This window comes from Cryptomeria japonica, chromosome 6 (assembly GCF_030272615.1).
Source record: "Cryptomeria japonica chromosome 6, Sugi_1.0, whole genome shotgun sequence".
In the NCBI taxonomy this organism is placed as follows: Eukaryota; Viridiplantae; Streptophyta; class Pinopsida; order Cupressales; family Cupressaceae; genus Cryptomeria; species Cryptomeria japonica.
The window spans coordinates 667,563,342-667,635,430 of NC_081410.1; the positions used below are offsets into that span (position 1 = coordinate 667,563,342).

General features: G+C 34.1%; 1 protein-coding gene across 1 annotated transcript; it reads right to left on the reverse strand.

Annotated features, from left to right (window-relative positions):
* Positions 1-7,668: 7,668 nt before the first annotated feature.
* Positions 7,669-10,528, reverse strand: LOC131039047 (G-type lectin S-receptor-like serine/threonine-protein kinase At2g19130). Its single transcript, XM_059207566.1, has one exon. It carries the CDS (start codon positions 10,215-10,217, stop codon positions 7,818-7,820), a length of 2,400 nt encoding a protein of 799 aa, XP_059063549.1. The 5' UTR covers positions 10,218-10,528; the 3' UTR covers positions 7,669-7,817.
* Positions 10,529-72,089: the final 61,561 nt, after the last annotated feature.

The following is a 72,089-nucleotide window of genomic DNA, read 5'->3' on the forward strand; positions in this document are numbered from 1 at the left end:
GCTAGAAATCAGCCACATTGGAAAAGAGTAATGAAGGAAGAATATGATACTCTAATTTCTAACCAAACTTGGGATTTATTTCCCTTGCCTCATGGTAAAAATCTTGTTTCTTGCAAGTAGCTTTATAAAACCAAATTGAATGCTAATAATCAAGTTAGTAAATTTAAAGCTAGATTAATTGCTAGAGGTTTTTTTCAAATTGAAGGCTTAGATTATACTGAAACTTTTGCTCATGTTGCTAAAATGCCTACAATTTAACTTGTGCTTGCTTTAGCTTCTATAATGAATTGGCCTATTCACCAAATGGATGTTAAAAGTGCTTTTCTTAATGGTGATTTACATGAGGAAATTTATATGTCTCAACCTACTAGTTTTATTAAAAAAGGTAATGCACGCTTAATTTGTAAATTAAAAAAATCAATTTATGGGTTAAAGCAATCTCCTAGGGAGTGGTATTCAAATATTAATGCATTCTTTCTTTCTCAAGGCTTTGTTAGAAGTAAAAATGATCCTAACTTGTATATTAAACATAGTGAAGATGATATTATCATTATTATCTTGTATGTAGATGATTTGATTCATACTTCAAGTTCCAATACTTTTATTTCTGATATCAAGTTTCAACTTAATCAAAAATTTCAAATGACTGATTCAGGTCTTTTACATTATTTCTTAGGAATGCAAATTTGGCAAACCTCTAAAGGAATTTTCTTATCTCAAAGTAAATATGCTCAAGATCTCATCGATACGTTTAAAATGAATGATGCTTACCATGTTTCAATTCCTATTGAATTAGGCACGAAGTTAATGCTTGATATGCAAACTCATCTTGTTCATCCTACTTTGTATAGACAATTAGTTGGAAGTTTAAATTATTTAACTCTTACTAGGCCATATATTTATTATAGTGTTGGTTTGGTTTCAATATTCATGTCTAAACCTCAACAAACACACTTTAAAGTTGCTAAAAGAATTTTAAGATATATTAAAGGGACTATTAATGTAGGTTTGTTTTATGATGCAAATTTTGATTTTACTTTAAACGGTTTTACTGATTCTGATCTAGGTGAAGATCCCAATGATGGGAAATCTACTTGTGGTTATTGTTTTTTTGTTGGTTCAGGAGCAATTTCTTGGAATAGTAAAAAGAAACAATCTACCTCCCTTGGATCCACTGAAGTTGAGTACAAAGGATGCAGTAATGCTTCCAAAGAAGCCTTGTGGCTTAGAAGACTACTTGAAGATTTGGATCTACCTCAACATGAACCAACTCCATTGTATTATGACAACCAAAGTGCCATTACCTTGGCTAAAAATCCAATTTTCCATGCAAGGACAAAGCACATTGCTCTCCAACACCACTTTATTAGAGAACAAATTGAAGACAAGCAAGTTTCACTCCTCTATTGAAAGGGGGAAGACCAAGTTGCAAATATTTTGACCAAGCCACTTTGTAAAGAAAAGTTCCAATTTCATTGTAAAAATCTTGGATTGCAACCCATTGAAGGGTTTGATATAAACTCCCCAAGTAAAGCTTAAGGGGGGGTGTTAGAATATTTAATCTTTACTTGGCTTAGGTTTATTTGTATTTAGTTTAGGATATTCCTTTGGAATTATTACATATAATTTGTCCTCTAGTACATGTGTGAGGACAAGTCATTTCTTTTATTAAGGAATATTAGATTTCCTGCATAAGAGGATGTGGACACATGGCACACACATTTTATGAATGGTGGCATTCATAGATTTGGGAGTTACTTTGTAACTCCCTTCCTCATCTCTATTTAAGAGATGTGTCCTCTCTCATTTCTTCTTAATGACAATATTGTAAAGAGCTTCTCTCTCTCTCTCTCTCTCTCTCTCTCTCTCTCTCTCTCTCTCTCTCTCTCTCATTTTAGGCATTGCCTCATTCATAAGAGCACAAGGGGTTTTTCTTTTCTTTTCCCCTTTAAAACATTCTTGTTCCTCCTCCTTCACATTTGGCTGATTGCTCCAAGGTTTTTACATTTCTCTTGGTAACATTTACCTCATTAATAAACTTACTTGGATTTTTTTTTCTTTCCTTGCTCTTGTATTTCCTTTCAGATTTAATAAATGAATTACATAACTACTATTTCCATTCCTAAGGTATAATCATTTCAATTTATTATTTCCACTATTTCTTAGCCTCTATCCTATTAAGGATAAGTTGTCTTTTTCATCAATCGGAGTTGTTGTGGAGGTGTAAAAATCAACACATGTTTTGACTTGGGAAAGTCCCTTTAAAAAACAACCATTTTCACCCATTTTCATGTGTGCAAATTCATATCCAATAGTTGAGAGGATTGCATGAGGGAAAAGTAGACAATGATAGTCAGTTCTAGATTTTGAATAGGTAGAAACACCTAGACTAGGGTACCATCTAACTTTTTACAACACTTTTTAGTTATAATTTTTGGAAACAAACCTACAAGACCTCTTGATAGAATTTATACATATTTTGTCAACTTGGATGCCCTCAAGACTAGGACACTCTCCAACCATATCTAGCAATTCAACTCCAAATTGTAGATCCAGGTTCCTATCTACGTCTTGATTCCATATTTGGCTAATTATGTTACTATTCTATTATATAATTTACTATTATTGCTAAAAGACATCATTTTTTCATTATTTAACCTAGTTCATTCACACACACGTCACAATATCAACTCCATTACAACAAAAGAATCATAAAAAGTAGTGTTCATCTCTCCTAAATTAATTGACTATAACTAAATCAGGTTATATTTTAAATGATTTTCCATGGAGATTCAAGATCTTAGTTTACATCTATTAGCCAAGGATCTTAGTTTATGATATTTGGATATATTATAAAAGTTTTCATTGTGAACATATGTCTCCAATCATGAAGTGATATATACATTTTAAATGAAATATAGTGAATTATATGGTGACTAGCAAATGAAAGGAAAGTAAGTGAAGCCTTACAAATAAAATGAAAAATTTAAAATAAATAATTTTTTTGTTGCAATATTCATCTTTAAGAGCCTTAGATGCTCTTACATGAATTTTGCAAGGTATTTAAATTCCTAAATCCATCTCCATCAAATATGAGGACTAATTTAGCTTACTTATAATTGTTTTGAATACTATAAATAACATACAAGCCTTAAATTTTAACCAAGGTTGACGTGAAGGGGAATGTGTGAGAACTTATTCTTTTCTATGAGCTCTTATTATAAGGTACATTTGCATATATGCAACTATTGAAGATTTTTTCCAACCCTTCAAATCTTTAGTGGACAAAATATTCCACATGAAAAAATATTATATTATATCTTTGGACATCAATGAGGCCAATTTGATTCCTTTGTCTCATTAAATAAAATAAATATTCTAGGAAACTTTGTCAAAATACATTGGGCTAGATGAAATTACAAAGTAATTTGAAATATTTGTCATAAGATGCCTTAGAAGGATCCTAATGTGAATAATAGTAAGCATGATATGAACAAGGAATTTAACTTGTAAAATTAAAATTGACAAGCCAAGGAAAGCGGATTTACAATCCAACACACATTTTATCTACACTCATTTGCCTACCTATTTATTTTGTAATTTATAGGCATAATGTGGTCATTGGAAGTCTCTCTAAGTTTGTTGGAAATATGTCCAACATGGTGTTGTCATTGATGATAACTCAATATGTGTTTTCATTGATGTCAACCTAAGGTCATTGGTGAAGTTGAGGAGACTGAAAAATGGTGTGTGATGAGGCATTCAAGGGAGAAATTTTAACATTTGAGATAGATGCTTTGACATGATTGAAGATAGTCTGAAAGTTCATTAGATGTAATCATGGCAAAATATTAGTCTAGATGATTGGTAAGTATATGGTAACATATTGTTACATTTTCTTTATGATTTAGTTACATTTGTTGATGGATGCATTCTAAAAAAAATTAGTTTTTTAACAATTGAGTTGGATTCATATCTATGTTGGTGATGACATTTTTCTAAGGGTTGAATAATGCATTGTCTCCCTAGTCCATCAGTTGGTATTTTGATCCTCATCCTACCGCATTGCATGTTATGATTGTGGGGTTAAAATTTTATTCTCAATATTTTGTAAGAGGCATACTTATTGAATTTCAGGTCATACACATTTGTGCAACAAGAGATATAAGTTTTTGTTCTCTAAATTATAATTTAATAGTGTAATGTATCTCTATTGACTTGCTAGAATGCCTTGCAGTCTTGTGAAGTGATTCGTGTGATTGTGCGGATTTGGGACATGTCCAAGATTGTATAAGGTTTTCATAATGCAAGTTTCAAATGAATTGGTGCTCTGCAATGCTATATATATTGTGTATTGAAGTGTCACAATCTATCCAAATTGCACTATTTCTATTAGTTCAATGGGTTTCTCTACTTGTGCCAAAATTTGATGACCAATTACTTCAAGAGATTATTGAAGAATTATTTTTTATGGTCTATGAGGATTTCATCTTGGCTCGCATGATGAGTTTGATTTATCTCGAGTGGTGTAAAGGAAAACAATTAATAGTTTTGATAATGGTGTTGATATTTGGGTAGAAAATGTGATTTCCTTCATTTGTCGATTGATCTTGACCTATTCTAATTGATTTGAAGGATGTGATAAGAAGGTTTTTGGGTTGACTGATTCCTTAGGTTGATCTACAACCTATTTTTGTTCATTCTACATGTGTTTGAATCTGACCTATATTGGGTCACACATTTCATTTGATAAGTCCTATTGGTGGGCATCTAATGGGTGCTCTAAGGTGATCTAAAGGGTATATAAAGTTAGATCATTTGTGAAAGGTGTAGAGTTGGTTGTGCTGTGTGAAATAATCTGGTGATGTTTCAAATGAGCATGAAGTGTGTGAAATTAGTATGACAGAGTAATTGTGTCACAAAAGAAGACCGCAAATTTAACATATGTCAAATACATCTTCTATAGTACATCATGTTATGTTTTTCATTTTAATCTTCATGTATTTTTCTACCAAATAGTGAGTCTCTTTAGGAGGTCTTTGTTTCATTGTATCTTTCTCTGCAAGCCCTTTTTGGGAGCAGTGAGCTTCCTTGGGTAATGAGCCCTAAAAAGGATATTGTAATATTTGTTTTATATAATGTGAATTAACTCTCACAGTGGTTTTATCCTCCTTGGATTTTCCACAGAAAAAATTTGTTGTTCTTGTGTGGTGTGTGCTATGTTTGTATTATTTCCTTCCACAAATTAGATTTAATGTTTAAGTTTTAATTAATGTTGATTCACACCCTCCCCTCTCAGTATCTAGCTATGTTCAACAAAGTTGTCCTCAAATTTGTGTATCTCATCATTAATCTAATTTTAAAATATGAAAATAGTTTATTTCAATACTCTTTTAATTTTTAAATTATTATTATAAAGATAATTTTTCAATCTATAATAAATTTTTAAAAGATAAAATTTTGGCAACACTTTACATTTCATGTGGCATATGCTAAAAATAATAATTTTAAGCATTTGTTACAATATTTATAACACCTACCAAGGTATTCTCTAATGTTTTTTTTTGCTTCAATTGTGTAAGTATTTTTATCATCTCATAGCATTAATCTACCAACCTGTCATTTACATGCATGTACAATTTAAAAACCATAATAAAAATTTTAAATAATCTAAATATCTTCCTATATATAACTATTATTGATACATAAGTACTTTTATAAACAAGAGATGCAAAGCGTCATGTTCCTGTCAAGACTTAGAAATGTGATTGTAGAAGAGATTAGGAAATGTATGGGTGGTAGAGGAAGGTTAGAGAAAGGTTAATGTATATGTTAGGTATAATGGTAAAGAACAACAATGCCTTGATGGTTTTTCCAAGAAGGAATGTAGAAGGAAGGGGTGCGTGTAGTCATTGCCATGTGCCAAATGCATTTATAACTACTAATAATTGCTATATCGAGAAATATAATATTAATATAATAAAAATTGCATGTATTAAATATTAATAATAAATCATAAATAGATCTTTATAAATTCCATAGAAATAAATTTAATATCTTTTAAACGAAACTTAATATTTGGTTGGATTGATTTTTTTTAATTAATCTGATTTATTCTCATTTATACTTTTTCCGAGTGGTCCTTGGTATTTTTGCTAGTGGTTTTTAATTTTTGATTGAAAATTAAAAGAAAAAATCTACATGTGCCTAATGTTTGCTTCAACATATTGCATGTTGAACGGTGTATGTGTCGTCATTGTGCATCCACAGTTTGCAAGCTTTGCTAGACGTGCCTATTAGTGAAAAAATTTAAATTCATTACATATTAATACTATATTTAAAATTATTTTAATACAACAAAATAAAAACAATAATGCATAAAACATTTACTAAATATAAAAATTATTATTTTTAGTTTAATAGAATTAAAAATAAACAATAATATATAAAAATTTAATATGAAAATTCAAATATTATAAGATTGAACATAAAATAATTATATTGAAAAATAAGAATATTTTATTTTAAAAAAATATTAAAAACATTATACATTATTTATTATTTATTTTAATATTATATAATTATTTTAAAATATTAAATAATTATTCTAATATTATATAATCATTTCCAAATATTATATAATTATTTTAATATCAAATTTATAATATAATATTTTATAGATATTAAAGAGCGCATTGCATACTTACTATATAACACAAATGTTTATATTTAAGTAATATTAAAAAATATGGAATCTATGAACCTACACTGTGATTGGCCTGAAGAAATTTATAAGTGGTAAAGAACAAATACCATTGCATGGTGAGTAAAAATCCTAAATATCTAGGGTTTTGAATACTCATTGGCATTAAAAATGTGTATGTGTCAAAGCTACTCACTATGCATTAAACGTGGAACAAATTGTAATAATGGTAATGTCAGAGGAGTACATGATGAAGTGATAATTTAAAAATTAAATAAAAATAATTATGCAACAGCAGTTACTAATAGAATTATAGATATATATCATTTTTCTTATTATAAAAATATAAAAAAATAAAAACTATACAATTCCAAATAAATATTTTTAAATACACTAATCTGATTGGTCAGATAATAAAACAAATTGTGCTCAACGATTGCGTTCCTGAGTTTGAAGCAAACAATATCCGAGACAAAATATGCAAATGGACAAGTCAACACAAGAACCAATCAAGGTCGAACCAATCGTGTAATGTTTCTATTTCGATTTTTAATACAGTGCAGTGGTTGACCTACCTCATGTCATGACGCACTCAATAGGGTAAACAATGTCGGTCGAACAAAACAACCAATCGCAGTGACAACCGAAACAAAGCATAAAGTAAGACAGGAATCCTGAACGTTTCTAGAAGTTTCATAGTAGTTTCAGAAGTCTCTACTTAGAATCAAGTTTTATTTTTTATAAATAAAATTAGTGGCAGTGTCTAATAGAAATTAGGATAAATAATTTTATACTAATTATTAAATTTGTTTCAAATCAAAACATTTAAGAAAAAATAAGAAGTTCAAAAATACTTCAATTTAATTAGACAGTCTAAATTAACAAATGCATTCAACAGATGCTATAGTATCCTGCCGCCAAGCAGAAACTAATAAATAATAATTTTTAAAAACTTAAAAACCATACACTAAAGTAACTTTAATAATGTGGCCCACTACCAAAATAAACATATTAATTATTATTAAATTTACATCTACATGTTAACTAACGTTTAAGCTTTAAAAACCTACCTCCAGAATGTGCCCCGCTTACACTATTGTATCATATAATAACATCAGCTCTCACTACCGCTGTCAGTGTCGCTTCGGTCTCCTTGCTTGTCCATAAGCGCAGAGCGCTGGATCTGTGGAATTTGAGGCTGCATCTTCCCTTCCAGCATTAGGACCATTTGCCCCATGCTTGGCCTCACCTCCTCATCCTTTTCAATGCATAACAACCCTACAATAGTTGCTCTTCTCACCTCTTCAATATCTCTCTCCTCTGCAATACCCTCCTGCACAATATGAATCATGTTCCCATTATAAATTTGTGCTGCAGTCCAGGCTGGAAAGTAGTACTGACTGGAATCTTGCACAGTTAAATCAAAATTCCTTCGCCCGGAAATGATTTCCAGGAGAGTCATACCAAAACTGTATACATCAACCTTGGGAGTGATGGGAAGACCGGAGATCCACTCTGGAGCCAAATACCCTCTCGTTCCTCTCGTTGTTGTCAGGACGCGGCTGAAATCTCTACCCAAAAGCTTTGCCAACCCGAAGTCGGCCAACTTGGGTGAAAAGTTATTGTCCAGAAGAATATTTTCTGGCTTCACATCGCAGTGAATGATGCAATCTCTGCATTCTTCGTGGAGATAAAGTAATCCTCTTGCGGTGCCTAACGCGATCTCAAATCGGTTCTTCCAGTCGAGTACCTTCTGTTTACCTTTAGAATTACTTGAGAAGAGCAAGGAATTCAGAGAGCCGTTGGGCATGTAATCATAAATCAGAACCCTTCTGGATCCTTCTGCGCAAAACCCTCGAAGCCTGACCAAATTCTTATGTTGTATTTCTCCAAGAGAATTGATTTCTGCTCGGAATTGTTTCTCATCTTGTCTTGAACCCTCCATCTTCTTTACGGCGACAAGTGTACCGTCTATTAGGTATCCTTTGAACACCGTGCCGAATCCTCCGCTCCCCAGCTTAGACCTGAAATTCCTAGTTGCAATCTTCAACTCCATGTAGCTAAACATTCTAAGAAAAGAGTAGGAGGGATCGGCAAGCCTCTCCATCGATCGTAGCTGAAGCGTCTGCCGATGCCTCTGCCACATTATAATAAAAAAGATACCCAATGCAACGGCGAGAGCACCAACAATAATTGTGGTTACGTTTTTGAAGCAGGAGGATTTCTTAGTCTTCGGAGGTGCCGAGGCAGATACTCGAATAAAAACATTTGAATTGCTTTTTGCTGGAAGAGACGTATGCATATTTAACAAAGGTCCGTACCAGATTTGGCAGAGTCCTGAAGATGGATTGAAAGTAAATGCAGTGCACGAGCAGTTGAGGAGGCAGACTTTGTGGCAATCTTCCTTTGTGGTTACAGGGTATGAGGAAGCGGAATAAGCGTCAGGAAACGTGACACTGAGCTCCAGGAATCCGTCGCTGCTGCCATTTTCGGCACCGCAGTTTAACGGGCTCTGTCGAACACAGCCACTTGACCACGAGTCTCGCGAATACCAGGCTTGAGTGTCTTTGGGAGTGAAGCCTTCCACGCAGCTGCAGAACTGAAGATTGTTGGAGTTGCAGATTCCGTAAGCGCCGCACAAACCATATACGGCACATTGATCTCTCGGTTGAGACCAGAGGAGGGTCCATTTAGCGTCATCAAGCAGAGCATATAATTGCATTCCTCCAGACTTAACTAGGGTGGAACGTGAGAGCACATTCTTGATAGCTATCGATGTATATGTGACATAGAAACCAGAGTTGGTAGTTTCAACGCTGATATTGTATAAGGCATTGTTTGACATTTCTGGAGTTTGACTGAAAACATTGCCGTCCCATATTCCACTTGCCCAATACTGTACAGAATTGTTCCATGTTAGTACTAATTGTTTGGCCCCAGATGGATCCACCTGATAGATAAAAAACCCAGGAGCAATATCCAATGAACTTCTCCAAGAGACTAGCTTTTGCTGTCCACCGAACCTCATACCTGGCAAAAACGTGTCAACAGGATAGTCGAAACTCTGCCAAACAGTTTCAGATTTATTGTCATTACTGAGCATTACAAAATTACCAGAATCTAATATCAAAGCCTGGGAAGGCTTCTTGGTCACATTCACCGACCAAAGAGATGCACCCGTTGCGTCGAACAGTCCCAGATCACCTTCTTCTGACAGCTTCAAAACGCCACATCTGTTTCTCGCAGGAGTCTCCCTGTTAGCCACCCAAACAATCGTCTTCTCTGGGATATTGGCATACCAGATGCCGATATACCAGTTATTGGTTCCATTCGGACTGAAGAACCCCAATTCAAATGTGCCATTCTTTGAGATTAGTGTCTGATTTCCAGTAATGGAGGCGCCCAAGGAAAGAATATCTCTACCCTCGACTACGACACCATAACTTTTCAGTTGAATAAACATTATAGAAACAAAAAACAGGCTTAAGCAGAACTTTTCCCTGATTTCTCCCATCGCTGAAGTGTTAAAATGCAGGGGAAATGAAGTCTAAGATGGAAGTAATTTCCCCGAAACATCACTTAAATTTAGAAAGGAGTTCACTAAAGAGGCCCAATTTCCCAACGCGTAAGCTGCAGATTCATACTATTGAATGCGTGCATATTGCAACATATAATAATTTTGACACGAAATTAGGACCACTTAAAGCAATGCTTCAAATTTAATGGGCTGAAATTTTTAAAGAGAACCACATGGAAAATTCGTTTCTTGGGTTGCTTCGAAAGTCCCAATTTCCCAGACGTGAAAGGTGCAAATTCATGCTATGTGCATGCACACCGTCCCGTATAAGTTACGCAATGGTGGAGGAGCCCACGACTCATAGGCCATGAATCGCGATATAAATTTGAAGCTGACAGCCATTGACAGACGTGAAAGGTGCAAATTCATGCTATGTGCATGCACACCGTCCCGTATAAGTTACGCAATGGTGGAGGAGCCCACGACTCATAGGCCATGAATCGCGATATAAATTTGAAGCTGACAGCCATTGACAAAACTAAGTTGATGGTTAAAATTATAGTGTTTCGTTCATTAGTGCTGCGTGGAGTTGAGAGGAACATTGCACGGCGGGTAGTTAAAATAGAAAAGACTTTTGGAGCGGTGATCACCCGAAAATACAAATACCGAAGATTTTTGGCATGGGCTTTTATCTATTTCGCACCGGGTCTTCCACGTTCAATCGCATCCGTTTCATCTGATAGCAACATATATCTACTACAAAAGAAACTTTCTATACCGTCGAAGCATAAATGTGATTGGTCATACGTTCTAGTATTTCAAGGGTAATTTTAAAGGGGTAAATGTGATGGAAAAATTGTTTGATAAGTAAGATTGACTTAAATTTATATTTTAAATTGTAAGCTAACGAGTCAATAAAAGTGATAATATTGTAAATAAAAAAAAGCGTTCTTTAATATTGATTTAGGTTAATTAAATAAAATACACAGATTAATATAAATTAATCAAGACTAATTAATGTGACTATTGAATATTGATACTTAAACAATTAATTTATTATAAGAAAATAAATGCAATAAATTAGTGTATTTAAATTTGAGAATGGTGATAGAAAATTGACTCTAATATAATATTCAAATGTGTTGCTTTTCTGTAAAAAATAAGTATTCTAGATATGTCATGGCTCTTCAGTGAAAGGAAAAAAGGGCTTAAGCTAAAAAAAAAATGATTATTTTATCTATTGGTACTAAAGTGTTAGGGCAAATCTCCATGCAAATGCATGGGAACACTCCAAGTACTCAAATTTAATTAGGAGATTAATTTGAGAAACCACATAGGAACATGGGTTTAGTGTTGGAATAAACCTTCTCCCATAGTTAAACAAATGAAATTTTAAAATAGAAACTCCCTCATAAGAGAAATGTTGCCTTAAGGAGGCTATAAAATCTAGAAAGGCTTTCATCAAACTATCGTAGTTTCCAAACTTGTAAGGTGTAGATTCATAGCAAGAACTTGGAGCGAATGTGCACATATATATATATATATATATATATATATAAAATATATTTGACATAAAATTTATGCTACTTTAGGAAATTGTTTTGAGTTTAATGGTCATAAAAATATATTTAATCTCTTTTAATTTTAAATTAAATCACAGCCTTGTACATAAATGATGATAGAAAAAATAATTTGATTGTAAAAAGTATAATGTTGTCTTGTGTGTGGAAGGATAATAACTAGTTTAGTGTTTGAAATCAATAAATGACTAATCAAGTTGAAATGATAGGCTAAGGGCTATGAATGAATGAAATATTTTTAATCGTGTTCACGAGGCCAAAGCAACTTATGGGATCCAAGAGAAGCAGATGAACCCCCAACACCAAAGTCTTATAAAGTATGTAATTTCCTCTCGAGATTACCCTTTTTGCAATGAATTTCCTGATGTCAAAGTTGTTGAAGTAAATATTGTGCTCTGATACCATGTTCAATTTTGAGAAAGTTTTTTTATTTTAGGAAATTTAATATTTTTAAGTTTCCCTTTTCAAAAAAAAAAAAATCAATTCTAGAAATCCTTCAAGCCCTAATTAGCATGTAGTTTGTTTCTTGGCCATGTAACATGGTTAAACAGACTCTGTTTTTTGCCAATAAGACTGTAGATGAGGAAAAATGGGGTTAGTTTTGAAAATCAAAACATGCATGCAATATTTCCTAAGCTAATCATGAAAACTGAAATTGAAAGCTAACTTTCCTAATCCAGCCAACAAAGTAATTGAAACAAAACACAAAGTAAATGCAAACCATTAACCATGCTCCTTCAATTAGACCTCGATGTGCTTCCTTTGAGCTCTAACGTTGATATGCCACTCTCAAAAGGCAAGGTGCATGAAACAACGAAAGCGAAGTGGATGGTGTATGAGCTTTATTCAAAATATGTGATTAAAGATGACTTAGTAATGATTATCTGGACAAATTGACATTGTAGACACTCAAAATTGTCATGTCTAATTAAATAAATATTTTATTTATTTAATTATCTAAGCCTAATTTTTCTATTAATTAAATAAATTTTTATTTATTTAATTAATTCATTTATCCTCTTCTAGCCTTATTTCTCATTTAAATAAATACATTTATTTATTTAAATTATCCTTTTTCTAAATTAAATAAATATTTTTTTTATTTATTTAATTATCCTACTCCTTCTATTAATTAAATAAATCTTTATTTATTTAATTAATTCATTATCTTTTTCTACACATGACACATGTCATTCATCTCTTAATTCCTACACTACCTACCTCTTTCATTATTTTACTGTTTCCTTTACCTACCCTCTAATCCTAGCCGACCTCTCTTTTTACACCTCTCAATCTTAACCCTCCATTTCATATTGTGTCTTCTATTTAAGAAGATGCTTTCTTCATTATAAAACCCTAATGACTGATTTTGGAGTACTTGGCTACACTACAATTCCACTTGCAACCACATTCCATTCTTTGTTGAGCTCTTGTGCATACAAAAAATCTGAGAGCAAGTATATCAAGCAAGATCAATGGAGATAGGAAGAATGGAGATCAAAACCCTATTGGACATCTGATGGTATAATCTTTGTGATTTTGAGTTATTTTGCATTGTCTTAGGTAATCTTCATATGTTATGGTGGATCTTTGTTCATTGTTAGGCTAGGGTTTAGTGGTTGGATTCATGTTAGCCTTGCAATATTGTTGTTATTTGTTATCCATTTTCACCATATACAGACATAATAACAATGCTCAATCCAAATGATTACTTGAAATTACGAAAAAATAAAATTACTAAAAAAAGGGATGAATTGATTGAAGGGAGAGTCAGGTCAGTTTATAGAAAAATGGAGACTCGATGGACAGTTAGGATTGAAAATATTTTTGATCGGGCAAACGGATGAGATCAGATGAATGACAGAGCTATCTATTGGATATTAGAGTTGTTGGGATACGTTGTTGTCATTTATGTCAACATATTCCTATGTTGCAGTGAACTAGTTTGTTGCAGAGAGTTGCTTTGGTGATCTGTTGCAAATGTGCTGATGCAAATTATTGGATTTTGAGATACTCATCTCTAGTTGATTTAGTATGAGTATCATGATGCTATGTGGTGATTTGGTCAAGTTGTGAGGCTCAGTATGTGAACTGGTTTCTTAGTATTCTATGTTGCGGAGTTGATCCATATTGCCCTCGAATGGTTATATATTGAGTTACAGATTTTGGAGAATGTTTGGGATGTTCATGTGTATCCTCTGATCGAGTGGTTCATGATTTAGAACTTCACAAGCATATCTTTTAGTTTGTCAGTTGGTGTTCTTGAGCTCTGGTGATGTAGTAATGATGAATCTTATTATTCGAGGTATTGTGGTGATTGTGATGGAATTCACATTGCTTTTTGATACTCTATGAACATGTACTATATGTTTTGGTTGTACGCGTTGATCATGGTGCGCGTTAATGAATATTTTATTGATCTGGTGGTATTCTTCATGTTATGCGACATATTCGATGGTGTACCATGTTGCGAATGATCTTGGAAAATTATTTTATGGTCTAGCATGTCCAAGGATTTGATTTGGGTCCATGCTATGTCCTTGCTAACATTGTATTGGTTCAATTATAGATTTATGTATCGTTTGATGTAATTTAATAATTAGGTCTTATGTGTTGAACCGACCTTAAGGGTTAAGGTTGATGATCATATAAATAGGCATTGTAATCATGTAAATCATGTGTCTGCATGAATGTGTGAGTTGTATGAGGGTATTGTATGAGCGAACAAGAGAATCTATCATTCAGAAGTGTCAAAGAGCAGATAAGAGTTATTGTGCAAATAGTGTGCTTAACCATAACTATAATCAGGCATTTAGAAATGTTATTCTTTCAGTTCATGTAATTAAGATTGTTGTCTGGATGATCTTTGTAAGGCATTGAACCCTCCTTTATGTTGTAGCCCTCCTTGTTTTTGAGCAGTGAGCTCTAGGCAGTGTGCTTGAATGCACATGCATTATCCATTGTAATATTTGCACATACTACTCTAGAGTATCATCTTATTGTGGGTAGATTCCCACAGTGGTTTTTCCCTTAACCTGATCTTCCATGTCAAAAATCCTTGTGTTATGTGTATTGTTGATGTGGTAATTAGTTATGTTATTGTTGTTCATAATCAAATCTTAAGTTGGGATTAATTTGGTTGAGTTTGGTGAAAACTGATTCACCCCCCCTTCTCAGTTTTCTTACATTATTGTTGCCCTACTATCAACAATTGGTATCAGACTAGATTCTCTAGAAGGAGCTTGTCCGCTTGAGGAGATCTAGGATGGAAGTTGTTATTTTCAAGAAGGAGAGTCTAAGATTTGATGGAACTAATTATTATATATGGAAGCATCGGATGGAAGTTCACCTTAACTATCTTAGAGAAGACTATTGGATGATTAAAAATAATGTATACATTATTCTTGTGAATGGTCATGTTATTGTTGATAAGATCAAATATGTTGAACATAATATAAGAGCTAAGGAAGCATTGTTGAGTTCCCTAATTGATGTATAGATGAGTAATGTGATGGGATTGCAGACTATACATGAGATTTGGGTGAAGCTTGAAACCCTATATGAAGGATATAAACATTTGAAAGTTGCTAAACTATAGAGATTGAAAGGTGTAGTGTCATAAAATTGCACCCCTTGCAATTTTGACCATATTTTGAGCCCCCTACCTTGGTGATATCATCTCCAACACTTTATCGGGATCCATCTATGCCTCCACCATGGAACTAGGCCTTATTTTTGCACTTTAAAACTTGTTTAGACCATGTTTTAGGCCCCAAAAATGGGCACAACCATTGTGTGGCACCCCTGTCCCCTTAGAACAGGACCTTGGCACCCTTATACCCTTAGGACGGGTGCATGGAACCCTTGTCCTCCCTCTTTGTGTGGCCTCAAAATGGGTCCATCTGACCCTTAGACCTAATTTTCTCTTCGGGATTTAATTTCCACTACATTGTCCTTCGGTGAGATGATAATTAACCCTCCAAGGCAAGTATAAAAGGGATCCAGTCCTCTCATTTTCATAAGAAAAGATAAGCAAAAATTGGGTAAACAAGTGGAAGGTCTCCATTATTGTCATCAAGTGTTCAAGTCTCCAAGTCTTCAAACATCGTCATCTTCATGTGTCTTCCTCATTCATCGATTGGAGCAACATTACAACATTCATTTTCAAGCATGTGTGTATGTTAAGGTTTTGTCATGTTACATGCCATTTCATGCAACACTTGTGATTACATTCAAGAAGAAAAGCAACCATCATCAACAAATTGCAGATCTACAAGGTATACATTTTCATTATTTTCATTTAAGCATTTGCAATTACTTTCTTTCAAGGTTAATTCCTCAACTAGGGTTTGACTAAGGCAAACCCCTATCCACAATCCTTCTTTTCTTCTTTTCTATGTGTACGTTGCAGGTGTGTGACTGTAATTGTAGATTTAGGCTTCATTTGCAGATACGAAAAAACCTTTTTCGACTTGTGGATTTTTTCGGAGGACCGTGTGGAAGTTGCACATGGTCCCGCTGTCTTTTCTCCAAATTTGTAGGGTAGGTTTGTATCAGTCTAAATACCTCAGATCCAAAGTTACAGCACAATCCCAAATCAGTAGCTCCTTATTTCACCCATTTTATCTTCATTTCCTATATAGTCAACAAGTCAAGTCTTGATTTCCCTTGATATTCATGGTTATGTGGATTCAAACTGGGTAGGTGATATTTGAAAGTAGAAGATCCACCATTTCTTATGTGTTTAATTTATTTGGTGGTGCAATTAGCTGGATGAGTAAGAAATAGGCTATGATTAATTTATCCACTATGGAAGTAGAGCATATGGTAGCTACCCATGCTTGTAAAAGAGCCATTTGGATTAAGAGATTGTGTTCAGATATTAGAATAAAACAAAGTGTAGTGATAGTTTATTGTAACAGTCAAACTGCAATTTTCTTAGCTAAGAATGTGATATTTCGTGCTCAGACCAAACAAATTGATGTCCACTATCATTTTGTCAGAGATATTCTTGAAGATGATAGGGTGAAGCAGGTTAAGGTAGAGACTTTGATGAATGTTGCAGATTCTTTAACTAATTTTGTGAGTGCATAGAAGTTCAAATGGTGTTCAGAGTCTATGGGTCTCATGGCCCCTAGAAATTAATTTATTGTGTAGATAATTCATTTTCTCTTGCAAGGTGTTCGACAAGTGGGAGAATGTTGGGAAAATGGTGTCTCAGCCTTGCATTTACATGAGGTTACTATGTATAGTAGGTTTTTGATTGAGCACAAAATGGTGCGAAATTCTCCCCAAAGCTTTGGATTGGCTAGATAACCATGCCACTAAACTTTTATCGCAAGATCATAGCTAGTTTTGAAGATATTAGTTTTTGTTTTTGGAAGGTGTGATGAAAGGTTTAAATTTAATTTTGAGGACTTTAGACCCTCAATAATACCCTTAAAAGTTGGCATAACTAGTGTAGAGGTTTATGAGGTGATATATCACTTCATGAGCTTTTTGATGCTTCAAACAGTTTGTCAATCAGACATCCAGTTCACAAGTTATGGCCTTCGGATGTTTGGACTCTTGGAATAGAAAATATAAAATTGCATTGGAGACATAAATGAGTCATAAAGGGAGGAACATCTATTGATGTGTGTTTTGACACATCTTAGGAAATCTATATTGGAGATAAGGTCGACTCCACTTTGTTGGATGGTTTTAGCCCATGGTTTTTTAATATCATTTGACGATTTCTTTCATTGTATCTCCTATATGTGAGGTGCATGAGATAGATGTTGTCTGAAAGAGTTTGATATCTATTGAGTTACCTTTGAATCTCTAATTAGCAGTACTCCTGTGAAGAGCTTACTCTTCAAGTATATTGTAATCTATTATTTATTTTTAAATAATATATTGGGTGGCTTTTCGAGTGTGGGGTTTTTCTCCCAAAAGGTTTTTCCCTATATAAATCAATCTGTTGTGGTATGCATGCTATTATGTCTATTTTTGTTAAGTTTATATAACTTTTGTAATGATCTATAAAAGTTTTTATATTATCCTCCTCTCAAGGTTAGTGTAGGAATTTATTCGGCTACTTAACTTCCTTACAGATCCCTAAGATGGAGAATCCTAAAATATTGGATGAATTTTGACCAATCTCTTTATGAAATATGCTATACAAGCTATTGGCCAAAATTGTGGTGAATAGACTTAAAAAAATTCTGCCAACGATCATCTCAGAAGAGCAAACTCGCTTTGTCTTGAACAAATCCATTTTAGATGGTATGATCATAGCCCAAGAAGAATTTATTCAATCCAAAATAATAATGTCTCAAGTATGATCATCAAACTAGACATTAGAAAACCTTATGATAAAGTAGATTTGAGGTTCCTTTGCAAATATCTTGTGGCATTTGGATTCAATAAATAGTGGGTTAAATGGATATACAACTACATTTCTAGCCCTATATTTTTACTCCTAGTAAATAGTACCTAGAGGGGTTTTTTGAGGTGTCCCCAGGTTTAAGACAGGGGGACTGATTCTCCCCATTTCTCTTATAATAATGGCTAAAGCCTTAGGAAGATCAATAACTCACACCAGGATGATTGGAAAGTTGGAAGGCATCAAGATATCCAGTAGATTGGATCCATGTTTTCATCAATAATTTACAAATGATACCTTTCTTCTAAGGGATGCGGAAGGAGGCCAAACAATTTAGAGCTTTCCTACACATATATGACAAAGCATTAAGAAAAAGATTAAGTAAAGAGAAATAAGCTATCTACTTTTTTAATACTAATGAGAGCACTGAATCAAACATTGTATGTATTTTGGGATATATTATAGGCAAGCTCCCTTGTCCCTACCTAGGTATCCCATTAGAAAAAGGGCTAAGAAATATGAAGCTATGGGATCCACTCAATGAAAAGATGACAGAATGGTTGTCATCTTGGAAGGGCAAGTGGTTGTCATGGGCAGGTAGACTTGTGTTGCTGAAAACTATCTTATTAGTGTTGCCCATCTATCTACTATCTTTCTTATCTCATCCTTGTGGAGTTAATCATAGCATAGTTTAGTGTATGAGGAAATTTTATTGGCAAGGGCTTGAGCAAAAATAGAAGTTTTATGTGATCTCATGGAAGAAGATGTGTAGAGCTAAGGATGAGGGAAGTGTTGGAATTTAGAATTTGATTTCATAGAACAAGACATTAGGAGCGAAACTTGCATGGAAAATGTATACATGTCATCAAATAAAATGGCTCAAAATCTTATGAAACAAATATCTAGCTAGTGAGGATTGTGAGAATTTATCAGTATCTAGAGTCCAATTGATAGCACACAAGAGAGAGAGACAAAATATTTGATAAGAATAAATTGTATTGATGCAAAATATTGATCAATTGGATCATCACAAGTTGTTCCATACAATGTAGATGACCCTTCTTATAAAGGCAAGGCTAAGAGACAAGAGAGCACACAATGATGACATGTGGATCAATGAGATGCAAAGGTAGGTAGGGGTAAATAGTAAAATATTCGACATGAGGTGGATCACCCACTGAAGGTGGAATTATCACTCCACAATAAGTGGATATGATACAATAATAACAAGATCATACCATAAAAGGTGGAAATTCTCCTACATACTCACTCCTAATGTATCACATCTCCCTAAGTGTCTCATATACAAACTAAAATGTTGTGCATGTACCTAAGTAAACTTAAGTAAAGTGTAATTATATCCAACATGAATAAATAATTACACCAACACCCCCCCCCCTTAAGTGCAACTTAGGGGAATGCACTTAAGTCTACAATGAAACTAAGCAATGCATGATGGGTCTTGACTACAAGGCCATGTTAGGTACCCATGTACAAATGCAAATGCATGCAAACCAATGTAATCTCTCATAAACGGAGAAAGAGAGAAAAACCATATGGCAAAAAACTCGCCCCCAAAAGAGAGATGATGAAAGCACACAATTCTCTCAATGATGAAGAAGAAGAGACCATGAAGCCCCCCCCTCGATGTAAAATCTTCTGCAAAGATGGTCCAATGATATTGACTAAAATACCTTCCCATAAGGAAGAAAGAGAGCCAATACTGCACCAATAATGTCAAAGTGTCACAAAAATAGGTACCAATGTCGATGAGGATGAATCACTCACTTCAACACGATAAAGATCAAGAATGGAGACAACCTACTTTGAGAATCAATTAGATACTCATAAATGGCAGAAATACTAGTACAATCAAAGTCTCATGGGAGCCATGCACAAATGTGTACAATCTAAGTCTGAATTGATGCCATGCACCAAGTCTCACAAGATATTCCTAATCTACATACATACAAGAGGATTACATCAAATAGTCATCAAAGACAAGATACAATGAGGTGTTGCACTTTATGATAGTGTGAGTACAACATTGCTCATGCAAGAGCATACAACATGATATAGTGCAAATCTGGAAACATCAAAATGATACCACCAAAAAGATGCCCTGTTGAATACTACAGATGAAGATGCCTTTGATTGGGATGTCAACAAGAAAAATATAGGAGCAATAGAGGCCCCCTTGACTGTTGGTTGGAAGCAATGCATACAGGTATGAAGTGACAAGAAAAAAAAAGTGTTCCCATTTTTGCTTATTAAATGAAAAAAAAATTTATTAAGATTTTAAAAATCTTAATAAAAATAATTATTATAATCCATGCTTGAAAAAAAAATTTATTAAAAAAAAAATATTGTTTTTATTTTTGAATTTAAAAAAAAAAAACTTTATTCAAATAAAGTAAAAAAAACACATGCATTTCTTTTGGATTTTTTTATTTTAAGAAAATAAAAAATATAAAAACAAAATAAATTAAAAACATTATTAAAAATTTATTTATTAAAAACTTTATTAAAATAAAAAAAAAAAAAAAAAAAAAACTAAAGTCCAAGGGGTTGAGCTTAGTTGGTTAAAGAATTGAATTCTCAATGTGGAGACCCAAATTCAACTCCCATTAGGGACACCTTTGTGTAGAATTCTAAGTTGTGACTCTTGGTCTTACGTTGTTGTTTAAAGTGGATTTCTAAGTTGTGACCCTTGGTCTTCCAATTGTTGTTTCCAGTTTGGTGCTCAAAAGGAGCTAGTGGAGTTGGTATCTGTAATAAGTTTGTAACGTGGATGCTCGAATGAGCAAAAAATGAGATTTTTGATTCTATGATACTTAATACAAAAAAATAAAATAAAAAATAAATTAAAACAAAGTTTTTAATTTTTTAAAAAATAAAATAAAAAGCCTTGTGGGCCCTTCACAAGTACACTGTAGGGGCTGGACTACCGCTGTCACCTACAAGTACACTATGGGTCATAGGTCCTTGGTTACCCGCAAGTACACTGTGGGGCATAAGGTCCTACGGTACTCGTAGGTTTTACTTGTGGGGTCGCAAGTACAAACTTGCCCCCAAAAAAATCAAATGCCTTTTTAAAAATAAAAAATAAAGCCCCCTCCCTTATAAAAAATGACTTTAATTTTTTTTTTTAATTTTTCTGAAAATTAATAAAACAAAAAATAATTTTAAAAAAAGTTATTATTAGACCTGTACCTGCAAGAATGTACGACGAGGCAAGACGAGGATTTTTTCACCTTGGGGTGATGAGCTCTGCTTTGGACGAAAGAATAGGTGATCTTGGGGGTTTTGGCCCTTCTGAGCACAATGGCAATGACGAATTTTACCAAAAATGCTCCAAAATTGCAGATCACTGCTGGGACAAGTCACCACCCTCCACCTTCAAACGACTCTAAATTTGTCCTCGGGCATCAGATTTGGACAAAACAAAAGGCGATTCTGACTTTCTCAAACCTCCTAAATCCAATGGTGACCTCATATTTGACCCAAAAAGAGATAATAATAATCTACAATAGAAAGCTCCAAATTACAAAACCCTAAATAGCATGAAATTTCTCTAAATTGGCAAACCAATGGTACTCCAATGGTTCTGATACCATGTGAAAATTGGCAAACATCTAGAGTCCAATTGATAGCACACAAGAGAGATCAAATATTGATAAGAATATATTTTATTCAAATCAATAATGCAAAATACTGATCAACCGGATCATCACAAGTTGTTTAATACAATGTAGATGAGCCTACTTATAAAAGCAAGGCTAAAACTCAAGAGAGCACACAATGATGACATGTGTCTCAATGAGATGCAAGGGTAGGTAGGGCTAAATAGTAAAATATTCCACATGAGGTGGATCACCCACCGAAGATGGAATTATCACTCTACAATAAGTGGATATGATAGAGTAATAACAAGATCACATCATTAAAGGTGGAAATTCTCCTACATACACACTCCCAATGTATCACATCTCCCTAAGTGTCTCATATGCAAACTAAAATGTTGTGCATGTACCTAAGTAAACTTAAGTAAAGTGTAATTATATCCAACATGAATAAATAATTACACCAACAAGGATCCTAGTGGTATCTTTAGATACGAGTCCCCTCCCAAGGGTTCAAAGGTATGGAATTTCATACTAGATTGTATGCCATTCATTTAGAAGCATCTTTCTTGGGACTTTTTAGAGGGTAAACCAACCCTATTCTAGAAGGACTCTTGGGGGGGCTATCCTACCATAGACAAGCTAATGAATATAGACATAATCAAACCATATTGTAAACAATAGTAGGGATCCTTTGTTAGAGATTATGTAGATGGTTAGGAGGATTCCATATCTAGTGGGTAAAACAAGAATGATATGGATGGATTGCAGCTAAATGAAGCTGGACTAGGAGAACTAAGACAAATTTTGAAAGATAGAGTAATTAAGTTTAAAATGGGATTGGACCAACTGGTCTGGGTGAAATCCAAATTGGGTGAATATAATACCAAAGAAGGTTATAGGGAAATAACAATAAGTAATCAGCTGAAGGACTGCATTCTTCTGGTGAAACTATGTTAGGATAAACAATGTTTTCCAAAGGCAGGGTTATTTGCATGGATGGCCACTCAACGAATGATATTGACAGTAGAATTCTTCAAGAAACTAGGGTATCAAGGCCCTTCTAGATGTATACTATATATGAGGGCGGAAGAAATAGTTAATCACATTCTTTTGGGTTGTCCTTACACTAAACCATGTTAGCAATGGTTTTGCGCAAAGCTTGGTTGGAAAATATCTCTTCCTAATGACATATTTTCATTATTTTTAAGTTGGTTGGATCTATATGGAAAGAGCCAATTTCATAAACTTTGGATATGTAGCCCTTCAATTTTGACATGGGAGCTCTAGAAGGAACATAAAAGATGATTTTTTAAGGAAACTCAAATTGAGATTGAGCAGTTGTGGGCTGAAACAAAATTTTTAATTGTTAAAGTGGTGAACAATAGAAATAGTAGTCACAATAATAAGAAATGCACTTTCTCGAAATGGGATAATCAAGTTAGGAAAAATTAGCCTAAAAATTCCTGCATTTTTTGCCCTGGAGGCATGGAAAGAAATATGATGAGAGCTCAGGCTAGACGGACTTTCCCAAAATAGAATGGTATAAATTGTATTTTTATGGGGCCTCCCATGGAAACCTAGGGATGGCAGGAGCGGGATGCATCATTCATGATTGGGATGGTCAAGAAGTAGCAGAGATGGCTTCTTCATTGGGTGTCTCAACTAATAATGAAGCTAAATTTTAGGCCCTTGTCAAAGGATTAATTTTGTGCAAGATAGAGATAAACAAAATAGAGATAGAAGGTGATTGTGCATTGGTCGTTAATATTGTTAGGACTAAATGTAATTTGAACTAGAAACTAAATGGCTTTCTTGAGCAAGCCTTAAAACTAGTTGACAATTTTTATGATTTCACCATCAATCATATCTATAGAGAAACTAATTAGGAAGCGGATAAATTGGTAAATATGAGAATATTTGAGAATAATCATCAGAACATTTGATGAATGGATTAGGCCTCGTAAAAAAATATATGGCTAGTCAAGTGGCAAGAAACAAGATGATTAGGATTGCTTACGGATGTGGTTGGCACGACCATATAAATAGATTTAGTTTAAATCTTGTTGCCTCAACATGATCACACAGGTACATTAGCTATGTACAAAATGTGGAATGAAGTAATTTCAAGTTTCCTACTAAATACAACATTACACTCTTAGCAATACTTTTTTTGCGTAGGCGATGGTGAAAATTAGACGAAGAGCATATTAAACTATTAGATTGACACTTAACTAGTTGGAGGAATTCCTGGCTTATAATAATGATGATATATGCAGTGTTTAGATATTTGTGTAGAGAGACTTGACATTTACATTTCATGTGAAATAATGGCATTATGAGGTCGATGGAAATAAAAAGGGTTTTCTTTTAGCATTTCTTCACAAGTTGTTTCCTTTCAAACCATGGTTCTTAGTTAGGGTTTCTTACGACATGGAGTTTGCACTGCATCTCACATCATGTAAGTGATAGAAGTCTTTCATAGGGGATATTAAACACAAACGCTAGCATGAACTCCTCAACCCTATTGATGATTTTGATATTCATGTTGTCAACTAGATACTTGAAGAAGAATTCATCATGACAGATCATTGATATAGAGTGAATTGTGATATCCCAGTGGTATTTGTGTCTATCTTTCTGGTAATGGGTGAATCTAAGTTCATGGCTCTATAGTTATGCCACATTGTGTTTTGCAAAGAGTTCCTTGGTGATTTGAATCATGTAGTTGGGAATGTGAATGATAACCTTATAGTTTCCTTCTCGGTGGACTACCACACCCAAAGTGGACCGAGAGATGTTTGCAGTGACAACAATGTGGTAGAAAAATGCCCTTTACTCTCTATGCATGATGGAAGTGTTTTCAAGGAAAGGAAGCTAGTCATAGCAATAAATATTGATTTCCTATAAAAATAGCTCATTCTGAAGGCAACTAATGGTTAGGGTTGGTGGAAGGATTACTTGATTACTTGGCAAAAAATGAGATTTGTGATTCTATGATACTTAATACATAAAAATAAAATAAAAAATAAATTAAAACAAAGTTTTTAATTTTTTTAAAATAAAATAAAAAGGCTTGTGGGCCTTCCACAAGTACACTATAGGGGCTAGAGTACCGCTGTCACCTACAGGTACACTATGGGCCATAGGTCCTGGGTTTCCCGTAGGTACACTGTTGGGAACAGGGTCCTGCAGTGCTCGTAGCTTGTACCTGTGCGGCCACAAGTACAAACTTGCCCCCAAAAAAATCAAATTCCTTCTTAAAAATAAAAAATAAAGCACCCTCCCTTATAAAAATGAATTTAAATTAATTTTTTTATTTTTTTGAAAATTAATCAAACAAAAAATAATTTTAAAAAAAGTTATTATTTAGTCCTGTACCTGCAAGAACGTACGACGAGGCAAGACTGGGATTTTTTCACCTTGAGGTGATGAGCTCTGATTTGGACAAAAGAATAAGCGATCTTGGGGTTTTTGGGCCTTTTGAGCGTAATGACAATGACAAATTTTACCAAAAAATGCTCCAAAATTGTATATCACTGCTAGGACAAGTCACCACCCTCCACCTTCAAACAACTCTAAATTTGGCCTTGGGCATCAGATTTGGACAAAACAAAAGGAGATTATGACTTTCTCAAACCTCCTAAATCCAATGGTGACCTCATATTTGACCCCAAAAAAGGTAATAATAATCTACAATAGAAAGCTCCAAAATACAAAACCCCAAATAGCATGAAATTTCTCTCAATTGGCAAACCAATGGTACTCCAAAGGCTCTAATACCATGTGAAAATTGGCAAACATCTAGATTCCAATTGATAGCACACAAGACAAAGACAAAATATTGATAAGAATATATTTTATTCAAATCAATGATGCAAAATATTGATCAACCGGATCATCACAAGTTGTTTAATACAATGTAGATGAGCCTACTTATAAAGGCAAGGCTAAAACTCAAGAGAGCACACAATGATGACATGTGTCTCAATGAGATGCAAGGGTAGGTAGGGGAAAATAGTAAAATATTCCACATGAGGTGGATCACCCACCGAAGATGGAATTATCACTCTACAATAAGTGGATATGATAGAGTAATAACAAGATCACATCATTAAAGGTGGAAATTCTCCTACATACACACTCCCAATGTATCACATCTCCCTAAGTGTCTCATATGTAAACTAAAATGTTGTGCATGTACCTAAGTAAACTTAAGTAAAGTGTAAGTATATCCAACATGAATAAATAATTACACCAACAAGGATCCTAGTGGTATCTTTAGATACGAGTCCCCTCCCAAGGGTTCAAAGGTATGGAATTTCATACTAGATTGTATGCCATTCATTTACAAGCATCTTTCTTGGGATTTTTGAGAGGGTCAATCAACCATATTCTAAAAGGACTCTTGGGGGGGCTATCCTACCATAGACAAGTTAATGAATATAGACATAATCAAACCATATTGTAAAAAATAGTAGGGATCCTTTGATAGAGATTATTTAGATGGTTAGGAGGATTCCATATCTAGTGGGTAGAAGAGGAATGAGATGGATGGATTGCAGCTAAATGAAGCTGGACTAGGAGAACTAAGACAAATTTTGAAAGATAGAGTAATTAAGTTTAAAATGGGATTGGATCAACTGGTCTGCATGAAATCCAAATTAGGTCAATATAACACCAAAGAACGTTATAGGGAAATAAGAATAAGTAATCAGCTGAAGGACCTCATTCTTTTGGTGAAACTATGTTAGGATAAACAATGTTTGCCAAAGGCAGGGTTATTTGCATGGGTGGCCACTCAATCAATGATATTGACAGTAGAATTCTTCAAGACACTGGTGTATGAAGGCCCTTCTAGATGTATTCTATATATGAGGGTGGAAGAATTAGTTAATCACATTCTTTTGGGTTGTCCTTACAGTCAACCGTGTTAGCAATGGTTATGCACAAAACTTGGTTGGAAAATATCTCTTCCTAATGACATATTTTCATTATTTTTAAGTTGGTTGGATCTATATGGAAAGATCCTGTTTCATAACCTTTGGACATGTAGCCCTTCAATTTTGACATGGGAGCTCTAGAACGAACATAAAAGATAATGTTTTAAGGAAACTCAAATTGAGGTTGAGCAGTTGTGGGCTGAAACAAAATTTTAATTGTTAAAGTGATGAACAATAGAAATAGTAGTCACAAAAATAAGAAATGCACTTTCTCGAAATGGGATAATCAAGTTAGGAAAAATTAGTTTGGCATGAAAATTCCTGCATTTTTTGCCCTGGAGGCATGGAAAGAAATATGATGAGAGCTCAAGCTAGATGGATTTTCACCAAATAGAATGGTATAAATGGATTTTTTATGGGGCCTCCCATGGAAACCTAGGGATGGCAGGAGTGGGATGCATCATTCATGATTGGGATGGTCAAGAAGTAGTAGAGATGGCTTCTTCATTGGGTGTCTCAACTAATAATGAAGCTAAATTTTGGCCCTTGTCAAAGGATTAATTTTGTGCAAGATAGAGATAAAAAAAATAGAGATAGAAGGTGATTTTGTATTGGTCGTTAATATTGTTAGGACTAAATGTAATTTGAATAGGAAACTAAATGGCTTTCTTGAGCAAGCCTTAAAACTAGTTGACAATTTTGATGATTTCACCATCAATCATATCTATAGAGAAACTAATCAAGAAGTGAATAAATTGGTAAATATGAGAATATATGAGAATAATCATCTGAACATTTTATGAATGGATTAGGCCTCGTAAAAAAATATATGGCTAGTCAAGTGGCAAGAAACAAGATGATTAGGATTGCTTACGGATGTGGTTGGCACGACCATATCAATAGATTTAGTTTAAATCTTGTTGACTCAACATGACCACATAGGTACATTAGCTATGTACAGAATGTGGAATGAAGTAATTTCAAGTTTCCTACTAAATACAACATTACACTCTTAGCAATACTTTTTTTGAGTAGGCAATGGTGAAAATTAGACGAAGAGCATATTAAACTATTAGATTGACACTTAACTAGTTGGAGGAATTCATGGCTTATAATAATGATGATATATGCAGTGTTTTAGATATTTATGTAGAGAGACTTGACGTTTACATTTCATGTGAAATAATGGCATTATGGGGTCGATGGAAATAAAAAGGGTTTTCTTTTAGCATTTCTTCACAAGTTGTTTCCTTTCAAACCATGGTTCTCAGTTAGGGTTTCTTACGACATGGAACTTGCACTACATCTCACATCATGTAAGTGATAGAAGTCTTTCATAGGGGAGATTAAACACAAACTCTAGTGTGAACTCCTCAACCCTATTGATGATTTTGATATTCATGTTGTCACCTAGATACTTGATGAAGAATTCATCATGACAGATCATTGATATAGAATGAATTGTGATATCCCAGTGGTATTTGTGTCTATCTTTCTGGTAATGGGTGAATCTAAGTTCATGGCTCTATAGTTATGCCACAATGTGTTTTGCAAAGAGTTCCTTGGTGATTTGAATCATGTAGTTGGGAATGTGAATGATAACCTTATAGTTTCCTTCTCGGTGGACTACCACACCCAAAGTGGACTGAGAGATGTTTGTACTGACAACAATGTGGTAGAAAAATGCCCTATACTCTCTATGCATGATGGAAGTGTTTTCAAGGAAAGGAAGCTGGTCATAGCAATATATATTGATTTCCTATAAAAATAGCTCATTCTAAAGGCAACTAATGGTCAGGATTGGTGGAAGGATTACTTGATTATGGAAAGGTGTGAGCCATAATCAGTTGTGGCAAGTGGCATTGAAATGCAATAGGTGGAAGGAAGTTTGGAATAGTCTAAGAGGTCTACCATGGAGATGAAGAGAGGCCCTAGATTGGATCTTGAGGTCACTGGGACATCCTTTACTCCTAAGTGATTCAGAGGATAATGGTCTCGATCAAAATGACCTTATTTACCCTTGCTATACTCAACATCCCAAATTATATGTGAGGTCTCATAGGACCCTTCGGTGCTCTTGCACCACTAAGAAGCATCTGCCCCCTGATGGTGAGTACATTTGTATTGATTAGAGTTTCCTTGGATAAAAGAAAAAGAAGAGGTAGTGCTTCAATCCAATTCCAACAAATTTTTTTTTTTTGGTATACTTGGATTTTGGGTCCTCTTCCATGCTCTAGATAGAGGGTAGCAGTCCAATGCGAGGAATTTTGATAGTAGCCCTAGGTTATAAATTTGTAGCTCAATTTGGTCTCTATTGTTAATATAAGTGTAGTCTATCAATCTGTTAGTTTATGCTATTTTTTTCTTCCATTTTTTGTCCTTTGGAACATATATGGTGAATATGTATACATAGTGGGTATGGTGGTTGTCTTGTGCCATTTTGTAAAAGTTCATGAAGTAAGGTAGTTTTGCCTAGAGCATAGCTTAGCTCCGACAACAAACTAATGTACTCCTTTTAGATTATTAATATGTTAACGACATATGCCTATTATCGACAAAAAAATTATGATAAATTATTAATAATATAATTAAATAAAATATATATTATTATAATAAGATAGAAATATATAATAAGATGTATAATAATAAAAATATTTATAATATAATAAAAAGCATAGGATGGGTACACTTTTCATGATCTAACTTAATTCTCATCTATGATTTCATGTAGGGTTTTACTTTTATAACCATTCGTATTGTTTATTGTAATCATCTAGTTGAATCTTATTCAATACATATCCATGTTAATATCAAATGCTTTATCAAAAATCTTTGTCTCAAGGTTGCATAACACTCAATCATATCTAAATTTCTTTTTCATTGGTAATATATATGTTATTAATATAGGAAATAAGAAGTTTTACAGGAGATACAAAAATCCTAAAAGCACAAGTGACCACCCCTAGATCCATTCCTTTGCAACCCCGCCATCCCTTTACTACATACATACAGTTGGCCCAAGACCAAAATGCCAACTTTGTACAACATCCTACATACATAGATTGTCAAGCCAAAAAATGACAATCCCAACTTGATCACCAAGCCTACATATACTACTATATATACTTAAATACATAAACACATTGACAAGTAACCAAAAATAAACAAGATAAAGACCTAAAATAAAGGACAACCGACGCTCATGAAGAATAGAGTGTTTGGTATCCTTGCAACATCGGGACTAGGGCAAAAAACATTATGCTTGTTCGATTCCTCACTAGTGCACACCATCCTTCATCTCCCACAATCTTTCAAGCCACATTTTGGCCAAACATACACCCTAGTCCATCTGCAAACTCTGTCTTTATCTTTATCTTGCGGTCATTTTTTTCATTTTTTGTATGCGTCATATCCCTCTCAATCTTCACATACCGAACATAAACCATCATGTCTTCCCATGCTTCATGAGCTTCATTGGTCCTCAACACACAACCTGTACCATCCCTCCACAATAGAAATGACTGATACTCAACATTAATTCGGTCAGGGATCACTCCCTCCCCAAAGGGTCTCCTCAATCCTTGCCCCAGAATTACCCTTGCCATCAAAGAAACCAAACCACACAGAGAATGGGTTGGGACACAAGATTTCAAAACCCATTCAACCTCAGCTTTTGTACCAAAATTCAAACCCCAAGCCACCAACATCGACACAATGTCCATGTTGGTCCTGTATCTATATTCAGAGATTAGGTATTCCTCCTGGAAGGTGCTTAATGATTTTGAAAAAGGCCTCCTCATCACAATGAAAAATTCTACCCAGTTGCAAGTCTGAAATGATGCCAAGAAAGGCCAGCTATTTCTTGGTGAAATGGAGAGTAAAAATTGCCTCCATTTCCACACAAGACAGAACAAACCCAAAAACTACACCCAAAACTAATAAAATTAAACCACTCTCACTCAATGGAAGCCAACTCTACAATGCCAAAATATATGGAAAATTCTAAATAATTAAATGCATCCAACCTCTTCCCATGCCATAAAACATTCCACCTCATGTATAGCCAATCCCAAAAACCATTGTTTTAATGACAAAGTAAGGTGATGGCATAAAATTTAGTGATGTAAGAATAAAATATGTGCCAAGAATAAAACACAGAGGATGAAATGATGTTATGGTACCACAAAATTTAAAAACAATGATGACATCTGCTTGTAGTGCCCCTTCCTGATTCATCTCTTCCTTTTGTGCATTGATAGACTATATTGATATCTTAGACTATTTTATAATACTTTTGATAGATGCTTATGGATTTGTCTATGACTTGGATACTTCACTATTGATGATAGGCATATCATGTCTATGTTGACATTATGATTTCATATGATTGATGTTATTCATGGACCATTATTATGATGGACTCTTATTTGATGATCTACATACACTTATTATTCATGTGGGATTTATACTTGTTATGGTGATTTGATGATATCACACTATATACTAACCTCACTTCATGCTTGGTTGTCACGACTATCTTCTACTGTGGTTGTGTAAGGGACGATGTCATACCATTTGTTTATGAGCATGATATGATATTGTGATTCCCTTTCACTTGTCTGTGTATTTTATGATATATATTACGGTATATGTTGTTGTGCATGTATTGGTGGTGACGGGTTTGCAAGTATGAAACATCAACTCCACCTGGCTTCATAGGTCTAAGCATGTCTTCATCCCAATGGCAAGTTCATTGGAGGTGACATGAGATCCCATTCTACACTCTAGGTTTAAGTTGGTATCCTATCAATCTTTGTATCTTGGTTAGACTTGTCTTGTGGTGTCATGTGGTATTTTATGTTACCCTATATTGGGTTGTCTTGAGGTGTTGCGATTATTGGTTAATTAATTCATTAATAAATTAATTGCTTTGTATAGTTTATAATAATAAATTAAATTAATAGTTGGCATTAATATTTAATATTAATGAGAGATTATTTGGGTAAACTATTCATTAATGTTTACCCCTTTATTTTATATTTAATTAATGATTTTATATTATTGTTTTTTATTCAGGGAAAAGAAGGTTTTACAGGGACCCGAAACCACATCGTTACAAACTAAAAATAAATAATTAGTCTAAGTTCACCAGCACAAGAAAGCTATTAAGCAAACAAAAAGACAACAAGATAAACAAAAAGACAATGAAAACTAAATCCAGATAAAAATTCACCTAAAGAATTTAAAGTCTCAACTATCTCATTTTCTAGAGTGTTCAGCTCTTAGGCCGCCCTTTTCAGGTCTTGGAGGTCTTGATTAGAGGACTCCACCTTTCACTTCAGGTTGGCTCTAGTTCTCTTGGAGGGACATGATTCCTCTTTCTTGTCTTTTTCTCTGTCAACATTGAGGTCCACAATCAGGGAACCCTTTTGGGACGTATCTAACTTATCCACCATTGTGTTCATAGTGGCCATAGAGTATTTAACAATCTTGTGGCTTTGTTTCATAATTGCATTCAAAGTTTCCCTGATTTTAATGACTTTTCCTTCCAAGTGCATGCTTTTACTCTCATTTTCTCTTTTCATCTTTTCCAAAAGTTTGATAGTTATTTGTAGACAATCCTCCATGGAAAGCTTCTCTTCCTCAATCCAAACTACCCCTTCTACCTTCTGAGGCTGTCCTTTTTCAACTAGCCCATCTAGTTTTCTTGCAAGTGCCCTATTCTTAAGGTTAATGTCTTTGATTTCATAAAAAACCCATTAAAAAAATCTAAAGAGGTCCACTACTCTATTTCTGGCTATAGCCAAAAACATCATTTGGATATTCCTTGTCCTACTTAAAATAGTGGTCCTCCGGTTTAAGGTCTTTGGGAAACCTCGGCATGTTCTCCCTATCAGTGGCTGAGTGGGAAGAATGTTAACCTTTAGGGGAGCTAGACATATCAAGGGAATCACCCGACGAGTCCATAGAGTAAGATACCAACTTTTTGGGGGGAAGGGCCTTTCCTTTCTTTTTTGCTTTGGATTGGGTTTTCATAGAGAGCTCTTGTTTACTCGAAAACCTATTTAAAGGGGAATTTTTAGGAACCTTATTAGGAGGGGGGGTAATTTCTTCTTCTTAGTTAGAATTTCCATCAAAACTACCCTCAGACACACTAGTTTCCATTTCATACCCATCTGAAACTAAGGGTGAACTAGGGTTAGACGGGGCATGCAGACTAGCAAAGTGCTCATGAATGAGTTGAATAAGAGAAACATGCAAAAGTGATTTTATATTATTGTTATTTATTAAGGATTATTTATTATTTATTTATATGTTTGTGGCTTTAATATTTATTTGGGTGTTGTGGCTTTAATATTTATCTGGGTTCTATGGTTTAATTATTTATTAAGCCTTTATATTTTTTTGTGCCTTAGTGTTTTCAATTAATTGATTGTTAATAATATTATTTCCTTTTAAACCTCTTTGGGATTATTAATTAAGAATTTATTCTACCTACCCTATTTTACTATTTGACACCAAAATATTAGGTGGGTTGCTTTTAGATCTATAAAATTTGTAACTTTTTGTGGATGCATTTTTAGAGTTGTCAATCAGTGATGTCTGGAAATCGGGAATTTTTGGAACACCGGAACTATTGAGAAATCGACCATTTTAGGAACTCTAGAACTATCAAGAAATCCATCATTTTTGGAACTCTGGAACTATTGGGAAATAAACCATTTTTGGAACTTTGGAACTATTGGGAAATTAGCCATTTTTGGAACTATTGGGAAATCGACCATTTTTGGAACTCTAGAACTTAAAAACTTGGAAAAGGTTGACTATGAACTAGGACTTAAAAGTTTAAATTTGGCCAAGTTCAAAAATGGACCAACACCAAGAATGGAAACATCCCTAACACTATGAATTTCAAGGAAACACTATACAACCCAATAAAACCAATATCATCTATCATACAAATCATGTAGTAGCAAAATAAACAACTTTTCTCTTAGTTGTCTTTGATAGAACCTACTTCTCCCTCCTCCTTTGTTTCTGTATGGTGTTGTTTAAGAGTATGTTTGATATGATGTGAATGAATTTCCAACATCCACGAGCTAATATGTAAGGTCAGTTCCTTATATTGTCTATTATGTTTAAGGATTTATATGTGTGGCTTTTGTCTTTTACGTTGCATTTATTCAAAGATTGTTTTATTTTAGACCAAGTTATATATGAATCATATTATCAAATAGTATGTTTGATTTTAATATGAATTGATTCCCAACACCCATGATCTAAGACATGGTCTTAATCCGTGCCATTTTTTTGGGTTGTGGATGAGTTGTATGGTAGATAGGTTCAATAAACTACATGTTGTGTTGTTAGTAGGAGAGAAAAGTGCACGCATGAGAGAAATGGGTTCAATAGGATTTCTATGATAGTGGGTTCTATATGAAAGGTAGAAAAAGAAGGGAGAATGAGGTGCATATCAAAGACAACAGAGATCAGAATCATTTCTTTTGTCTTTGATATTCCCTTGTTTTTTCTCTTAGTTTGTCATCCTACACTATTTCATCAACTACAAACATGTTATGTTCTTCACTCAATATCCCTTTCTTATTCCCTATGGTTTCATCCTACATCATTTCATGATGATACTACGTGTATGGTACTTGACCAATTTTTCACAAACAATATGTTAGGAACTCCTCTAATTTTTGACTTAATGCTCACCTCTTTTATTTCCCACCTCTTTGCACCCTTCCCTTGCATATGGCACTTATGCTTGTCATGGATTTTCATTTATGTTCCTGACCAAGTTCCTCCAATTGCCACACATGGTTTGCACTTTTGTATCAACTTCATGAAATTTGAACTTGTTCTCCCACAATTTCAGTTAGTGTATGGCAACAACCTCATGTGGGTTGAAATTGTTGTCCCACAATTTTGGTGACCTTATGCCAACTTTATCATGTCATTGGAACCACTTTTCTAATTAGGTAATGTCAAATTTCTTGCATTTGTGGGGATGGAATGCCATACCATGCCCAAGCTTTTATATATAGCTTTTGTGTATGGGAGTGCCATTTTTTTTGTTGGATAGTCGGCTCCCATTTATCCAAGGATTTTTTTTTTGTGGCCCAAGTTATACATGAATAGTATCATCGAACAATATGTTTGATATGATGTGAACTGATTTCCAACACTCATGAGCTAATGTATAAGGGTTGTTGCCTATATTGTCTATTATGTTTGAGGATTAAAATGTATTTTCTCTACTATTTCTATTGCATTTAGTCTAGCAATATTTTAAGAACATATATCACACCCATAGAAAACTTTATGACAATGTAATCAATAATATAACAATCTATGAATATCACTTAAGATATTTAATCATAATGTTGTATTGCTAGAATAGTTTGGGAATTGCATTAGTGAAAATCTTACAATTTTAATTAAAAAGATGTTGTAGATTTTTAACTAAAAGTTGTATATTTTAATCACTTTAATAAAGTGCATCCAAGGTGGTAGGAATAATATGTTAGGATTCCCAAAGATACTGAGAGGGAGGGGGGGGGGGGGTGAATCAGTATTTGACCGGTTAATGGTTTTTCTGAACTTATTAAATGAAATGCATTCCAAAACAGTGTACCAGTAAACCAGAATTAATGCAATAAATAAGAACAATAAACACAACATAGAAAGCACACCATAACACAATATTTTTAATGAGGAAAACCGGTGTGGGAAAAACCTCAGTGGGATTTGTGACCCACAATATTCGCTCACTGGCCAATAAGTGAATATTACTGATACAATAGGGGCCTGCACATGCAGGAAGGCCAACTTCCTAAAGCTCACTGCTTAAATACAAAAGGGAAGTCTCATTGACTTAAAAAAGTGGATTATATAAATCCAATGTCATGTACTACTTTAGTTGAGCATCTGCTATGCCAGGTTCAGTACCGGTTTAAGCTCATACTTCTTCCAAAGCCTATTCCAAATCTACCTTAATATTCGTATCTGCCTATTACATTCCTTCCATGTATTTTTCACTTCTTACAAATGATTTACAAGATCTCATACTTATATGAGTCCTAATACAATTCGCCTTGTCGGCTTACAAAAAGATTTTACAATTAAATACAAAATACAATAAACAAAATCTTGTCGACCAAGGTGCCGGTAAACATCTTCGCTGGTGTCGGTGCTGGTGTCTATGCTTGTGTTGGCCCCATAGGATTGAAAGGTTGCCATCAATGACAATACCTTCAATCACCTACAATTTCTCATTGGAGTGTGCATTTGCCAACATAATAGTAGTTGGAATATGAAATACAAAAGGTTGGGCATTATTAGGTAATACACAAGAAAATAAATTGATGATGATGAAGTTAAGAATGGAATTCAATTTATTAGATCAAGGGCTTGGCCAATCTTATTATTGATTCTCTATTTTTCATCAAGTTAATCTCAAGCATCAACTCTTGTATGTCTTATATTATTTTGTGATCTAATTTTAGTTATTTATATGTCCAGGAGAGAAAAACAAATGTAGAGCTTCTATTTGTATATATGATTATATCTATAATCGACTCACTTACTTATTGAATCAACTCTTTTATGCCTTATCTTATTTTGTGATCTAAAGATATATTTTCTAACTTGATAATATAATGATTAGTTGACTTTTTTAGGCATTTTAAATTTCTTAAATTCTAAATTCATTTTTTTATTTCATTCTATCATATGTGTTTGTCTTGCTTTTGCATTATTCAATGATTGGTCATGCACAAATGTTCCTACTCACTAGTAGGTATATACATGTTAGTTATAGATCCTATCTTATGATGGATACTTGTATGTTTAGTTCTCATAGTGAACCTACGCTTCTAAAATTATTGAGAGTAATAACGACATGACATAATAGGACCAATTATGGACCTATTATGGCATGTCATGGAATAATGGCAAATTATGTTCCTATTATGCCATGTTATGGTATGATCGAACCAACTATGGACTTATTATGCCATGTCATGGCATAATAGGACACATTATGTCATGATGGCATAATATGTCCTATTATGCCATGACATTGCATAATAGGTCCATAGTTGGTCATGTCATACCATGACATGGCATTATAGGACCTATTATGTCATCATGGCATAATAGGTCCTATTATTCCAAAATATGGCACAATAGGACCGTTAAATGTTTCTAGAAATTATTTTTTTAGGTATTGGGCCTTCCAACCAATAAACGAAAAAATTGAACCACTTCTAGCAAGCCACCATTCCAATTCCTTAAATTGAACATATGTACCAAAATTGTTCTTAATCCTCATTAGGCAAAACAAAAGTTACCACTATTAGTATAACCTTAAAAGTAATTAACATTACTCTTCAAATTTTAGATATCAAAGTTTAGGCTTAGGTTTATGCCATGTCGTGGCATAAAGGTCCTATTATGGTCCTATTATGCCATGTCATGGTATAAAAGGACCAATTATGGAAACATTATGCTATGTCATGGCATAATAGGACACATTATGCCATGATGACATAATATGTCCTATTATGCCATGGCATTGCATAATAGGTCCACAGTTGGTCCTATTATATCATGTCATGGCATAATAGGGCCTACTATGCCATCATGGTATAATAGGTCCTATTATACCATGACATTGCATAATAGTCCACCTATTATGCCATCATGGCATAATAAGTCCATAATAGGACATATTAAGCAATGATATGACATTATTTTCTCGATTTGCCAACTTCATCATCTAATTCATCTCCAACACTAAAGTACTAATTTGACATGTTTACTTAGTATGATAAGACTAATTATGGACCTATTATGTCATGTCATGGCATAATAGGAGCCATTATACCATATTATTGCATAATAGGACCTATTATGCCATGACGACATAATAAGTCCTATTATGCCATGACATTGCATAATAGGTCCATAGTTCGTCCTATTATATCATGTCATGGCATAATAGAACCTATTATTCCATAATGACATAATAATTCCTATTATGCCATGACATTGCATAATAGTCCACCTATTATGCCATGCTGGTATAATAGGTCCATAATAGGACCTATTAAGCCATGACATGACATGATTTTCTCGAATTGCCAACCTCATCATCTAATACATCTCCAACACTAAAGTGCTAATTCGACATGTTTACTTAGTGTGATAGAACCAATCATGGACCTATTATGCCATGACGGCATAATAAGTCCTATTATGCCATGACGGCATAATAAGTCCTATTATGTCATGACGGCATAATAAGTCCTATTATGCCATGACATTGCATAATAGGTCCATAGTTAGTCCTATTATATCATGTCATGGCATAATACGACCTATTATGCCATCATGGCATAATAGGTCCTATTATGCCATGGCATTGTATAATAGTCCATCTATTATGCCATCATGGCATAATAGGTCCATAATAGGACCTATTAAGCCATGACATGGCAAGATTTTCCCGAATTACCAACTTCATCATCTAATTCATCTCCAACACTGAAGTACTAATTTGACATGTTTACTTAGTATGATAGGACTAATTATGGACCTATTATGTCATTTCATGTCATAATAGGACCTATTATGCCATTTCGTGGCATAATAGGACCTATTATATAATGTCATTGCATAATAAGACCTATTATGCCATGGCGGCATAATAAGTCATATTATGCAATGACATTGCATAATAGTTCCATAGTTGGTCCTATTATATCATATCATGGCATAATAGGACCTATTATTCCATTAAGGAATAATAAGTCCTATTATGCCATGAAATTGCATAATAGTCCACCTATTATGCCATCATGGCATAACAGATCCATAATAGGACCGATTAAGCCATGACATGACATTATTTTCTCAAATTGCCAATTTGATAATCTAATTCATCTCCAACCCTGAACTGCTAATTCGACATGTTTATTTAGTATGATAGGAACAATTATGGACCTATTATTTCATGATGTCATAATATGTCCTATTATGCCATGACATTGCATAATAGATTGATAGTTCGTCCTATTATATCATGTCATGGCATAATAGGACCTATTATGCCATCATGGCATAATATGTCCTATTATGCCATGACATTGCAGAATAGTCCACCTCTAATAAGCCATGACATGACATGATTTTCTCAAATTGCCAGCTTCATCATGTAATTCATCTCTAACACTGAAGTACTAATTCGACATGTTTACTTAGTATGATAGGACCAATTATGGACCTATTATGTCATGTCATGGCATAATAGGACATATTATATCATGTCATTGCATAATTGGACCTATTATGCCATGATGGCATAATAAGTCCTATTATGCCATGACATTGCATAATAGGTCCATAGTTGGTCCTATTATATCATGTCATGGCATAATAGGACCTATTATTCCATCACGGCATAATAGGTCCTATTATGCCATGACATTGCATAATAGTCCACCTATTATGCAATCATAGCATAATAGGTCCATAATAGGACCTATTAAGCCATGACATGGCAAAATTTTCTCAAATTGCCAACTTCGTCATCTAATTCATCTCCAACACTGAAGTACTAATTCAACATGTTTACTTAGTATGACATTGCATAATAGTCCACCTATAATAGCTCCATAATAGGACCTACTAAGCCATGACATGACATGATTTTCTCGAATTGCCGACTTCATCATCTAATTCATCTCCAATACCGAAGTACTAATTCGACATGTTTACTTAGTAAATGACCACTTAGAGAGATTACCATCTAATATATTAGTACTATTCCAACACAAAGTACTAATGTAACATGTTTACCAGAACTATGAGTTAATTATTTTTTATATAAATTATTTTAAATATGTTGATCTTATTTAACTTTTTTTACAAGTTCATGTATGAAATATTTTATATTGATTTTAATAGTTAATGCATTTTACAAGAAATGAATGCATTAAATTGAATATATAATAGATTTATGAAGTTTCATTGAAAGTTTTCATTAAGTTTTGTGTGCAAATTTTATATTTAAAGATTCAATAGTATATATATTGTGTGCATGTAAAATTCATCTTATAAAATATCAATTAGATTCAAAGGGAAATCACGAATCCCTATTTAATTAAAGAATTCTAACAAATAGAAAATGAAATAACACAATCAAGCAAACTAAGAACTATAAATGAAATCAATTAAAGACTCCCTATTTCATGACTGCATATAACTTCACTTGCTCTTCTCTTCTCTGTGTTATGATGGCTCTCATATATTGCACTAGTAACCTGCAAGTGACACAAAAATTCAAAGTTCGCGATTATTGAAAATGGAGATTGGATGCTCAATTTATAGATTTTTGGAGAAGATTGATTGAAAGGTGGAATAAATTGATGAAGAGGTGGAACTGAGGTGAGCTCACATGTTGATTGATAGTTGAACTGCTGATTTAGAGGTGAAACATAATAGATTGAATAGATTAATTGAGTTAACTAATTGAGAAAAAGATGACTGAAAGAAGAAAAAGAATGATTGGAGGAAATAAAGAGGATGACAAAGAGAACTAGAAGATGAAAATAGAGACTCGAGAGATAATTGAATCAATTAATTAATTTAGCATGTGCTTGCATTTTAACTTAGCTTTTCAATTTAATCTTCACATGATATTTATTCAAATAAATGAATTGATTTTAATTCAATTTAGTATTTGAATATATTTAGAACTTGACTTTGATTTTCAATTTGGTTTTTTAAATCATGCACATGTATTTGAATTTGGAAGAAATTAGAAGAATTAATTAGTTAATTAAATAATTTAAAGAAACTATTTAATTATGTAGAAATGGAATTTAATTAAATAAGAAAGATTATTTAAATTAAAAGATTAAATCACAATTAATTAAATAATTAATATTTAATTAATATTTAGAAGAGGGTTGAATGATTAGATGATTAGAGATAGAAATTGAGAATTAATTTATTTAAATAATAAAGATTATTTAAATTAGGGAATTAATCAAAATTAATTAAATAATAAATATTTAATTAATATTTAGAAAATGGTTAAAATGATTAAATGATGATAGAAATAGAAAATAGAATAATTAGTAAGATGATGAGGAAATATGAAATTAGAAGAAATAGCTAATTCAATTAATTAAATAATTATTGAACTAATTAGACGAATAATTAGTACATGATCAATGAGACATTTTTAGGTGTGTACATTTGCCCCTCTTTGAGACAATGTTGAAATGCTATTGTTTCAAACAAAACGAAAAATTCTACCCCAATATGCCTTGGTACTGCTGTATTGCTAGAATAGTTTGGGAATTGCATTAGTGAAAATCTTAAAATTTTTATTAAAAAGATGTTGTAGATTTTTAATTAAAAGTTGTATATTTTAAACCAACATTAATATTTTAATCACTTTAATAAAGTGCATCCAAGGTAGTAGGAATAATATGTTAGGATTCCCAAAGACACTGAGAGGGAGGGGGGGGGGGGTGAATCAGTATCTGACCGGTTAATGGTTTTTCTGAACTTATTAAATGAAATGCATTCCAAAACAGTGTACCAGTAAACCAGAATTAATGCAATAAATAAGAACAATAAACACAACATAGAAAGCGCACCATAACGCAATATTTTTAATGAGGAAAACTGGTGTGGGAAAAACCTTGGTGGGATTTGTGACCCACAATATTCGCTCACTGGCCAATAAATGAATATTACTGATACAATAGGGGCCTACACATGCAGGAAGGCCAACTTCCTAAAGCTCACTGCTTAAATACAAAAGGGAAGTCTCATTGACTTAAAAAAGTGGATTATATAAATCCAATGTCATGTACTGTTTCAGTTCAACATCTGCTATGCCAGGTTCAGTACCGGTTTAAGCTCATACTTCTTCCAAAACCTATTCCAAATCTACCTTAATATTCGCATCTGCCTATTACATTCCTTCAATGTATTTTTTGCTTCTTACAAATGATTTACAAGATCTCATACTTATATGAGTCCTAATACAATTCGCCTTGTCGGCTTACAAAAAGATTTTACAATTAAATACAAAATACAATAAAAAAAATCTTGTCGGCCAAGGTGCCGGTAAAAATCTTCGCTAGTGCCAGTGCCGGTGTTTGTGCTTGTGTCGGTGCCATAGGATTGAAAGGTTGCCATCAATGACAATACCTTCAATCACCTACAATTTCTCGTTGGAGTGTGGATTTGCCAACATAATAGTAGTTGGAATATGAAATACAAAAGGTTGGGAATTATTAGGTAATACACAAGAAAATAAATTGATGATGATGAAGTTAAGAATGGAATTCAATTTATTAGATCAAGGGCTTGGCCAACCCTATTATGGATTCTCTATTTTTCATCAAGGTAATCTCAAGCATCAACTCTTGTATGTCTTATATTATTTTGTGATCAAATTTTAGTTATTTATATGTCTAGGAGAGAGAAACAAATGTAGAGCTTCTATTTGTATATATGATTATATCTATAATCGACTCACTTACTTATTGAATCAACTCTTTTATGCCTTATCTTATTTTGTGATCTAAAGATATATTTTCTAACTTGATAATATAATGATTAGTTGACTTTTTTAGGCATTTTAAATTTCTTAAATTCTAAATTCATTTTTTTATTTCATTCTATCATATGTGTTTGTCTTGCTTTTGCATTATTCAATGATTGGTCATGCACAAATGTTCCTACTCACTAGTAGGTATATACATGTTAATTATAGATCCTATCTTATGATGGATACTTGTATGTTTAGTTCTCAGAGTGAACCTGCGCTTCTAAAATTATTGAGAGTAATAATGACATGACATAATAGGACCAATTATGGACCTATTATGGCATGTCATGGCATAATAGGACATATTATGTCATCATGTCATATTAAGGCATGTCATGGTATAATAGGAATATAGTAGGTCCTATTATGCCATGTCATTGCATAATAGGTCCATAGCTGGTCATGCCATACCATGACATGGCATAATAGGACCTATTATGTCATCATGGCATAATAGGTCCTATTATTCCAAAATATGGCACAATAGGACCGTTAAATGTTTCTAGAAATTATTTTTTAGGTATTGGGCCTTCCAACCAATAAACGAAAAAATTGAACCACTTCTAGCAAGCCACCATTCCAATTCCTTAAATTGAACATATGTACCAAAATTGTTCTTAATCCTCATTAGGCAAAACAAAAGTTACCACTATTAGTATAACCTTAAAAGTAATTAACATTACTCTTCAAATTTTAGATATCGAAGTTTAGGCTTAGGTTTATGCCATGTCATGGCATAAAGGTCCTATTATGGTCCTATTATGCCATGTCATGGTATAAAAGGACCAATTATGGAAACATTATGCCATGTCATGGCATAATAGGACACATTATGCCATGATGACATAATATGTCCTATTATGCCATGGCATTGCATAATAGGTCCACAGTTGGTCCTATTATATCATGTCATGGCATAATAGGGCCTACTATGCCATCATGGTATAATAGGTCCTATTATACCATGACATTGCATAATAGTCTGCCTATTATGCCATCATGGCATAATAAGTCCATAATAGGACATATTAAGCCATGATATGACATTATTTTCTTGAATTGCCAACTTCATCATCTAATTCATCTCCAACACTAAAGTACTAATTCGACATGTTTACTTAGTATGATAAGACTAATTATGGACCTATTATGTCATGTCATGGCATAATAGGAGCTATTATACCATATCATTGCATAATAGGACCTATTATGCCATGACGACATAATAAGTCCTATTATGCCATGACATTGCATAATAGGTCCATAGTTCGTCCTATTATATCATGTCATGGCATAATAGAACCTATTATTCCATAATGACATAATAATTCCTATTATGCCATGACATTGCATAACAGTCCACCTATTATGCCATGATGGTATAATAGGTCCATAATAGGACCTATTAAGCCATGACATGACATGATTTTCTCGAATTGCCAACCTCATCATCTAATACATCTCCAACACTAAAGTGCTAATTTGAAATGTTTACTTAGTGTGATAGAACCAATCATGGACCTATTATGCCATGATGGCATAATAAGTCCTATTATGCCATGACATTGCATAATAAGTCCATAGTTGGTCCTATTATATCATGTCATGGCATAATACGACCTATTATGCCATCCTATTATGCCATGGAATTGCATAATAGTCCATCTATTATGCCATCATGACATAATAGGTCCATAATAGGACCTATTAAGCCATGACATGGCATGATTTTCCCGAATTGCCAACTTCATCATCTAATTCATCTCCAACACTGAAGTACTAATTCGACATGTTTACTTAGTATGATAGGACTAATTATGGACCTATTATGTCATTTCATGTCATAATAGGACCTATTATGCCATTTCGTGGCATAATAGGACCTATTATATAATGTCATTGCATAATAAGACCTATTATGCCATGGCGGCATAATAAGTCATATTATGCCATGACATTGCATAATAGGTCCATAGTTGGTCCTATTATATCATATCATGGCATAATAGGACCTATTATTCCATGAAGGCATAATAAGTCCATTATGCCATGAAATTGCATAATAGTCCACCTATTATGCCATCATGGCATAACAGATCCATAATAGGACCTATTAAGCCATGACATGACATGATTTTCTCAAATTGCCAATTTGATAATTTAATTCATCTCCAACCCTGAACTGCTAATTCGACATGTTTACTTAGTATGATAGGAACAATTATGGACCTATTATTTCATGATGTCATAATATGTCCTATTATGCCATGACATTGCATAATAGATTGATAGTTCGTCCTATTATATCATGTCATGGCATAATAGGACCTATTATGCCATCATGGCATAATATGTCTTATTATGCCATGACATTGCATAATAGTCCACCTCTAATAAGCCATGACATGACACGATTTTCTCAAATTGCCAGCTTCATCATCTAATTCATCTCCAACACTGAAGTACTAATTCGACATGTTTACTTAGTATGATAGGACCAATTATGGACCTATTATGTCATGTCAGGGCATAATAGGACATATTATATCATGTCATTGCATAATTGGACCTATTATGCCATGACGGCATAATAAGTCCTATTATGCCATGACATTGCATAATAGGTCCATAGTTGGTCCTATTATATCATGTCATGGCATAATAGGACCTATTATTCCATCACGGAATAATAGGTCCTATTATGCCATGACATTGCATAATAGTCCACCTATTATGCAATCATAGCATAATAGGTCCATAATAGGACCTATTAAGCCATGACACAGCAAAATTTTCTCAAATTGCCAACTTTGTCATCTAATTCATCTCCAAAGCTGAAGTACTAATTCAACATGTTTACTTAGTATGACATTGCATAATAGTCCACCTATAATAGCTCCATAATAGGACCTACTAAGCAATGACATGACATGATTTTCTTGAATTGCCGACTTCATCATCTAATTCATCTCCAATACCGAAGTACTAATTCGACATGTTTACTTAGTAAATGACCACTTAGAGAGATTACCATCTAATATATTAGTACTATTCCAACACAAAGTACTAATGTAACATGTTTACCAGAACTGTGAGTTAATTATTTTTTATATAAATTACTTTATATATGTTGATCTTATTTAACTTTTTTTACAAGTTCATGTATGAAATATTTTATATTGATTTTAATAGTTGATGCATTCTACAAGAAATGAATGCATTAAATTGAATATATAATAGATTTATGAAGTTTCATTGAAAGTTTTCATTAAGTTTTGTGTGCAAATTTTATATTTAAAGATTCAATAGTATATATATTGTGTGCATGTAAAATTCATCTTATAAAATATCAATTAGATTCAAAGGGAAATCACGAATCCCTATTTAATTAAAGAATTCTAACAAATAGACAATGAAATAACACAATCAAGCAAAATAAGAACTATAAATGAAATCAATTAAAGACTCCCTATTTCATGACTGCGTATAACTTCACTTGCTCTTCTCTTCTCTGTGTTGTGATGGATCTCATATATTGCGCTAGTAACCTGCAAGTGACACAAAGATTCAAAGTTCGCGATTATTGAAAATGGAGATTGGATGCTCAATTTATAGATTTTTGGAGAAGATTGATTGAAAGGTGGAACAAATTGATCAAGAGGTGGAACTGAGGTGAGCTCACCTGCTGATTGATAGTTGAACTGTTGATTTAGAGGTGAAACATAATAGATTGAATAGATTAATTGAGTTAACTGATTGAGAAAAAGATGACTGAAAGAAGAAAAAGAATGATTGGAGGAAATAAAGAGGATGACAAAGAGAACTAGAAGATGAAAATAGAGACTCGAGAGAAAATTGAATTAATTAATTAATTTAGCATGTGCTTGCATTTTAACTTAGATTTTCAATTTAATCTTCACCTGATATTTATTCAAATAAATGAATTGATTTTAATTCAATTTAGTATTTGAATATATTTAGAACTTGACTTTGATTTTCAATTTGGTTTTTTAAATCATGCACATGTATTTGAATTTGGAAGAAATTAGAGGAATTAATTAGTTAATTAAATGAAATTAGAGAATTAAATGAAATTAGAATTTGGGGATTTGGAATTAGAAGAATTAATTAGTTAATTAAATAATTTAAAGAAACTATTTAATTATGTAGAAATGGAATTTAATTAAATAAGAAAGATTATTTAAATTATCACAATTAATTAAATAATAAATATTTAATTAATATTTAGAAGAGGGTTGAATGATTAGATGATTAGAGATAGAAATTGAGAATTAATTTATTTAAATAATAAAGATTATTTAAATTAGGGAATTAATCAAAATTAATTAAATAATAAATATTTAATCAATATTTAGAAAATGGTTAAAATGATTAAATGATGATAGAAATAGAAAATAGAATAATTAGTAAGATGATGAGGAAATATGAAATTAGAAGAAATAGTTAATTAAATTAATTAAATAATTATTTAACTAATTAGACGAATAATTAGTACATGATCAATGAGACATTTTTAGGTGTGTACATTTGCCCCTCTTTGAGACAATGTCGAAATGATATTGTTTCAAACAAAATGAAAAATTCTACCCTAGTATGCCTTGGTACTGCTGTATAGTGTAAATATGCCCCCTCGGAAAAGGTGGTCGGAAAATTCAACAATTGAGTCCATGTTTTCGATACCAGTGTAATGAGCAAGCATGTGAAGTTTTGTTCCATTTCGAGATCTTGTGAGTAGGCTACAAGTTGTTTGAAGCTGGCGGGGACCATGGGCATCGAGGTGTCAGAAAAACCCTAAATTTGAGTTATAAATAGAGATTTTAGGTTTTCATTTGCTCATTTGGAATTTGGTAAGTTCTTTGTTTTCTCTGCAATTTTTTGTACTTTCTATTGAGTATTTGATCATCATGCCTGGTTATAGGGCTTGATTGCAGTTGTCTGACCGAGTACGTTCATATCAGAGACCACTTGGGATTGGCGGCATGGTATTTTTCCAAAAATATTTCTTGATATTTTTGCTATTTTCTAATTCTTCAAAAGAAATTTCAGTCATCATTTTTTCCTTTGCGTCACGCATTAGCATATCAATTTTCACACATTCTCCTTAACTGTACCGCAAACGCTTTAACTATTATGCAATCACCTTAACTGTTACGCATTAGTGTAGAATGTGCTACATTCATTCATATCATCATGCATAAGTGTTTAATGTTATGCATGTGCTCATATCATTACGCATTAGCTCTTAATGTCACGCAAAAGCTATAAGTATACCGCATTAGTAATAACTATCACGCATTGATTGTATGTGTAATTTTTGTCATGCGTTTGAAAATATTTTTGTTTTTTCATGATCTAATATCTAATATTTTCAAAAAATTTTGGTAGCAAGAGAACATTGGAGTGTTATACTACCAACCGAGTAGACCCAGTGGACTTGATCTTTGCGCTAACTTACTTGATGAGGAGATTGAGCATATTCTCCAGCTCCAGTTTATATCATGTATTACTCTTACCAGAGGTTATGGCCAACAGGGCCATGATTACAACTTTGATAAAGCGATGGCATTCTGAGACTTGTTCATTCCATCTTCTGATTGGGGAGGCATCCATTACTTTAGAGGATGTATGGCATATACTGCGTATTCTGATTCATGGTGAGAGAATTCTATATGGCCATGATGATGGAATTGCTAGATTGTGTGCACTTTTCGAGTGTGAGATACAGGACTTGCAGATCAGTGGCTGATATGACATCCCTTGGGCCTGGTTAGATTATGATGACATGAATATTGTACTATGCTGTGTTGTTGGCATTTTGTTGATACTTGACAGACGAGGTCACATATTTTTAGTTGGATGGGGCAGAGTGCTCCATGATATGATTGTTCATCGATGAGTGTATGTGTGGGGTCCATGTCTACTGGCCATGTTGTATTATTAGATGCATGGGATTGTATATCTTGGATATTGGTCTATCAGTTGTGGTGTGACACTGCTCCAGACTTGGGCATGGGAGCATATTTCTATTTTGAGGCCTATTATTCATGTTGATTTGCAGCCTGGTGAGTTGTATGCTTTTAGGTAACACCTTGTATTGGAGACATCACTTGAACATACTGCAGCATTTTATTTGGAAACCATACTTAGATTTCCCCAATTGGGCGAATGATGCAGTGTACTTGCCTTTCTATCGAGAGAAAAGATATCTAATCAGTAGTACTTTCGAAACCCAATGGATTATTGAGATGTATCTTCCAGGGTAGGTATTGAGAAAGTTTGGTGAGGTACAGGTGACACTAGTGGTTACCGCTTATTTTGCTAGTGTATCTCAGGAGGTATCTGATAGGGGTGTTTGTATTCAGCCACATGTTGCTTCTACTGAGTTTGATGCTCTTCAACCATTACTCTAGGGTTTGGGTAGAGGTGCAGTAGATCCAGGGATGACGTCGGAGTATGATGCATGGTTTGCCAGACATAGGCCAATTCCACTTACTGATCTTGTTGTTCCGATTACAACACAATAGATTCACCATCCTAGATAGCGCTTGAGGATAGATGAGGGGGAGAGAGTTTGAGGAGGAGAGGAGGGTGGAGCCAAGGGAGGAGGTGAGAAAGATGAGGGAGCGGATGTATAAATTGGTGGAGACACCGAGTCTATCAGCAATGGCGATAGTAATGATTCTTTAGAGTCATCAAGCAGCAAGGATGGAGATGATGATGATGATATGCCAAAGTTAGAGGACGTGCCTACTCCAGAGGGTGCGAGAGGATAGGTGGGTGATGAGGATGATCCACAAATTCTTAGAGTGTAGATCCAGAGTTTGGAGGAGGAGGTTGCTAGATGAGATGTCGAGTGGGAGACCTACCATGCAGATTACAGAGTGCTTGAGGCTGAGAGGGATCGTCTCCAGAGGGAGAGAGATGAGGCAATCCGGAGAGGTTGAATTACCATGGATGCATTTGATCATCTTTTTAGACCAAGTACAAATGCTCGTAACTAGGTAGATAGGTATTTCACCGCTATACAGGAGGCTATATACTATCGGCAAACTTATGAGAGAGCTATCCCTAAGGATCAGAGCGAGCCTAGTTTTAGTGCCTTTATGGGGAGGAGATCAAGTATATCTACTTCTCGATAGACTAGTAGTGGTGGTGTTATGGGACCACCTCGACATCCTTGGGTAGGATCTAGTGGGCAGGATCCACCTACTGAGAGAGGCAGTGTTGGTTGAGACATTTTTTGATCATGTTGTCTAAGCCTTCAGGCCTGTTTATTGTATTCATACACATTATCATTTTTGAGTTATATATATATGATATGCATGTTTCAACAATGATCTATTTATGTTTTGTTTTCCATGTATGCTTATGATGCTATGAGTTTGATGATGCATATCTATTTGATTCTATATGATTTTGCAATGCAATGGTAGTTATGTATGTATCAATGATGCTAATGAATGTAATGGTAGTTATGTATGTATCAATTATACTAATGAATGCAATGGTAGTTATATGAATGCATATTAACTAATATATATGAATGCAATGGAACCTATATGATTTTTTAATAAAATCTATATGGAATCATTTTTTTGTTTTTGTTTGATGATGCCAAAACAAATTTTTAACTCAGGTACACTGTGAAGAAATGTTAGTCAAATGATAGATAGAATGTTAGAAAGAATGCGATTTAGAGAGAAGATGAGAAATCAATAAACTATCAATAAATATAAAAGATGAGAATGAAATTGAAAGAATCACAAACTCGTGTCACATATTTTATTGTGCAATATATATTCATTGTTGAGCCTTATTATTGAACAATGAAGCTTAGCACATCAGGGTATAAGGAACCAAGATGTAAAGATATCTCATTCTAGAAACAAACACATAGCAGACAAGGAGTGAACCCTCCATTCTAGGAATTACACTAGGGGTCGACGTATGTGTGGCATCCAATAGCTGAATGCTCCTATCACAGACACCCACTAGAGCAATTTCCCTAAAATTTCATTGGTTCACACCACAAATAGCAAACAAAGAAAAAGATAATGCCCATCATAACTCCTCTAGTCAATTGTGGACATCCTTGAGTAGCATAGGAACAATATCTGTCGCCAAATGATAAAAGATAAAGACTGGCCTAGACAAAATTCAGCAGTTATACTGACCTTGTCCCTTCGTTCTCAGTTGCTTGATGTGATGGCTGATAATGTCTAATCTCAAAAAGTTGTGGACCCCGTTTAAGCCTGACCTATCTGATTTTGAGTGTATCCTCTTCTGTTTAAGACAAGATAATAATCACTTTGATATGGATATGATACAATTGATAAGACAGTTTTGATCAGTTGATTGTAGATGTTTGACTAGATAGTTGTATCCTTTGTTAACTTCATGCGAAGTGTTTGCTGGATATCTGCTAGGGTATTTGTTTCTCACAAGACATTTTATTGCAAGTTTTTCTGATTGATTGATTTTCAATTTTTAGTTATTTTCCAAGAGCTTTACCGATATTTTTGGATTATTTTTTCAGGATCATTATACAGATGTTTTTGGTATTTCATGGTTTTTCACTATTTTTAGATTTTTGAGTTTTTTTGAATTTTGAGTTTTTCATTGTTTTTGGATTTTGAGTTTTTTAATGTTTTTGGATTTTGTGTTTTTCAATGTTTTTAGATTTTGTTGAAGAACATTATATGACTTTTTCAGGACTTTATATAATTTTTAGGATTTTTTCAGTTATGCCCCCAGTATGTAGACCTATATGACATGATGATCTGCAAAATGCATGTGGAGATAAATAAATTTTTAAACATCACCTATGTTAATGCAATATGCATGATGAAGAGCATTTCCTATTTGAACAAGGTTGACTGTGTTTGTTTGAGAATTTGTAATACATCAATTGAAATGGAGGTGCAAAACATTTCATAGATAAGCAGTCAATCGATTCCTAAGGCCCTTTGGAACATTCAAATAAACACACTTAGTGACTAGGATTTACAAATGGAGACACGGAAAACTTCTCCATTGGTTCTTGAAACTTTGATCTTCTTTTTCCCATGTGTGTGCCGATGAGTTAATTCCTGCTCTTGTGTTCACTAAAGATCCATAGCATCCTATATGACTAGCTGCATGGATTATCCTAACTTCAAAAGCATCCTGAATAGAGCCTCACTGCCAGCAAGCTTTTAGAGCTTTGATGAGGTTATAGACTATAATTTATCAAATATTTCTCCATTGCTAGTAGGCATCCATAGCCCTGATGGAGTAACTTGTATGTTCCCATAGTCAAGCTTTTTACTACATTTGTATACATGATATTTCAGTTATATATCATTGCTCTTTTGCCTTGACATGAATATTTGGCATAGCATTTTTTTTAAAATTATTTTCTTGCCTTGACTTGTAAGTAATGAAACCTACTTGGGTGTGATAATCACAATGGTGCTAAAGTAGAATTTTAGATTTTTCACTAGTCATATGACCAACTAGGTGTCTATTGTAGAAGCACTTTCTTCTCCAAAGTATGTTGTTCTATCTAGGTCTATAGCAAACCCTGCTTTGTGATCACCTTATGGAAACCCCTCTCTGTCTCTGAAAAATTCTGCAATTGCTTCATCGTTTACAAACCAATCCAACGTTGGTTTTCCTTCTTGCCCCCAATCAATCAAGTGTGAATGTACCAGGGGTAAATCATTACTCCCTTCTATAGTAGACTCTGATAACATGAAGACTTGATTGTTTGAATGAATTTGTGTATTTTCATCTTGTATAGGCTTTATTTGATACCTTAATATTACACTTGTTGGTGGGCTAGAATCATGGAGTGATAAGAACTCATAGTCATGAGAGTCTGTCTCACTTTCAATGTATGCTTCATCATGTGAGCTATCATCACTTATTTCTTCTTGTTCCTGCCGCTGATTCTGTTGTAGATTGACTGGTCTTCTTTGGACATTAGTTACCCTTCTTAAGCCTGGTATAAGCCTTTGTAATCTTTCTTCATTTGATTCATTAGGTTGAGCGTGTGTCATTTCTTGTGGCAGAAGTAGTGACAATAATCATGGATGAGATTCAGCTAGTGGTGGTGAACCTGCATCTATTGCAACATTATCCTTTACTATTGTATGAGCAACTACATCATTTTATGACTCAGTACTAGGTTCTTGTAGGAGTTGTCCCATGTCTTTTCCATCTGATTCCAGACTAGGCGATGTGGGTACCTGATTACCTATTTGAGATGAATATGGAAGCACATGTGTGGACAAATCCCTTTGTGGTATGTAGTCTAACGGTTTCATTGATTGATTTAGTATGTCAAGGGTATGTTGTCTTGCTTCTGTGATGTGTTGTTCATGAGCTTATATCCCAATCCTTGATTCCCTGGATTATCATTGGGAACAATAGGCTCTAGTCTTCCTTGTTTCTGTAACCCCAGGCCTGTGGTACCATCATATCCATGTCTCTGGAGCATTTTGAATCCATTGCCATACTGATCTGTGGGTATTTTGGGTATTGTCATATGATCTTCTTCTCTATATATCCAATGGTTAACATCTTCGTGCAAGGATTCTTCTTGAAAGTCATCCCATCTAATGAAAGAGCATGAATCTGTGTATCTGACAATTTCTTTTCCTTTGTCTCATTTTTGTACTGTATTGTGAGGTTTCCCAAAATACTTAGGAGAAAGAGACAACTATTTCCCACGTAAAGTATTTGCAATAGAATACTCTCCATAGCCCATATCTTTTATTTGTAAGGAGGATGTTGTAGGCATATCCTTTTTTGTTTATGTTATTTTTAATGTCTCATTAAGTAAGTATCTTCTAAGGCAATCTCTATACATGCCGTTAAAAACTCTCTGATATGATCTCTAGGATCACCCTTCCCTCGATATCTGTCAAATTTAGGTGTTTCAAAATATAGTGGGAAAGGCAGCATGTATAATGTGTGATTAAATGGATAAGGATGTAAGTCTTGCATTATGTAGCTCTTTCTATCATTACCGGTCTACATGGTCATCATTTGTTGTTGCAAATTCTATAATTGTTGTGTCAGAATATCTGTTTGAGTCAAAGGTACACCTTTTGTTTGTGTATGTCCCACAAAAGGATTCATGGTTGCATAACTAGGAGTTTGTTGGAAGGTACCATGATTATAATTTTGTGTGTTGTGCATTCCACTAGGTACTATGAAATAAGTGAGATGCGAACCCATATTTGGTTCAGTTGTACTTGTTGTATTGGTAAGAGCTAGATTTGCATTTTGATGACTATATGTTGATCCTATAGAATAGGAAACTAGAGGTTGGGTTACACTTGTTGCTTATGTTTGAATAGGTGCTAAGACACTTGATATTATCGATATGCTTTGTGTTGGTATACTAACATTGATCACCAAAGATGACGCACTTGTTTGAAAGTCTGCATTCGTGTTGACTTTTTTCTGGATAGGTACATTTTGAGGAAAACTAGAGGTCGTTCCTTTTATTTGTGTTATGGGCAATGTTTGCCTGTTCTCTTGACCTAAAGTTTTTCCCAATGGTAAGATCTTTGTGATATCAAAATCTTTAGGTAGTTTCGCCGCATTTGGTAATAACAACGAGAGATATTTGTCCCTATCACTATGTATAAGTGCATCTAAGATTATAATGACATGTGGATCTTGTTGAGTTGACTCAATTTATTCTTTTATTAAATGTTGTTGTAATTCATTTAGGGTAGAGATTGTCTAAGAACCTAATTGTTGACTAGTTTATATGTCCATATTCCAAGTTGGGTTTACAGATTGGGCATTGTTTGGGTCCATTATACCTTTTTCCTTTTGTGACCTTATGACGGGCATTTAAGAGTACTATTTGAGGGTGGTTTTATGAAAGACGATGACTAATGCTAGACCGTAGATGTAGGTGTGAGGTCTGCAAAACTAGACTAGACTCTCTATTGAGGATTTTGATGCAAGACTTGTTGAGTATTTCTGGATTTCTCTAATGCAAGTTTTTCCATGTCTTCTCTTAGACGTTCCACAAGAATTTCTCTGTCAATCCTACGGGCAATTTTATACTCAATATTAATATCATACTCAACTCCTATATACTAAGATGTGTTTCTCCTTGAGTCCCAGTCTAAGTTAGCTAGACCATCAATGATTTCTCACTGACCACCGTTTGGCACTAGATTAGGTTGCTCGAAGGGGAGAAAACCATTACTTGGGAGACCCATTACGACACATCCTATGACTTTGTAACTAATAATGGACTAAGACAGATGCACATGAAATCTAGATGAAGACGTATATAAGGATCGTAATGCGGACTCACAATTAAGACTATGCAATGACTATGGATGATAATGAAGACGTGAATGAGGACTATGCAAAGACTTAGGATGATAATGAGGATGTAAGCGAGGACTATGCAAGGACTTAGGATGATAATGAGGATGTAAGTGGGAACTATGCAAGGACATAAGATGATAATGAGGACATAAGTGGGGACTATGCAAGGACTTAGGACGATAATTAGGATGTAAGCGAGCACTATACAAGGACTTAGGACGATAATGAGGACATAAGTGGGGACTATGCAAGGAATTCCTAGGATCAAAAGTATGTAAAACTTTGAGTTTTGGGTTTCAAAAATAGACTTTGTTTTTAGTAATTTCGTGTGTGGGACAAGTTTTGCGGTTTTCCAAGTCTGAGAACAACTATTTGGAGGTGGGTATAGTTGACTAAACTATTTCTTCAAATAATCTCAAAAATTTTAGAGATACGCAGGATAGGGCCTGAAATAGCCCAAAGAACTGACTCAATATTGGTCTGATACAACGATACATATAAAATCATATAATACAATCTTAGGCTAGAAAGTGGACACCATTCAATGAGGCCCCCGCAACAAAATACCGAAACAAGATGAACAAAATAGAGAGTTTGGCAGCATTGGCTCCACCCCATAGCACACACTTCTCGGACATTCCAGTCTCTCTTACCCCAAAGATCTGAAGATCTTATCACCGAGGGATTTATGTCTCATAATGTAAGGTACATGAGGAGTATCTATGGGGTATGATCTGCACTCTCGGAATCACTAAATGTAGGATTTTGGGCTACTAAATTGGTTCATAGAATAAGGTTTTGAGGGGTCCTGATCCAACGATAGATTCTCATAGCAAGCCACTTAAGACTTTAGTTAAGCTTATCGGTGTAGGGAAGGCCCCCACATACATCAAATTCACTCAACACTCTAGCCGCCTGACCAGTATATTTATATAACGGCTTGAAAAACCCACTCGAGAGTATGCTGGAAGAGATTATATCCCCAACGCATCCCAATTCTAAGTACCTCTATGGGGTGATGAAATCTCCAGTCAAAGATACCCCTCACTATGTGGAATAAAATAAAATTGGATGTCGTTGTCACCTCCTTCCTTTCCCCCAAGACCCCGAAGGCAGGTGGAAAGTTAGTTAATGCAATAGTAGGTCCACCCCAAACACGATAAAAATTCTTTACCTTAAGAAAACCAAATATGATTTAATCTAATGCAACCTAGTTCGCATTCATTTTATAGCCCAAATTGAGGTGTTCAATACGCATGTGCATGTCCATTTTAAACACCAAATTGAAATGTGAAGGCATGCATGTCAATTTTAACCATTTTTTATTTTAAGCACCAAAAGATGAAGTGTGAGATTATGAGTGCAATTGATCTAATACTAATCCGATCCTTTCTGTAAATTCACCACAGGCTATAAACGGATGATTAGTAGTAAAATCAAATGAATAGAAGAAAAAAAATAAAAAATTGACAGAAGTGAATGTGTGACAATACTTGTGTGATTGTGTGACAATGACAAACCAAATGCATGAACATAGCATAGTGTATGCATAATCCTGACAATCTGAATGCATGACAATAATAGATCAATTGCATAATCTAAACGGGATGATTGCATAACAGATAGGCAGATAACACAAAAAAAAAGAAATTAATCTAAACCCAATTAGAAGCCTGCAAAACCAATTGTGAAGCTCTAGCCAAATCGATCATTATCCATTCAATATTGATTAGATCATATTTAACTTGATATAAAGGAACTAAGCTGTTATATCTGTCAAGGGCTAGTTGATCTTTTGAATCTTGTATCTTCTTTTCTATTTGGAGAACCCTTTGATAGCATTTGGCTTGTCTTCTTTGTTCCTTTGTCCTTCTAGCACCTGAAATCCTGAATTGTACCTTTCATGCCATAAACTGTTATAATAAAATCATGCAATAGAAGTAATCCATTTCCATATTTACTCAATTTTGGAAAGAATTAAACAAATCAGAGAACAAAGTGGATATGATAATAGAAACAATCAAATAGCAATGTTCCTTGTGAATGTGTGATCTAGAAAGGGTGATTGCATGATCTGGAAAGGGCTATTGTGTGACTCTGTCAGGTCGAATGCGTGACCCTGAGCGGTCGAATGCGTAGCACTGTCTATGCGATTGCGTGATGAAAAATTTGTTCTCAAAATCCATGCAAAATCTGTAAAAAAGCAAAAATCCGTACTACCTGCAAAATTACACAGAGAACAGAGAAGGTAAATTAGCTATGTTTCATTTCGGGTTCACCAAAATGTGTGCATATAAAATTCATCTTATAAAATATCAATTAGAATCAAAGGGAAATCACAAATCCCTATCTAATTAAAGAATTCTAACAAACAGACAATGAAATAACACAATAAAGCAAAATAGGATCTATAAATGAAATCAATTAAAGACTCCCTATTTCGCGACTATGTATAACTTCTATTTCTCTTCTCTTCTATGTGGTATGATGGCTCTTAGATATTGCACTAGTAACCTGCAAGTGACACAAACATTCAAAGTTTGTGATTATTGAAAATGGAGATTGAATGCTCAATTTATAGATTTTTGGAGAAAATTGATTGAAAGGTGAAACAGATTGATCAAGAGGTGGAACTCAGGTGAGCTCACATGTTGATTGATAGTTGAACTGCTAATTTAGAGTTGACACAAAATAGATTGAATAGATTAATTGAGTTAACTGATTGAGAAAAAACTAACTCAAAAAAGAAAAAGAATGATTGGAGGAAATAAAAAGGATGACAAAGAGAACTAGAAGATGAAAATAGAGACTTGAGAGATAATTGAATTAATTAATTAATTTAGCATGTTCTTGAATTTTAACTTAGATTTTCAATTTAATCTTTTCATGATATTTAATCAAATAATTGAATTTATTTTAAATCAATTTAGTATTCGAATATATTTAGAACTTGACTTTGATTTTCAATTTGGTTTTTGAAATCATGCACATGTATTTGAATTTGGAAGAAATTAGAACAATTAATTAGTTAATTAAATGAAATTAGAGAATTAAATGAAATTAGAATTTGGGGATTTGGAATTAAAAGAATTAATTACTAAATTAAATAATTTAAAGAAACTATTTAATTATGTAGAAATGGAATTTAATTAAATAATTAAGATTAGTTTAATTAAAAGATTAAATCATAATTAATTAAATAATAAATATTTAATTAATATTTAGAAGAGGGTTGAATGATTAGATGATTAGATGATTAGAGATAGAAATTGAGAATTAATTTATTTAAATAATAAAGATTATTTAAATTGGGGAATTAATCAAAATTAATTAAATAGTAAATACTTAATAAATATTTAGAAAATGGTTAAAATGATTAAATGATGATAGAAATAAAAAAATAGAATAATTAGTAGGATGATGAGGAAATATGAAATTAGAAGAAATGGTTAGTTAAATTAATTAAATAATTATTTAACTAATTAGACGAATAATTAGTACATGATCAATGAGACATATTTAGGTGTCTACATATATGTATATTTTTTAAGTTCAATATTATATTATATTTCACGTGTATCTCATTCAATAACATGGAAATGTTACTATTTATAAATGTTTTTTTAAAACTAAAATAGATTCTTCTTTGACATAGAGTTGTATATAACTCATGTATATCTTTATGTATGCAGGAGCTCTTTGTTATCATGGATGTCTTTGACATAGATGAATTATTAGATGAAAATCCCCCACCTCAACCCCCTCCTCCTCCATCTCCACCTCCACCTCCACCTCCACCACCACCACCACCATCGCCACCTCCACCTCAACCTCCATCCCCTAGATTGGATGAAATTTGTTTAAGAGAATGAATTAATGAAAACCTATAAGTGATTGAACAAAATATTACTGCTATCCAAAATGAGCAAATCATGCCACCCCATCTTCTAGAGTTTGCAAAATCAATGCAAATTGTTGTTGAGTCAATTAGATCTATTGATTCTTAATTAGATCAATTTCATAGATGACGACAAGAGTTGAGTGATTTTTTATGCCGATGGTTTAACTTATAGGCAAATCATTGATCTCAAAATAGCCAAAGCTCATTTATGTCCATATTTTACTAACCCAAAAACAAGAGAACAAATGCAACCTAGCTAGAAAAGAATTTCAATTAGGTGGTGTGTGCATCCAAAAATGGCTAGACACTTTTGGGATAGATGGTGGATGGTTTTTTATTATCCACCACATTGTAATTATGAGGTCCCTTTATATTTTTTGAAGAAATTATACTATGAGTTTGTAATGCGCCAAAACCCAAATTATTTTGATATTAAGTCATTCAAGGGTGTTGGTCATGGAATGTCATATCATAGATTAGGGACACTGAGTAATAATCCCCTACCAGATCCACCCATAGTTCCACTTGTTGCTCCATCGACTCCTGTAGATGTGCAGAATACATCATTCATTTCAACATTAGATGCTTTGACTTCCCTCACAGGTAACCTGAGTGAGCAAGCTGCTCACATGGCATCCGATCCTTGATGGATGCCATATATGTGTTAAAGTTGTTATCAGATGTGTGTAGGTCCTACTTTTGATCCAGGATCTGCTTAAGTTCTAGTTGAGCACATGATGCAACCAGTGATAGTATGATGACATCATATATGGATTTTCTTTGCTCTAATGATCATCTTGAGCAGGTATAGATATATATACATGTACATGTCAATATTTAAATACTTCATTAAATATAGGTATAAATTAAGTTCATGTCTTTTTTTTAATACAATCTAATACTTCATTAAATAAACTTGGTTTATGTAGATAAGGAATACACCAAATATTAGATTCAATATTGCATCTACTCCTACACAACTCGGCACACCTTATGGTGTATAGCATCAATTTCTATCTAGACATTGTACCATCTTTTTAAGTTAATATGTTATCATTGTATACTATATAAATTTTCATGTTGATATATTGAATGCTTCTTTCTCCAAGCTTCAGGTCATGAGGGACCCTCTACATCACATCGAGAAGAGGGTGTGACAACTGTTACACCATCTATGGTATGCATCTTAGAATTCATAAATTAAATATGAACTCTCAGAACATTGTAACTTAACTTGAAATTAATTAATACACATATATATGTTTAATAAATATGATTTCATTAAATGCCTGTTTGCAGGTGGACACTACTATCAGGATAGGTTATCCTCATAATTTTTATCAGAGCCAATTTGAACATACATCGGCATCCTTTGAGGTCTTAATATTTAATACTTAATTTGACCTTATTTTGACTCTTAATTTAAGATTTAATTGGACACTTTGAATTTGACCTTGTATAGGACTTAGCTAGCACTACATTTGGCATTTATACTGCACAAGATACTGCTAGAGGAGATGAGCAACCTTATGTATGATATTTTATTATATGATTATTTTAAAATCAAACTATAAATGTTTATTTTTATTTAATAAAAAAATAAACACGTGTATGTGCTCATGTTTGTTATACCATGTTTCTTATCTTGTATACAGGATGACACAACTATCGAGCATATAGTACATGCAGAACAAGTTACTAGAGTTGATGTGCACACACATATGGTAAGGTTGTAACTTAATTTATGAATTCCAACTATATTTGATAAATGATTATCTTTTAGTAGTTAATTTCAAGTATTTTATTATTATTTTTTCCTTGTACAGCATGAGACAGGTGGATCTGGTCCACATTCTAGGGAGAAGAGACCATGAGATGTTATTGATGATAGCACTTAGATTTTATAGTTTATTTGGCTCTGATATGATGTACATGTACTATTTTATATGATATGTACTTTTTTATGGACTTTACATATTTGTTTACGCATGTAATTATTTTTTAACATTGTATATATTGTCCTGGATATGCACATACTTTATATATATGGATAGTTGCATAATAGGATTAGTTCATATATATTTTGTGCATACTTTATATCTTTTGTGCATATTAGATATTATGTGGAGTTGATCATGTTATGATCCAGATATATAAATATGGATTAGATATTATATGGATTATGTGTACTTGAAATTTTATTTATGGCACTTGTGCTTAAATTACTTTATATGGATTATGTGGACTTGAAATTTTATTTATGGAATTTTATTTAAATAACTTGTGATTAGATAAACTAAACGTGTACATCATGAACTAACAATGATAATAAGACGAAAGTATGAAAACATATCTTATAATTATAACATATTCTAAATTAAAAAGTATAAATCATCATAGATAAGCAAAATATATAATCAAATATATAATTACCATTACAATAATAATGATGATAAGAGAAAAGTATCAAAACAAATATATTGAATAGAACTTGATTAAAACATAATTATCTCATTCATAAATTTGACCAATAATCCCTCATTTATGTATATTACACAAAGTGTAATCAACAGGACCTATCTAAAATTAAAAAAATAGTCTATTTAAATTATAATAATAAGGATTTATATCTCTCAAAATAAAACATAAAGTATGCACAAACAATAGTAGTCATTGAGGCCAAATCTACTCTGAGAGACCTAGAAAAAAAAATACATATGATTAGTTTTTATAATGAGGATGCATTGAATTTAAAATACAACATAAAGCATACATCACGACTCTTCAAAGGGATTTGCCTTAAGGGTACAAAACCTTAACTTGTAATTATTCAAAATGAAACATAAAGTATGCACAAATAACTTTGTTTTCATTGATGCCTTCTACTTGTGGTAGACCTGAAACAAAATTACTAGATTAGATTATATAATTATGATGCATGATTTAAAATGCTATATAAAATATAAATCACGACTTTTAAAAGGGAGCTAGATTAAGGGTTCAAATTATAACTTGCTTGAAATTCATTCTATTATACCATCTACCTCCTCTCTCTTTTGCAAAGCATCTATAATTGTCTCGTGCTCTTCCATAGAGAGAGACCATAATTGTTTATTAGCAGGTCTGCCACAATATCTATCCAATTTTATATTAGTTTCCACTACCAAATGCGAGTAATGTATAATATTCTTCTCTAATTCATAATCTTCAAATGCGGGCAATCCATTCTTTCTTGTTAGATATTTGTGTACCCAAGTGCCAACAACAACCATAGATCCTGTTGGATAATCATAACCAACAACAACCACAGATCCAAATCTTCATCATGTTGGAAATGTGCCTCTAATTCACTTGACCTTTGTTCATACTGATCGGGTTAACTCTAGCCGATGAAACAGTGTGAAGAGTCCAAACTTCCGAAGGCCATAACTTATGAACTGGATGTCTGATTGACAAACTGTTTGAAGCACCAAAAAGCTCATGAAGTGATATATCACCTCGTAAACCTCTACACTAGTTATGCCAACTTTTTAGGGTATTATTGAGGGTCTAAAGTCCTCAAAATTAAATTTAAACCTTTCATCACACCTTCCAAAAACAAAAACTAATATCTTCAAAACTAGCTATGATCTTGCGATAAAAGTTTACTGGCATGGTTATCTAGCCAATCCAAAGCTTTGGGGAGAATTTTGCACCATTTTGTGCTCAATCAAAAACCTACTATACATAGTAACCTCATGTAAATGCAAGGCTGAGACATCATTTTCCCAACATTCTCCCACTTGTCGAACACCTTGCAAGAGAAAATGAATTATCTACACAATAAATTAATTTATAGGGGCCATGAGACCCATAGACTCTGAACGCCATTTGAACTTCTATGCGCTCACAAAATTAGTTAAAGAATCTGCAACATTCGTCAAAGTCTCTACCTTAACCTGCTTCACCCTATCATCTTCAACGATATCTTTGACAAAATGATATTGGACATCAATTTGTTTGGTCTGAGCACGAAATGTCAAATTCTTAGCTAAGAAAATTGTAGTTTGACTGTTACAATAAACTATCACTGCACTTTGTTTTATTCTAATATCTGAACACAATCTCTTAATCCAAATGGCTCTTTTACAAGCATGGGTAGCTACCATATGCTCTACTTCCATAGTGGATAAATTAATCATAGCCTATTTCTTACTCATCCAGCTAATTGCACCACCAAATAAAGTAAACACATAAGAAATGGTGGATCTTCTACTTTCAAATATCACCTACCCAGTTTGAATCCACATAACCATGAATATCAAGGGAAATCAAGACATGACTTGTTGACTATATAGGAAATGAAGATAAAATGCGTGAAATAAGGAGCTATTGATTTGGGATCATGTTGTAACTTTGGATCTGAGGTATTTAGACTGATACAAACCTACCCTACAAATTTGGAGAAAAGTCAGTGGGACCATGTGCAACTTCCACACGGTCCTCCGAAAAAATCCGCAAGTCGAAAAAGGTTTTTTCATATCTACAAATGAAGCCTAAATCTACAATTACAGTCACACACCTGCAACCTACACATAGAAAAGAAGAAAAGAAGGGTTGTGGATAGGGGTTGGCCTTAGTCAAACCCCGGTTGAGGAATTAACGTTGAAAGAAAGTAATTGCAAATGCTTAAATGAAAATAATGAAAATGCATACCTTTTAGATTTGCAATTTGTTGATGATGGTTTCTTTTCTTCTTGAATGTAATCACAAGTGTTGCATGAAATGGCATGTAACATGACAAAACCTTAACATACACACATGCTTGAAAATGAATGTTGTAATGTTGCTCCAATCGATGAATGAGGAAGACACATGAAGAAGACGATGTTTGAAGACTTGGAGACTTGAACACTTGATGACAATAATGGAGACCTTCCACTTGTTTACCCAATATTTGCTTATCTTTTCTTATGAAAATGAGAAGACTGGATCCCTTTTATACTTGCCTTGGAGGGTTAATTATCATCTCACTGAAGGCCAATGTAGGGGAAATTAAATCCCAAAGAGAAAATTAGGTCTAAGGGTCAGATGGACCCATTTTGAGGCCACACAAAGAGGGAGGACAAGGTTGCCACGCACCTGTCCTAAGGGTATAAGGGTGCCAAGGTCCTGTTCTAAGGGGATAGGGGTGCCACACAATGGTTGTGCCCATTTTTGGGGCCTAAAACATGGTCTAAACAAGTTTTAAAGTGCAGAAATAAGGCCTAGTTCCATGGTGGAGGCATAGATGGATCCCGATAAAGTGTTGGAGATGATATCGCCAAGGTAGGGGGCTCAAAATATGGTCAAAATTGCAAGGGGTGCAATTTTATGACACTACACCTTTCAATCTCTACAGTTTAGCAACTTTCAAATGTTTATATCCTTCATACAGGGTTTCAAGCTTCACCCAAATCTCATGTGCAGTCTGCAATCGCATCACATTACTCATCTATACATCAATTAGGGAACTCAAAAATGCTTCCTTAGCTCTTATATTATGTTCAACATATTTGATCTTATCAACAATAACATGACCATTCACAAGAATAATGTATGCATTATTTTTAATCGTCCAATAGTCTTCTCTAAGATAGTTAAGGTGAACTTCCATCCGATGCTTCCATATATAATAATTAGTTCCATCAAATCTCAGACTCTCCTTCTTGAAAATAACAACTTCCATCCCAAATCTCCTCAAGCGGACAAGCTCCTTCTAGAGAATCTAGCTCTAATACCAATTGTTGATAGTAGGGCAACAATAATGTAAGAAAACTGAGAAGGGGGGGTGAATCGGTTTTCACCAAACTCAACCAAATTAATCCCAACTTTAGATTTGATTATGAACAACAATAACATAACTAATTACCACATCAACAAATACACATAACACAAGGATTTTTGACATGGAAGATCAGGTTAAGGGAAAAACCACTGTGGGAATCTACCCACAATAAGATGATACTCTAGAGTAGTATGTGCAAATATTACAATGGGTAATGCATGTGCATTCAAGCACACTGCCTAGAGCTCACTACTCAAAAACAAGGAGGGCTACAACATAAAGGAGGGTTCAATGCCTTACAAAGATCATCTGGACAACAATCTTAATTACATGAACTGAAAGAATAACATTTCTAAATGCCTGATTATAGTTATGGTTAAGCACACTATTTGCACAATAACTCTTATCTGCTCTTTGACACTTCTGAATGATAGATTCTCTTGTTCACTCATACAATACCCTCATACAACTCACACATTCATGCAGACACATGATCTACATGATTACAATGCCTATTTATATGATCATCAACCTTAACCCTTAAGGTCAGTTCAACACATAAGACCTAATTATTAAATTACATCAAACGATACATAAATCCATAATTGAACCAATACAATGTTAGCAAGGACATACCATGGACCCAAATCAAATCTTTGGACATGCTAGACCATAAAATAATTTTCCAAGATCATCCACAACATGGTACACCATCGAATATGCTGCATAACATGAAGAATACCACCAGATCAATAAAATATTCATTAACGCACACCATGATCAACGCGTACAACCAAAACATATAGTACATGTTCATAGAGTATCAAAAAGAAATGTGAATTCCATCACAATCACCACAATACCTCGAATAACAAGATTCATCATTACTACATCACCAGAGCTCAAGAACACCAACTGACAAACTAAAAGATATGCTTGTGAAGTTCTAAATCATGAACCACTCGATCAGAGGATACACATGAACATCCCAAACATTCTCCAAAATTTGTAACTCAATATATAACCATTCGAGGGCAATATGGATCAACTCCGCAACATAGAATACTAAGAAACCAGTTCACATACTGAGCCTCACAACTTGACCAAATCACCACATAGCATCATGATACTCATACTAAATCAACTAGAGATGAGTATCTCAAAATCCAATAATTTGCATCAGCACATTTGCAACAGATCACCAAAGCAACTCTCTGCAACAAACTAGTTCACTGCAACATAGGAATATGTTGACATAAATGACAACAATGTATCCCAACAACTCTAATATCCAATAGATAGCTCTGTCATTCATCTGATCTCATCCATTTGCCCGATCAAAAATATTTTCAATCCTAACTGTCCATCGAGTCTCCATATTTCTATAAACTAAGGACTCTCCCTTCAATCAATTCATCCCTTTTTTTAGTAATTTTATTTTTTCGTAATTTTGAGTAATCATTTAGATTGAGCATTGTTATTATGTCAATTTGTCCAGATAATCATTACTAAGTCATCTTTAATCACATATTTTGAATAAAGCTCATACACCATCTACTTCGCTTTCATTGTTTCATGCACCTTGCCTTTTGAGAGTGGCATATCAACGTTAGAGCTCAAAGGAAGCACATCGAGGTCTAATTGAAGGAGCATAGTTAATGGTTTGCATTTACTTTGTGTTTTGTTTCAATTACTTTGTTGGCTGGATTAGGAAAGTTAGCTTTCAATTTGAGTTTTCATGATTAGCTTAGGAAATATTGCATGCATGTTTTGGTTTTCAAAACTAACCCCCTTTTTCCTCATCTACAATCTTATTGGCAAAAAACAGAGTCTGTTTAATGATGTTACATGGCCAAGAAACAAACTACATGCTAATTAGGGCTTGAAGGATTTCTAGAATTGATTTTTTTTTTTGAAAAGGGAAACTTAAAAATATTAAATTTCCTAAAATAAAAAACTTTCTCAAAATTGAACATGGTATCACAGCACAATATTTACTTCAACAACTTTGACATCAGGAAATTCATTGCAAAAAAGGTAATCTCGAGAGGAAATTACATACTTTATAAGACTTTGGTGTTGGGGGTTCATCTACTTCTCTTGGATCCCATAAGTTGCTTTGGCCTCGTGAACACGATTAAAAATATTTCATTCATTCATAGCCCTTAGCCTATCATTTCAACTTGATTAGTCATTTATTGATTTCAAACACTAAACTAGTTATTATCCTTCCACACACAAGACAACATTATACTTTTTACAATCAAATTATTTTTTCTATCATCATTTATGTACAAGGCTGTGATTTAATTTAAAATTAAAAGAGATTAAATATATATTTATGACCATTAAACTCAAAACAATTTCCTAAAGTAGCATAAATTTTATGTCAAATATATTATATATATATATGTGTGTGTGTGTGTGTGTGTGTGTGTGTGTGTGTGTGTGTGTGTGTGTGTGTGTGTGTGTGTGTGTGTGTGTGTGTGTGTGTGTGTGTGTGTGTGTGTGTGTGTGCACATTCGCTCCAAGTTCTTGCTATGAATCTACACCTTACAAGTTTGGAAACTACGATATTTTGACGAAAGCCTTTCTAGATTTTATAGCCTCCTTAAGGCAACATTTCTCTTTTGAGGGAGTTTCTATTTTAAAATTTCATTTGTTTAACTATGGAAGAAGGTTTATTCCAACACTAAACCCATGTTCCTATGTGGTTTCTCAAATTAATCTCCTTATTAAATTTGAGTACTTGGAGTGTTCCCATGCATTTGCATGGAGATTTGCCCTAACACTTTAGTACCGATAGATAAAATAATCATTTTTTTTTTTTAGCTTAAGCCCTTTTTTCCTTTTACTGAAGAGCCATGACATATCTAGAATACTTATTTTTTAAAGAAAAGCAACACATTTGAATGTTATATTAGAGTCAATTTTCTATCACCATTCTCAAATTTAAATACCCTAATTTATTGCATTTATTTTCTTATAATAAATTAATTGTTTAGGTATCAATATTCAATAGTCACATTAATTAGTCTTGATTAATTTATATTAATCTGTGTATTTTATTTAATTAACCTAAATCAATATTAAAGAACGCTTTTTTTTTATTTACAATATTATCACTTTTATTGACTCATTAGCTTACAATTTAGAATATAAATTTAAGTCAATCTTACTTATCAAACAATTTTTCCATCACACACACACACACTATATGTTGCTATCAGATGAAACGGATGCGATTGAACGTGGAAGACCCGGTGCGAAATAGATAAAAGCCCATGCCAAAAATCTTCGGTATTTGTATTTTCGGGTGATCACCGCTCCAAAAGTCTTTTCTATTTTAACTACCTGCCATGCAATGTTCCTCTCAACTCCATGCAGCACTAATGAACAAAACACTATAATTTTAACCATCAACTTAGTTTTGTCAATGGCTGTCAGCTTCAAAATTTATATCGCGATTCATGCCCTATGAGTCGTGGGCTCCTCCACCATTGCATAACTTATATGGGACAGTGTGCATGCACATAGCATGAATTTGCACCTTTCACGTCTGGGAAATTGGGACTTTCGAAGCAACCCAAGAAACGATACTCGATGAGACAGTGTGAAGAAAATCTATGAGCTCTATCAGTATAACCTTTACCGATGAATTCGACATATTGGAGTAGGTATCGATCATTAGGAGTGGTCTCGGTCTGCTACACCGATACTCGATGAGTCTGTCTTCCTATGTCTTAGAGTGTAACGGAGCTTGGATAAGCACATTTGAAGTCATCCGAATGACCCATTGAAGTCGTCTTCAGTCATAGGGGTAGCATCGGCTATCGGGTGAACCTGTTCGGCATTACGCTGATACCAGATGGAGTTTCCTTAGGTTGACATCAGCTATCAAGAGGAATAGGATGGGAGCTATGTTGAGTCCCGATGGATCCTCCTTGGGTCATCGGAGTGTTATTAGCTATCGGAGGAGTTTGTTGAATGCTATGTAGATTACCCGACGGTCCACTTTGGTTGACTTTGGTGTGATCGAGGTAGCCAGTTTGGGGGTGTTTTCGATGACCCGATGAAACCAACTAAGTGCTATTGGTGATCAGGATGACATGGTTGGTTTCTACACCCATACCCAATGAGTCTGCCTTCATTGGTATCGGGGATCGGGGTAGCCATTTTGGTTGTCTTGTCGATGACCTGATGGAGTTGCCTTCGGTAATCAGGGTATCATCAGAGATCAGGAGAACCTATTGGGTGCTATACCGATGGACCGATGGACACATCTTCTTGTTCATTGGAGATCGGGGTAACTTGGAAGTGGTCTCACTGATGATTTGATGCTATGCCAATGAGTTGGATGGGCCATGGGCTCAAACTGGTTAGAGGTAAAAGATGAGCTTGTGGTCACATTAGAAGTTCCTGCCGGTGTATTTGAATACGAACCAGTGTGATTCCTGGGTGCATGTGGGATAATTATTTTCTCACGAATATAGACCGACGCAGGCAGTTAGATGTCTAACCAATTGATGCAAACTGATAGTTGAACAGTCGAGCTAAAAGATGTAATCAGAGTAGCCAGATGTTGGTTAGGTGGATGGATGTTACCGAATGAAAGACTGTTGGACTCGATAACGGTTATGCTTAACCGATAAGTTGTAATCGATGGCTAATATATATGTTGCCAGAGAGTAAACCGAGAGAGTGAGAGAGGTTACTGTGTGATGTATGGTGTGGAGTCCTGTTGGAAGCCTGAGTGTTCTGCATAGGTGATGACTTTGATCCGAACATAGATTCTAAGACAAAATGCATGTGAAGAGGATCTATAACTTTATTGTAAGCTTCTATTAAATGTGAATAAAGTGATCTCTCTTTGGTGGTGGGTTTTTTACTCGTAAGGGTTTTCCCATGTAAATTTGGTGTTAACTCTCTGTTGTGTTTTCTGTGTGATTAGTTTTTCATTAGTTTGTGTATATCTTAATGTTCTTCAAAAGAATTTAAAGACATACTTGCTTGATTCCCCTTAGAATTGGTGTTCGGAGAGTGTTTTCCACACTGTGCTTTCCTTACAAGTGGTATAAAAGCTTGGCCTATTTTATTATCCTTGTTGGGTAGGGTTGGTTCTTTGTGCCAATTCTGGTTTCAGTGGGAGTCTAGCAGAGTGTTTATTTGTCTTGTTTGTAGTTTAAGATGGTGAACACCTCTGGGCAAATGGACATTGAGAAGTTCAATAGCTCCAACTTTGAGTTGTGCAAACTTAAAGTTGAAGATTTACTAGTTGATAGATATCTCTGGATTGCAGTGGCGGGAACTAAACCTTCAAGCATGAAACAAGAGGACTGGGACCTTGCAGATAAAAAAGACAAAGGGTTGATCACACTCTGTTTGGTAGACTCCGTTCTATTAAATGTTCATTAGGAGAAGACTTCTATTCTTTTGTGGAATAAACTTGGTGATATTTATCAGGGAATGTCTCTAGTAAATAAGTTCTTCTTGAGGAAGAAGTTGTATTCCTTGAAGATGGACGAGGGTACATCTTTAGCAGATCATCTGAATGTTTTCAACATGATTTTTTTATAGTTAACATTCATAGGAGTCAAGATTGACGATGAGGATCGATGTATGCTTCTATTATGTTCTCTAACTGACACATGGGATCATCTGGTAATGGCCATTGGGAGTACAACAACCACTCTCACAATGGAGGTTCTCACTGTTAGAGGTAAGCAAGAGGACAAGAAGTCTAAATCCAAGTCAGAGGAAAGTTATAAGTCTCCTGAAAAGAATTCCAAAGTGAAGTGCTGGAATTGTGAGCAAAATGGTCATATCCAAAAGGATTGCAAAGAGAAGAAGAAAAATAAGAGTTCTTCAGATTTTGGGTTCTCTCAGAATGATGATGGAGATGCCTTCTAAGCTACTTTGGCAAATTAGACATCTATTAATGTGTGGCTCAATCTTCATGAAGAATATGTTTATCACAATGCGATGTAGCACTTGGTACCATGTTTAGCAGTGATGTATATTTATCACTTGATGGTCGATCATCTTCATGTGACTAAAGATGCTGACATCTTGAGGATTCATAAGTCCTTGGTAGAGATGTTTATGTTTTAACATGTTATTCTTCTTAAGCTATTTTTTATTGTGTCATGGTACACTCTTGAAATGCATTTAGAGTTATGGCATGATATGGAGGATCTCATATGGAGCATGTTATCTCTTTGGATGAGATGTTTTAGATCATGGTTGTCATGTTTAAGTTCCCGAATCTGTAGTTGGAATTTTGACATTGATCTTGGTTTTGTGTTTTGAGGACACTGATCATTTGCTTGATACTTCATGATATTGTGGTTTTTCATTTGGATTTTTGGCATGGGTTAATCAGTTAAAGGTACTCATGGATACATGGAAATATAGTATACCTTGGAGGTATGTATAGTTGGATGTGCTAGCACTTGCTATAGGTGCTTTTCCAGCTATGTTTGTGACAAATGTTGGTACATTCGGTTAACCTTTTTGGATTGAGAGTTTTGTATTCTTGGGAGAAAGAGTTATGTCTTTTGTGAGACAGATTATATGGTTTTCTTAGTGGATAGCTTCTATGTGTGTCCAGTGGCAGTGGCATGGTAGAAGGTAGGTATGTCCATGAATGAGATGTGACTACTCTGCACGCATCTCAATGATGCACACAGTAAATTCTATTTCCTGATGATTTATGATCGAGTGGTATATCAACATTGATGGGTTTTAGAGTACATGTTTCTCAGTTAAGTTTGTAAGTGTTTGGTAGTCAAGTGAATTCCTCGTCAAGTGGGAGTTTGTTGGAAATGTGCCTCTAATTCACTTGACCTTTGTTCATAGTGAGCAGGTTAACTCTGGTCGATGAAACAGTGTGAAGAAAATATGTGAGCTCTATCGGTATAACCTTTGTTGATGAACTCGACTTATTGGAGTAGGTATCGGTCATCGGGAGTGGTCTCGGTCTGCTATACCAATACCTAATGAGTCCGTCTTCCTATGACTTGAAGTGTAATGGAGATCAAAGAAAGAAGTTTGAAGTCATCCCGATGACTTGACGAAGTCATCTTCGGTCATCGGGGTAGCATCGCCTATTAGGTGGACCTGTTCAGCATTATGCCGATACCCAATGGAGTTGCCTTAGGTTGACATAGGCTATCGAGAGGAACGGGATGGAAGCTACGTTGAGTCCCGATGGATCCTCCTTGGGTCATCGGATTGTTATCACCTATCGGAGAAGTTTGGTGAATGCTATGTCAATTACCCGATAGATCCACTTTCATCGACTTCGGTGTGATCGGGGTAGCCAGTTTGGGTGTCTTTTCGATGACCCAATGAAACCAACTAAGTGCTATCAATGATCGCCTTTGTTAGTATCGAGGATCAAGGTAGCCAATTTGGTTGTCTTGCCGATGACCTGATGGAGTCACCTTCGGCGATCAAGGTATCATCAGAGATCAAGAGAACCTGTTGGGTGCTATGCTAATAGACCGATGGACCCATCTTCTTGGTCATCAAAGATCAAGGTAGCTTGGAAGCGGTCTCGCCAATGATCTGATGCTATTCTGATGAGTTGGGTGGGACAAGGGCTCAAACCGGTTAGAGGTAAAAGATGAGCTCGTGGTTACATT

What these genes read in the sequence shown, in the direction of transcription:
- LOC131039047 (XM_059207566.1), bottom strand. Translation starts at nt 10,217, where the DNA reads ATGGGAGAAATCAGGGAAAAGTTCTGCTTAAGCCTGTTTTTTGTTTCT.